This window comes from Papaver somniferum, chromosome 1 (assembly GCF_003573695.1).
Source record: "Papaver somniferum cultivar HN1 chromosome 1, ASM357369v1, whole genome shotgun sequence".
Classification (NCBI taxonomy): Eukaryota; Viridiplantae; Streptophyta; class Magnoliopsida; order Ranunculales; family Papaveraceae; genus Papaver; species Papaver somniferum.
Genome location: NC_039358.1, coordinates 115,344,599 through 115,416,237, shown reverse-complemented (window position 1 = coordinate 115,416,237; position 71,639 = coordinate 115,344,599). Strand labels below are relative to the sequence as shown.

Genomic DNA, 71,639 nt, shown 5'->3' with positions numbered 1-71,639 from the left:
ACAATTTGATTCTTTCCTCTAATTCCTTGTTGCTTGAAACTTCATTATTGATATTCCTTCTTTCCATTGGCTTTATTGAATGAATACATTGAACTAAAATAAACCAAATATAATACATTGAACTTCTTCTTTTTTTTTTTAAATGCAAAATAAATAAAGTAAATACAAAATGAAAACAAACAAAATATTAAAACTAATGATGAACCTAATGAACTTTTCTATTGTCTTTTTTTTTTCTTTCATTTTTTTTTTGACAAGAGACCTAACATAATGATGACCATGTCCCAAGTTTTTTTTTTCTTTTTCTTTCATTTTTTTTTTGAAACAAGAGAATATAAAATACAAATTAACAAATACGATAAAATAAAAATGCAAGTACAAAGGCCATGGTGTAAGTACTTTACCGCTTGATTCTTCACAACTTGTATGTCTCGATATCATAAACTCCTTAAACTCTCATCTTAATAATCTTCGCTCTTGTACAATAGTCTTCAACTTGTAAAAATTCTGCTCCTTGTCTTGTTGCTTTACTTGAATCTGAAACCTGCTCATTTATGTACCGTTTCTTGTAAACCTTGAACGTCTTCAACTTTCCTTCGAATTTGTGATGCTCCTCTTGTTGATGATGATTGTGTTTCTATGGATCTGTTGGTGTAGAGAGAGATAAAGTGGATGGTGCTAACTGCGAACAAGATTACAAGTTGTATGTAAGTTAACAATTCAATGTCACCATCATGATTGATAAAATAGCACTCAAGAGATCAAAATAGTGCTTCTATTGGTGGGAGGTTTGGTAGCTCACCATTCTACCCGGAGTTTACGTACGGTGACACACACTCTAAAAGCACAAATTTAGACAGGTTCAAAGAATTGAAGGTCGGTGCCTCACATGATGTAACATGGGTAGTCTCCACTATAGGGGACCACAACTCTAATACCGAATTCATTATGCACCTCATTTTCCACTGCAATGGTTAAATCCAACTTTAACTCTCATACAAGTAAGAAACCCGATCATGTTCTCTGTCATCTCTAAGTTCAGTCACTCTTATGAGAATCTCGATGTAATCTTAGCGACATGTATACTATGTGACTCTAAACTAACCACAAGTTGGAGTTTTTCATGTAATAATTTACAGAAAAGTTGAAAATTTTTATGAAAAAAATTTACGATGCAAATGTTTAACCACTCCCCCACACTTAAACTTTACATTGTCCTCAATGTAAATTGAATCGTCCAAAGAAAGTCAAGGTGGGAAATCTTATAATGATATGCGACAAGAAATCAGAAAAAGTAAATACAAGACAAGAAAAAGCTAAAAATAAAACAAGAATATAAAAATAAGACAAGAAATACTCATCGTATGGGTTGCCTCCCATTTAGCGCTTGGTTTAAAGTCGTCAGCCCGACTTGCAAGACGAATTCCCCATACACCAATAATCTGAAAAGTTGGGGATCCTTCCATGTAACCTGTTTTGCAAATAGTAACTTCACACAAATATTAGTATAATAAAGCAAAAGTGAAGCTATAGCCCAATAGAAGTTTCCCCCACACTTATTCTTGTCCACACTTGGAAGTGTATAAAGAACATAAAATTCAGGAACTTCTATGGTTTCTTCTATGCAAACATTCAAAATATGAGAATCAAATGTTTCTAATGGTGGAAATCGAGAAACAAAGTCATTCAACAATATTCTCGAAGCACATGCATTCAAACCAACAAGAGGTAAAGGAGAAGAAACAATTTGCAAAGGGTTAGACAAACTTTGAACAATCTCTTGTATCACATAATCCTCTTCATCCTTGAAAAACTCAAGTGAATTACTCACCTCTTTTATATCGTGGTCCTCTATCAAACCTTGCAACCATTAATTCATCCATTTCTACCTTAACTAAAGTCTCGGCATTAACATCATCATAATAATCCTTTGCAAGATCAATTGGGTCTTCCACAATATTGGTCATAACGGTCACATTCTCAACATACTCGTCATCATTAGGCTCAAACTCTTTTGCGGCCGCAAATTTCGCTATAAGGGACTTTTTTAGAAGACTCAAAAATGCATCATCCTCAAGATCCACCCTTTGAATAGGCTCTTGATCATTATTAAGATCAATGCTTGAGTAATCTACACAAGTGTCAACATATTCCTCGTCGTCTTCATTTTGATCCCAAAAAGATTCCGCTGTACACCTTTGGGAAATGTCACCATGAGTTGGTTCAAGCGACGTATCTTCATAATCATCATCATTTTCATAGTTAACATAAGATTGGTTCTCGCTGAATTTAGTGTTGCTAAACTCAATCTCATCCTTTTGAATAGGTAAATGATCATTATTAAGATCAAGAGTTGAGGTAGCTACACAATTATCAACGAAAGACCCCAAAGGTTGGCCCTTTTCAACATTAACATCAATCAAATATTCATCACAAACCATAGGAACATTAGAATAGTTATTGTTTTTAAAAGCAAAGTTCTTCCTCATACCTTTCTTTTTTGATTTGATCAATACCTCTTTGTAAGTTAGCAATACCTTCACAAAGTTCTTGGAGTTGCTCTTCTGTAGCCTCTTTATCTTTTTGGAAACTTTGTCTAGAAAGTCAGAGACTTTTTGTTCACGAGCATAAGAATCCTCCCATCCTTGTGGTTGTTCACACACATACCCTTCATAAGGTTGTTGAGGAAAACCATAAGGATCCATGGAATATTGGTCATAGCCAATGAATTGGTTTTGATTATACCCCTGGAATTGTTGGAAGTAGGGGTGCACATACCCTACCCATATCCGCCAACCCTACCCTACCCGCCAGTTTTTTAACCATATCCTATCCTATCCACTATTTGGCGGGTAGGGTGGCGGGTAAAGATTTTCTTAACCGCCAGTAAACGGGTAGGGTGGAGGGTATAGGCCATATCCTACCCACCCTACCTAGAAGTGCACATACCCTACTCCTACCCGCCAACCCTACCCTACCCGCCAGTTTTTTAACCGTATCCTACTCCATTATTTGGCGGGTAGGGTGGCGGGTAAAGATTTTCTTAACCGCCGGTAAACGGGTAGGGTGGCGGGTATAGGCCATATCCTACCCACCCTACCCGTTGTGCAGCCCTAGTTGGAAGTTGTCATGTTGTTGAGATTGTTGGAAACCGTATCCATTGTTCCAATATGCTCCATCCATGAGAAATAAGTACCTGAAACACGATTCTCAAAACAAGGTTAAAAACCAGAAAATAAAACAAAACTAAAAACAAGAAAATAAGAAACCAAAAACAAGTGACAACCGCTGCCTCCCCGGCAGCGGCGCCAAAATTTGATCGCTGTCGTATGCGTCAAAAATAAATTACACTTTCTCACAACTCAAAATAAATAATATAACAAGGGTAAGAAAGGATCGTTCCCACAGAGAGAATCTAGGTTGTCAAGTTGTTTCAGTTTCCTATATAAACAAGGGGGATTTCTGATTTTTATGTAAAGGAAAATAAACTAAAAGCAAATAATGAAATAAACCAGCAAATCAATAACATGAAGATATTGGTCAAGGATTAGTTTTCATTCACAAACATGAATTTGTAACAATAAATAGAATTGATATTTAATCTCAACTTTTATCAAAAGTTCTAGGATACCTTGATCGCAAGAATATCCCGCTAATTTCCTCTTGTCATCAACAAACACATTAAAAGATGCGAATGTGAATTCTCCCTAGAAAGCAACCTAAAGTGTAAAAGCACAATTAAATTTAACTCCCTAAGAGCATTAAGTTCTATGAAATAAGACTAATCAATGCAAACGAACGTGTAAAAGCACTAATCCGTTTTAACAAAGGTTATGATCCACTTGTGACTACTAGGATGTATCACTACAAGCAATACTCACAATTATGCTACTTGCAATCAGGAATTATCACTTTTGCGTATAATAATCCTAATATAGCAATAGAGATGAAAACTAATTCAATCGATTCGCGACTCGACTAAACATGCATTCAAAGCATATAACAATATTAAAAGTGAATCATAAGCAACAAAATATGGAGACAAAACTAATTCATTGCATAAATATCATGGTTGGAAATCCAACTTATTCCTTAACCAAAAGAGAATTATCTAAACATGTGAGTGGAGTTCATAACAAGAAGGAAAAGAAAACCTATCATGTTTCTAAATCCTAAAACCAAAAGTAGAAGCAAAGATTTTCCGTTGAGAGATATAAGTCTCCCTTTTGTACTTTCCCTTCTCTGATTTCTTAACTTATGTCGCACCCATCCTCTGCCAAACAGCCCACAAGTGAAGCCCAGTCAAAGCAGATCCAAGTCCATACGAGTTGAACTGGGTCATCTGAGTCGGATCGAATCACTGAGTTAACTCGCAAGGGTGAAATTCAGGCAGAGTCACCCCTGTATATGCATGTTCCCGGACAAATAGTTCCGGCCATTTTATTGATTCTTCCCTGCACAATCATTCATTCATCTAATTTACAGCACCAATCCATTTCCCTCACAAAACTGCCTCATATAACCACCTGCAACATGGCTAAGCTGATTACACCACCACATACTCACTTGTTCCGCACCTGCAATTTCACTGGCACCAGTTGCACACTTCACAGCTCCATTATCATTCTCAATTCTCAACTGCACCAACGAAACCACTTCATTCTTCAATTGCAATATCATTCTGCGATTCAGCTCCCAACATCGTTCTCTGCAGCTCAGAACCATTTCCTCATCAACCTGCCAACTCTACTTCACGCCACCAGTCACGACGAAACTCAATTCTTCCCCAGATTCATGTCACCAGCTCCTCCCTGATCTCCATCGGCTCACAATTCCTCGTCCTCAACATGTTATTGCTCATACACAACATCATCGTTTTCACTGCATTCCCACACCGTTTCTGCAGTTTCGAAACTATCTCAGGCCATACATTCAGTTGCTGAGTTCTTCCCTGTAATACAATCTTCTCAACTCATCCCATAACTCCACAGGTTCAATAGCACTAGCACTCGATCAGTCTTCTGCAATCAGCTACAAGACTACATGCACTTCCCAGCTCAGTCTCACCTCTCAGATCTTCTCGGTACCAGCTGCACACTCAACCAATTCCTGCAGCATCAGATTTTTCGACAACATCCCTGCATTCGATTGTCCTGTACCACCACGACACTGCCATCTCCTTGCTCCCTGAAGAGACACTTCACTGCACCTGAGTTTCCAACATTGAACAGCATCAACAGTCTTCATCCAAATCTGAATTACAGATCCATCGGTACTGCCTCCATCTTGTTTTATCACCACCAACATATCCATTGATATCTCCTCCTTTAGCTCGAAGCATCGACAACATCACCACTGCCTTCAGCCAGCATCATCTGCAGTTCAGTTCACTGCATCAAACCCATTTTTGCTACCTCCTTCCATCGATTGCAACAGCCACAAACGCAGAGCAAACACCCATTGAATCACCACCTAACTCAGCTGTATCATCTCTTTGCCTTCAATCCATGTATTAGCCATTGACACTAACACCACCAGACCACCTGCATTTCAGCTCTTGACTGCAACATTCATTCCATAACACACATCACTTGCAATTCATTTCTTATAGCTCCAGTTAACTTCTTGCAGCTGCAAAACCCAGTTCAGGCCATTCTTTACATTGCAGCAACACAAACTCTCCTATCAGCTGCACTCTTCAATTCTGCAGTTTTGTTCTCTCCCTGTTCTTCAGTACAATCACCACCAGCTGCTTTCTCAACCACCACAGGTTCAACAGACCAACTTCTCTGTCTTCTTTGTAATCTCAAGACTCAAATCAGCAGCACAAATAACCCATTAACAGTTCTTCCTTCTCGATCTACACCACTTCATCAAAATACCCATGACAATTAATTCCATCAAAACCCATAATGGATCTGTGCCCTAATTCTTCATTTGCAAAACAGTGTTAAAATTTTCTAAACTTCTCTACTGAACTTCTCTTGAACTCTGTCCAGCACTCAGCAACAAAATCACTCCTATTTCTTCTCAATCTGATTTACCTCCATCAGCAACTCTATCTTCTTCTCGGTCAATTTCAGGTTAATCCCTCTCGACCTCCACTTCTGTTGAGCAGCAGAAGGAAATTTGGGAAAGAAAAACGAATGAGAAAATGACTTCTCAATTTCAGGGTTTGGTGTAATAACTGGGACGGCTATCAACACCCATGGGTGTTTTTAGCAATTCTTTTTAGACTCCAACTAGTTGTCCTTATCTTCGACTGGGATCCGAATAGTACTTGCGATGAAATGACGCGTTTGCCTCTTTTTGCTCCAAATGCACGATTTCTTCTTCTTTTGATCTGAATGACTCCATAGTACCTAATAATTCAAAAGTAAAAATAAGATATATAATTTACAAGAAAACTCGCAAAGAAAGCATAAATAATAGATAAATATTAAGGTGTTTATCACACCTATCACTGCAGCTGAGGCGACTTCTTGATGGAACGCCGAAGTTGTTGCTGCCGAGGCGGCGTTTGGATGGAACGTTTTCTGTCAGAAAGCATGTTGGGGAGAGTGCTTGAAGAAGCTCTGATGAAGGCGTTATTGATCCAGGCGTCTGCCGTTAACGACCAATTTTTCCACTTTTGCTATTTCTTCTTAACGTGTAGCCTTTTTTTACTTTCCAGAAGTTTGCTTTTACTTTCTTACTTTCATGGTGGAGTTAGGGTTTCGTCAAGTAACATTCCGTCATTCAGCCTTTATGGTTTCACATCTTTGAATGAATTAATAAAACCTTCATACTATTTCTGAGATTTGGAGCCGAATATTCTTGAAGAAGATATCTGTTATGCCGCCTGATGATCGTCTTCCTTGCATATTTCCTTCTTGAGTATTTTTGAATAGGTATTTTTGTGGTGGTTTGATTTCTCTGGTTTTCAATTGACGGATAATGACTCTGTGAGAGTTTTAGGTTTACTTGGTATTTTTCCTTTAAGGGGAAAACTTTTCAAGGAAAGATGTTCTTTAATTGGAATTGAAAAATTCTACTCATGAATGCAAGCAGTGCAATCATTTTTGAGGAGTTACAAACATTGCATGAAAAGGAAAATGCTGAAAGAAATGTTGAAGGAGAGCGTTGTAGGTGAACGTAGCACAGCGTTTTAGGTATTTAAGGGTTTGAGCCATCGCGAGTGAATCGTGACACCTTCCAATTTTTCGGTATTGATGAGCTTGCAGTAACCACCCAAGATAACATCTGCCACCAGATATGGCTCGTCTTCCTTTTCTTTAGGCGGACCGGGTCTAGTGGCCATCTTTACTGTTATGTTCCCAACTTGAAACGAGGTCATCTTGACTACTACATCTCCAATTTGAAATGGGTTGGAGCGTTGCGCAACCACTTGATTGAACTCGTCATGTTTGGCTGTAACAACTTCCAAATTTTTGACAAAGTACTTGAAAGGCCCAACATCCCATTCACATATCTTAATGATTCCTGGGTTGGTAATCGGACCGAGTCCTCATGCTTGGACAAGAGGAGAGATGATCGGGAACATAAAGGGTTGTTTAACCATACTTACTTGTGTTCGGAATCTGCGGATGAACGTCGACGGGCTTTCTACAGGCAATTGAGTTACATTGGTAAGTTGTTGATATGGCAGCATGTAATCTTCAAAGTTGGACGGCTTGTTGGAAATTCTTTCGGGTATCGACATCGGCAGAGGGGATACCCCTAACTTCGCTTTGTTACCGTGTACCCACGTGCGTCCCAGAATCATGTCGTAGCTTGAGAGTTCTTTGACAATGTAGAATTTTCCATGTGTTAGAGTGTCTCCCACCTTGATTCCAAGATTGATGTATCCATACGCGTCTATCGCCTCTCCTTCCAAGTTTTTGACCATGGTTGGGGAATGGTTAGCCTCCTGCTTCAAAACTCCCGCTGCTCTCAGAGTTTTGATGGTAATGACGTTGAAGTCAGATGCCACGTCGATGAATGTGTTATCGAGCTTGGCGTTCCTCAGATAAACCGTGGTCAGCAGTCCCCAGTTGTATTTTCCAGCACCGCTTCCTGGGAGAGTTTGGGGTTTTGGTTTGGTTTCTTCAGTAGGAAATAGTCGCTTGCCCGATACAACACGATTAAGGGCTGTGATGATGTCTTGACGATGTTTCTTGGAGAGGTAGAGAATTTCGCACACATGTTGCATCATGGATTGCACAGTTTCGTGTACGGAGTCCCCAGAAACCATGAAACTCCTGACTGGAAGTGGATCTCTGTGAACTCTTTCATTGTCTAGTCGAAGCTCCCCTACTTCTATATTTTCTTTGAAGATATGCTTCAGCTTGTTGCAGTCACTGGTCGGGTGGTGGAAAAATCTGTGGTAACGACAATATTTGGGGTTCGCCATTTCCGCTTCGGTTGGTGGGCGCCTGATAGGAGGTAGCCTGATGGCATCGTCTTGGATCCATGCTTCTAAGAGTTCAATCACTTCTTCGATTGGGAACGGAAATCCAAGACACTTTCTCCAGCCTCTTGATGTCGCATGGGAGCTTTAGCGATGGTCTTCCGTGACGGAGATGCCTGTCGTGCTGGCGTTGTGCGCTTGGATGGTTGTTCTGCTGTTGGAGCCTTCATTTTCCTCCTTCGTCTACCACGCTCAGAGGAGGGACCAGTGTTGTATTACTTATTGATGAGGCGTCTATTTCCTCGAGTTTCACGTGCGTCCTCGCTTCTAGTTGGCCTGGTTCTTTCCAACAACGCTGGTGCTGTTGTGGCTGACCATTTTGCGGCTTCATGAAGCTCAGAGAATGTCTGGAATCGCAGATTCTCTAGTAAGGCGCGGTAGATGGGAATCATTCCATTGATACAGGAGTCCACCAATTGTTGTTCGGTCACATTTGGGTCATGACAATCGAGCGCTTGAATTTTGAAACTTTTGACAAAATCATTCGGATGTCCGTTGTTTCGTTGAAACATCCTTCCTAGATCTGATAAGGTAATTTGCTCAGACACAAAGAAGTATTTCTTGTAGAAAGCTGCAACCATGTCAGACCAGTTGGAGATGCTGCCTAGCGTAATGCTGTTGTACCATGTGTATGCTTTTACAGTAAGTGATTTCGAAAATTCTCTCAAATGGAGAACGTGATTATATTCGTGTTCCCTCAAGGACTCCAAGAATCGAGAGACATGTTCATGCGCATTGCCGGTACCGTCGTACATAGAGAATTGAGGGGAAGACTACCCCCTTGGAAGATGAATTCTTTGTACTTCAGAAGGATACGGGGGCTGATGCTGATGCATGTCCATGAAGTCGCTTTTGTCTCGGTTTCGGAGAAGTCGTTCCAAATCTTCTCTCGTGAAAAAATTGGGCGGTTAATTTCTTTCAGCTGAAGTTCCCGGGCGAGTCTATTCGTCTATAAAAGTGTGCCTTGTTGGGGTGCTAACGCCAGGGGTACTGGATGTGTTCCTCATTGGCTATGTCTGGCGTGATTCTTATGGTAGCCGCTTTGTCAGTTTCTTGAGAAAAGCAAGCACCTCCTTCTGGGTTGAGGCCATGTCTGTTGGGCCCTGGCGAGAACCTCTTGCCTTTCCATCAAATCAACAATACTAATGTAGGGTCGGCTCCCTATGGATCCTCCAGTTTCTCGTCCTAACGGGGGAGTAGCTGCAGTTCTGGTAACAGTTGGAGGTGTCATACTTGATGAAACATTGGGAGCGACGACAGCAGCTTTGGCTCTGGTGATTGGAGGTGTAACACCTGAAGGAGCATTTTCCGTGGCAGAGGCTCTGGCTCTTGTGATTGGAGGTGTAACACCTGAAGGAACATTCTCCACGTTGTTGGTGTTGACATATGGCGTATTAGCACCACCGGGAGAAATGTTAACACCGAGGATAATTTCGGCGCCAGTGTTCTCGTGGTTTGTTGCTGATCCTGACCTGTGTTCTACCATCTTGAGATCGGGGTTGAAAAAATGAAATCGAGAATTGGAAATTGATATTGTAACCGAGAGACTAATCTCCCACTGTGGTCGTCAATTGTTTGTGGGTGAAAACCGTTTCTGCAGATTTCGGTAATTTCGTGTGAGTGCGGGTGAAATGCAAATCTAAACCCAAAACAATGTACTGCACGGGAGTACTTTTGATTCGAGAGATCTATCTGTAGAATCCTGGCGTAAACCAAGAAATGGTCGTTCCAGGCTTGCTTCGGTCACAAAGTGAAGGAGAAGGGTTGGTCTTAAGGAGGGAAGCGAAGAAAGTGTTGAGGCCATAATAGTTGATTCTGGAAATGTGGGCGTTTTTATGACTTGTATCAAAAAACTTAACTGGTGAGCTGAATGGAAAGATACCAGGTGATTTCTGGATGTGGTGTTATTCTCCTGACCAAAACTTGTTGTTTGGTGGAAATAGGTGAAACCTATTTATACAAGTCGTAATGAAACGTACCATGGCCTCGTAAGAAGTGGAAGCGGTGAAGTGGTGGAAAAGTGGTAACGGGTAACGCCTGGAATTGATGTTTCCATAATGAAGATGTGTTTCACCACTTATTTCTTGCCATTACTAACCGCCTCACTCTTATGACACTTTCTTGTAACGGGCGTATTGCACGCCGCACGCTGTAAACCGCCAGACCAATACCCTGATGAGCATCCCTCAGTTTGTGACATGTTTTGATGTCTCGAGTGTTTTCATTGGAAAACGTGTAACATGTTTCTATGTGAGGCAAGTTAAGATAGAGAGGCTTGTCGGTTTAGTGACGACCTTCGACGGCCGAGATTTTGCATCTCATGAGGAAGGGTAGTTGTTGATCGCGGCTACCTTCTGTTTGGCGACCAGTGGCGTGGCCGTGGTGCTGGCAAGGCTTGCACATGCTTTTGGCGTGGAAAAATTAGGGTTTGACACAAACCGTGGAATTTGGTATTGCGGCCAAAATTTGCCACAGGCTTGGTGGCGAACTTGTACGGCTGAGATCCGCACCTCAGGAGGAAGGGTAGCCATTGATTATGGCTACCTTCCATTGGTGGCCAGAGGCGTGGTGTTGTAGTAATTCGATTTGCGGTAAATACGGATTCGATGCTCGGTCTTGAATAGATTTATAAACAAAAATATATACAAAATTGTCACAGGATCAAGAGATACCGGGACTCAGGATTTCACCAATTCTTATACTCATGCGATTCAATTATTAATTCTAGACAATTAAAGCTTATATTGATAACAAATATCGACTCTTACTTTGCCAAAAATAGATTTTGTAAGTATTATATGTAAATCATAAGCATGATGCATCAAGAATCTCATGGATTAAGCATACATCATCAGACAAAATCACAAATAATCAATAAAATTCATAATTCCATTCATAATAGTGCAAATAGTCATAAAAGAATTAAATAAAATTACTCATGCATAAAGAATGGTTTCCTCCATCATCCCAGTATTGGGGTTTAGCTACTCATAATAATCATGTTCTCAAAATACATACTTGATGCTCAAAATATGATTAAAAGAGTGAAAAATATAAAACAGTGGTTCTGTGACCCACAAAATTCGTCCAGAAAGAAACGATACCAGTGAGCTGCAGTAAAACAACGACACCCAGCTGCTGCTGTTGACGCTGCAGAAAATAAGACTGCTCTGAGCAGTCCGTTCTTCGTTCGGTTTGTTAATGGCAGCAGCAGCAGGTACAATTCCTGCAACTCCTCCTGCGCCTCTCTGCTGGCCTCCCAATCGACCCCTAACTCTTCATCCCCCTTCTCTGACATAAAACCAACTATTTATAGGCTTTAAATCCCCTTGAAACTCGATCAAACCCCTTGGAAATCTCCATTATTCTTTACGGGTTGTTTGAAGAATAATCTTCTTCTTGTTGCGTTACAGGCTGTTTCTAGCTATTCTCTCGTCTCAAATATCTTCTAGGACTTTTACCCAACTGTTTTGATGTATATCCCACGCAAGATATCCCATAAATCTCTCAAACTAATCTCAAACCCTAAACAGAAACCGTGTGCACTGTCTTGACTTTGTGTGGATTTTCTGACTTATCCAGCCCAATTAGATGGGTCTAATCGCTTCTAACAGGTCCCTTATGTCTTGTAGAGTCCGTGGGTACCAAATTTGCCCATTTAATCGCCTCCTAGGTCGCTCAAATCATTGATCCAAAACTGTTGACGCTGCTGCCTTTTTTCCCGCCAAAATCCAGTTTTGAAACTTTGAAGATGACCTCCCCCTATCCAGTTCCGGTGTCCCTTTAGTACATGCCCTGAAATGGGGTGCCCCTTAGTAATTAGGTTACCCCTTATCCAAAGTGAGAGTCCGTATAGTAATTTTCTCCCACGAGCGCAAAAACCACTTTTTAGCCAATTTCGCCGCAAAAGCTTATTTCTCCAAAAACACCTACAAAGACATAAAATAACCAAATAAGTACAAAATAGAGTACTAACAATATAAACAATTGGGACAAATTAGACACATAAATGCGTCTATCAAATACCCCCAAACTTATTATTTGCTAGTCCTCGAGCAAATCTAATCTAAAATAAAATGACTACACTTAGCACGTGCAGTAAGCCGTTAAACCACTAGGTGGCCCTAGTGGCGGAGTGTTGTCTCCGGGGGGTTTACCAGAGGTGTACCCACAAAACCTTAATACTCCAGAGCTTAGCTATCTAGCAGAACCTTGGAAGGCACTAAAGAATCTCCTTGGTTGGCATACTTATTGACTACAGGAAGAAGTACCCTGATGCGAAATTCCAATTGTGTACACGAGTTTGCACTCAAGCATACTAAAATTCATATAAAGTGACAGAGCTCTACTCAGATAGTTGCACTATGGACATCATATTCGGAGTCTAAACTAATCACATGGATAGATCAAGAAGATGGATATAGAAAACATAGATGGTTTTGATGTTTACTAAGTGAACGACGTTTCCCATATCTGTCTGAAGGCCTCCGCCAAAATGAACCTATCCTAATGGATTGAGATACTAGTCTGACTAATATCAACACACTGGCATATACAAGGGTACCAGTGGTCGATAACCTAACTCTAGGTCAACACAACTGGCATATACAAGGGTACCAGTGGTCGACTTTATTGAATTTATTCCTTTTGGTCAAATGGTCTGGTCTCAATTTTTTTTTTTTTTTTTTTTTTTTTTTACTTTTTGGTAACTACCATTTTTTTTTCATCTTTTTTTTTTCATCTTTTTTTTTTCATCTCTTTTTTTTTTTTCAACTTTTTTTTTTTTTCATGGTATCTCAATCACTCTAATTCACCCTAGCATTGGTAACAACTTGAATCGTGGGCCCCACCTATCACTTAGAGAAACATAGTTTAAAAACAAAATAAAATAAAAATAGAAGTGAAAAGGACTCAACGAGATATGGTGAAACTATCATGTTATTTCTAACACCTGAGCTCTGTGCTTTTATGAATAGACTCTTTAGATGTTTCCATCTAATCAGATTGGTTCCTCAAACTCCTACAATCAAAATGCTTCCATCCACTTAGATTAGTTAGTGCAATCCTCAATAGGCATAAATTTCTAAGCTCTGGAGTTTATTTATTCATACTAAAAAGTTTCTCCCATACCCCCAAACTTAAACCTAACATTGTCCTCAATGTTCTAAAGATGAAATTAAAAGCATGAACAAGGAGAAACTGTTACCATTTGAAATGAAAGAGTTACGGAAGGATATTACCTGGTTGCATGAGATTGGGTTACCTCCCAAGAAGTGCTAAGTTTAAAGTCTTCAGCCAGACTAAGAAAAGTATTAGTCAACTCGAACCGTATAACAGTAGCCGGAATAACTGTGGGTCTTTAACACCAAAAAGAGCTGACAAAAGGAAACTGCAGTGAACCAAGAAAATGTACAAGACTAGCATGCCCTTACCTAGTTTCCTGATTAAGATATCTATATCTAATTGTGGTTCAGGTTCAGGTTCTATAAAAGGGTCTAAATATATTTCTTTAGGCTGCAACTCCTCAAAATTGAGATCCGAATTATTAGGTCCTAGAGTCTGTAAGTACTTAAATAAGAACTTAGAAGCACAAAATAATAACCTAAATAATTGAGGATCCTCTAAGTCAATCAGGTTTGACTTACATAATTGACCACAGTGAGAGTAGTGGTCATTCTTAAGAAAATGTGTCGATTCTAATATCCTAAAGTAATTAGGTTTAGTCTCAGAACTTAATAATTGACACATTTGAAATTTATACGTTCCCACAATTGTTTGAAAAATATTTGGTGGGAAAACAAAGTCGATCTTAGTATCATAGCCTGGTCTAACCTCATCAACCAGAGGATGGGTTTCTAACAACTGAACTTCCTTATGGACATCACTAGGTTCAGGAAAACGAGTATGAAAGTAATCTTGTAAAATGGTTGAGGCATTGATGTCAAGTCCTAAGTGTGGGGACTTTCTGAGAGTTAAAGGTAAGGCACTAGGGAAGTGATAATCACCCCCAAACTTAGAGTTTTCAGTTTCTCTAGATAGACCTCTAATTTTTTCTTGAATTTCCGTATCTTCAGAGTCCTTAAAATATTCAAGAGATTCTTCTAAGTTATTATCAGGTAGTGCATCTTTACTCATCTCTACGGGTCTATCTTCTTCTTCCAAGACTATTGTTTCTAAGTCGCTAGACTCTAAAACAGTATTTTCGAAATGAACCCGTTCCTCTAAACCACTATCGGCTTCGTAATCAAAAGGAAAAACTACATCGTCTAAAACGGTGGTATCCCTAATCAAATCCTCGTCCTTTTGAATAGGTGAATAATCATAAAAATTATTTGGATTTGAAGTAGAAATAATATAATCACTATAAAGCTCAATTGGATTACTAGATTCCTGATTACTATGCCTACATGTTTCAGATTCTTCATCACTACTATCCTCATCATCATAATAGTACGAAGATGATTGAACCTTATCTAAATAAGTAGTGTTACCAATTATAACCTCGTTATCTTGATTATGTGAAAAAGTATCTTCATTCTCAAGGGTATTATTGGATACACTATATTGGCAATTCAAGTTATTTCGAGCAATACTTTCATTCGTCTCTACTCAATTCTACGTGTCGACTCAGCTATCCTCTCAAGGGTCTCTTCCAAAGAAAGTTCCCTTAGTGTAGGATCTAAGTTTTGAGTTAATCTATTGAGGATATCTTCTACAGATTCAGTTGTTGTTGCAGTTCTTTCGTCCATAACTACATTATTCACCTCATCTAATTTATACGTCGATTCAGCTAACTGACGTGATGACTTAGCTAAATTCCTGAGAGTCTCTTCTAGAGAAGGAATAGGAACTGAAGGATCATAATAAGGACTACTTTTCAAAAGTTTGATTGTATCCTCTAAAGACGAAGAACTAGTATTATAATCTTCTTGCTCGTATGACTGATGCGCGTGCGGATAGTAATTGGGCTCACCATGGTATGAACCATAACCTTGAAAAGGTTGGCGTCCCCAGTCACTATTCTCACTATGGTCATAATACTGATGATGTCCATATTCAAATTCAGGTCGATATTCATTGTATTGGCTTCTATCATACCAGTTCGACATTCTTAATTGCAGGGGAATTCTACGCAATCACAAACAAGTCCGACTCGACCAAATCAAACCTATAGAATCTAGCAAACAAAAAGCATGATGGCTCCACTTAGATTGTTTTCTAGACCAGCTTCTATTCCTTCGAAAAGGAATTCGTTACAATTTGAGCACACCCCTCTGGAATCAATCCGAGCTAATGTAAGTTGAATCGAGGCGAGGGAAGCTCAGTGGAGCTTTGATACCCAAGGCCTCACCGCTATCACAAGGCGGCGCAGTCACGCATTCAACTCACAGAAACCATCATGAACTTTGAAATGTGCTTAAAGAGCAACCAATATTTTTCGAACGAGTTTCCTATTAAGCTCGTTACCCTATTGGTCTCGTTCTATTCAAAATTTTAGGCTTAGGTTCGCGTTTGGTTTCGTTTTCCTAAGGCGGGCAAGAAGGAAACGGTGATGAAATCCGAGTCCTTATCTTGTTTAGGCCAGGCCTTGCCCTTTACTAGGAAAATAAAGACAGTCCGGTTCGTCCTCAAACAATTATCACCTTAAGGCAAACAGTAACCCGCTTGCAGGAGATTCGCGGGTGTTTCGATTGGACTTACCTCCCGTACCAGACGGGCGATGAACCGTTGTCGTCGACTCGGGGCACGACTCCTATGACGTGTGCGAACCCGAGGGGCCGAGACGATATAGTAATCGTCGTCCTTCCCTGCAAACAGTTTGTATTTAATTATTTTTTTTTAATTTATAACCCTTCCGTAGGGTTTTAAAAATAATGTCCAAAGTCCAGAATAAAGTCCAAATAAAAAGTCCAAAATTACAAAAATTATGAAAAATAAAGCCTATTTACAAATTCTAAAAATAAATAAATAAAAGCTATATACAAAAAAAAAAATAATAATAAAAATTAAATCCTAAAAAAAAAATTATGTCTTTTTCTTCTTCTCTTTTAGCTTTTAACTTTTAGCTTTAAGCTTTTTGTTCCCAAGCCCTTAGTATTCCACTTCGAACCTGTAAATCAAAGACACAAAAAGAAACGTAAAAAGGAACAAATAATAGTAAAAAAATAAAATAAAATAATAAACCTAAAAACAAATCTATATACAAGTCCGCGTCGGCGGCGCCATTTTATTGTAGTAATTCGATTTGCGGTAAATACGGATTCGATGCTCGGTCTTGAATAGATTTATAAACAAAAATATATACAAAATTGTCACAGGATCAAGAGATACCGGGACTCAGGATTTCACCAATTCTTATACTCATGCGATTCAATTATTAATTCTAGACAATTAAAGCTTATATTGATAACAAATATCGACTCTTACTTTGCCAAAAATAGATTTTGTAAGTATTATATGTAAATCATAAGCATGATGCATCAAGAATCTCATGGATTAAGCATACATCATCAGACAAAATCACAAATAATCAATAAAATTCATAATTCCATTCATAATAGTGCAAATAGTCATAAAAGAATTAAATAAAATTACTCATGCATAAAGAATGGTTTCCTCCATCATCCCAGTATTGGGGTTTAGCTACTCATAATAATCATGTTCTCAAAATACATACTTGATGCTCAAAATATGATTAAAAGAGTGAAAAATATAAAACAGTGGTTCTGTGACCCACAAAATTCGTCCAGAAAGAAACGATACCAGTGAGCTGCAGTAAAACAACGACACCCAGCTGCTGCTGTTGACTCTGCAGAAAATAAGACTGCTCTGAGCAGTCCGTTCTTCGTGTTCTTCAAGGTTTGTTAATGGCAGCAGCAGCAGCAGCAGGTACAATTCCTGCAACTCCTCCTGCGCCTCTCTACTGGCCTCCCAATCGACCCCTAACTCTTCATCCCCCTTCTCTGACATAAAACCAACTATTTATAGGCTTTAAATCCCCTTGAAACTCGATCAAACCCCTTGGAAATCTTCATTATTCTTTACGGGTTGTTTGAAGAATAATCTTCTTCTTGTTGCGTTACAGGCTGTTTCTAGCTATTCTATCGTCTCAAATATCTTCTAGGACTTTTACCCAACTGTTTTGATGTATATCCCACGCAAGATATCCCATAAATCTCTCAAACTAATCTCAAACCCTAAACAGAAACCGTGTGCACTGTCTTGACTTTGTGTGGATTTTCTGACTTATCCAGCCAAATTAGATGGGTCTAATCGCTTCTAACAGGTCCCTTATGTCTTGTAGAGTCCGTGGGTACCAAATTTGCCCATTTAATCGCCTCCTAGGTCGCTCAAATCATTGATCCAAAACTGTTGACGCTGCTGCCTTTTTTCCCGCCAAAATCCAGTTTTGAAACTTTGAAGATGACCTCCGCCTATCCAGTTCCGGTGTCCCTTTAGTACATGCCCTGAAATGGGGTGCCCCTTAGTAATTAGGTTACCCCTTATCCAAAGTGAGAGTCCGTATAGTAATTTTCTCCCACGAGCGCAAAAACCACTTTTTAGCCAATTTCGCCGCAAAAGCTTATTTCTCCAAAAACACCTACAAAGACATAAAATAACCAAATAAGTACAAAATAGAGTACTAACAATATAAACAATTGGGACAAATTAGACACATAAATGCGTCTATCACGTGGTAGCGTGGCTGGCATGCGTGGCTGGCATGCGCGTCTGGCATGCGCGTGCGGCATGCTGGCGTTTTTTGGGAAGCTAGAGCGTTTTTGGGAAACTTGCGTGTTTTGGGAAGCCAACTTAGTATGGCGACCTTTTTGAGGCCGTGGCAGGTTTGAAGCGACTTGATTGGTCGACGGGAAGAGGGTCGGCATGCTAGGGCGCGGCCGCACTTTTAGCGCGTTGTGGCGGATTTGGTTGCCTAGCTTGTTTAAGCATGGTTTAGACCAAGGGGGTCCAGTATACTGCGCGGGGGCGAAACCCTTATTTGGAAATTAGTTGGGTTTATGAGTTCTTTGCAAGTTATCACAATAATTAGCTGGATTTTGTATGCTGCCACACAAAATCTTTATCTACAGAATACAATGTGCTTTCTGTCTGAGCATTTCGTGCAATGGCCTTAACTTTGGTACTTGGAGGTTCATGCTACTCCGCTGCGAGTGAACATAAATCCGTCATGCCATACCGATTAAGGGTTCTGTTGGGGAACATAGCATAGGAAAGTACTCAGTTAGTCTCGTATTGGCGAGGTGCCGAAATTTACAGACTGTTATGGATAAAAGTGTATTGAGCGGCTAGGTTAGTACTCGCAACACCGCTTCCTTGCAGAGTGACGTCACATCTGATGCAAGGTTTTACGATTTTAACCCTATGCTAAAAACCACCATCAACAAGAATATATAACCATGTTTGGATATAAACTTTGTATGTGAACTCATACTTGTGTAAGTCCAAAATCCTTGAACCAAAGTATGCGTACTTTGCTTGTTCAGGATGACCGGAGCTAAGTCCGCGTACCCGTACGCGTACTATCGGAAGTTCACATCCCGTGAATTTCTGCTGGAGTTTGTGAACTGAAAACAAGCTCAGTCCGGGTACTTAAGTATGCGTATCCATATGCATACTTAAGTGGGTTATTTTCGGAAAACAGTTTAATTCGTGAACTAAGACATTTATAAATTAAGGAACGCAATTTTTGCAAACCGTGGCTATATTGTTCATGAATTTATTCGAGTGAATCAAAACTGTTTTTGATTCGATTGTGTCTTGTATATTTCTATGAGATCTAAGCAATTGAACAACTCTCTAACTAGTTCATTTGAGTCATTTGAACTAGTTGTGGTGAATATGAATAAGGTTGATATGAAAGTACTCATATGGCTAACCATTGGTTAACTATTGTTGACTAACTAGTTCTACACGTTTAGGTACGGTTACTCAAACCTAAATTAAGTTACATTTTATTTGTGTATAACAAGCTAAGTCCGATCTAACGGTTGAAAGATATTAGCTTGAATCTAGTCAGGTTTTCATCTAACGGTGAATATTGAATGCTTTGTTACCAAGGTAGCATTGATTGCAAACCCTGATTTGTAGACTATATAAAGGAAAACTCTAGCAACTGGGAAACCTAATCCCCACACCTCCTGTGTGATACTAGTTGTATAAGCTAGAGTTGATTCTCCTTTAAGCTTATGTTTCTATAGTTGTAGCGTAGTTTTGATCACTAACATTGACAAACATGCTTGAGATAGCAACTCATGCGAGTTCGACCGAGCAATGCTCTAACAAGTTTAATTGAGAGTTTTGGATACAAATTCATATTCTTATGTAATTTGTTAATGTCCAAAGAAATCCTTATTTTCTTGTGAAAGTAAGGTCGCTCTTGTTGTTCTTTCGGGAATGACATTTTATGGGGGAGAGTTCTTAATTGAACTTGTGTTTAATTGCCAAATCTTTGTGGGGAGTGCGGCTGTGGAATATTATAGGGGTTATCTTGTATCTTTATAAACTCCTTGATGAATGCATTTAGTTTCCACTATATGATTGCATATAAAAAGTGGATATGTACTTTCTTTTTGTCATGGAGTGTCTCTATGGAAATTTCATTAGGATCCCACTAGTTTTCGTACCTTTGCCAATTTTATTGACAAAAAGAGGGAGAATTAATGTGCAGTTCACACTACAAATACATATGGTTTTCGGATCATTATGTAAGGGGGAGTGGTTTTCATGTGAGATGAAGTATTGACTAAGGGGGAGTGATACATATCACCGTAGTATTGTTGTCAAAGTTGTGATACAATTGAACTTTGATGTTGTGTAATAATACTATGACACTGTATAACAATGATTGAGAGCTTTTGTTTTCTCATTGTTATGGATACGGATCTTCAACAATGATGATGATGCGTTGAATATCTTTGGAATCATTGGAGTACTTGGAAGTTACGAAGATTTCGAGTAATGTTGAAGAACCAAGGAGATCAAACATGTGGATGAGAAGCTGCAAAGTTTATTTATTTTGTATTCCATATGTATTGATAGTTTTGTCACTGAAATTGACAAAGAGGGAGATTGTTAGAGCACTGCTCGGTCGAACTCGCAAGCGTTGCTATCTCAAGCTTGTTTGTCAAGTTTAGTTGCCAAAACTATAAGTCTTGATTTCTAGTCTACTTATAGCTAAGACTCGGACTAGGATAGAAAGTATAGTTGGGCTCTAGACTCCACGGCGTTCATCATGCAAAGACTAAGAACTACTCAAGGAACTGGTGGATCATCATTGATAAAAAGGTATATGGAGACTTGAACTTGTCTATCACTCAAAAGTCTATCTACTCTATCTCTTATCTTGAGACAAAAGTCGTATTGCTATATAGACTTCGATTATACACATTTGCTATTTCGAGCCGAGTTTATCTCGCTTATCTATTTCTCAAAATATGTGTTGGTAAGCTTTCACTTTGGCCAAGTATCTTTACTCGTGACGAAAGTCATGTTAGTTATTTCAATCTCTTGAAAATCGCTTTGATGAAAAATAGTGTGTGAATAACCACTATATAACATCCTCTAAGAATGTTTCAATGATTGAAATGAGAGTTTAAAATATATAACCATGTTTGGATATAAACATTGTATGTGAACTCATACCTGTGTAAGTCCAAAATCCTTGAAACAAAGTATGCGTACTTTGCTTGTTCAGGATGACCGGAGCTAAGTCCGCGTACCTATACGCGTACTATCGGAAGTTCACATCCCGTGAATTTATGATAGAGTTTGTGAACTGAAAACAAGCTCAGTCCGGGTACTTAAATATGCGTATCCGTATGCGTACTTAAGTGGGTTATTTTCTAAAAACAGTTTAATTCGTGAACTAAGACATTTATAAATTAAGGAATGCAATCTTTGCAAACCGTGGCTATAATGTTCATGAATCAATTTGAGTGAATCAAAACTGTTTTTGCTTCAATTGTGTCTTGTATACTTCTATGAGATCTAAGCAATTGAACAACTCTCTAACTAGTTCATTTGAGTCATTTGAACTAGTTGTGGTGAAGATGAATAAGGTTGATATGAAAGTGCTCATATGGATAACCATTAGTTAACTATTGTTGAACCAACTAAGTGTACACGTTTAGGTACGGTTACTCAAACCTAAATGAAGTTACATTTCATTTGTGTATAACAAGCTAAGTTCGATCTAACAGTTGAAAGATATTAGCTTGAATCTAGTCAGGTTTTCATCTAACGGTGAATATTGAATACTTTGTTACCAAGGTAGCATTGATTGCAAACCCTGATTTGAAGACTATATAAATGAGAACTCTAGCAACTGGGAAACCTAATTCCCACATCTCCTGTGTGATACTAGTTGTATAAGCTAGAGTCGATTCTCCTTTAACCTTGGGTTTCTATCGAGACCCTGTAGGTTAACGACTTGAAGACTTCAGTGGGATTGTGAAGCCAGACCCAACTATTTTCTCTGTAGTTGCGTGATCTGATCTTGCTGTTTCTATCGTGATTGAGTACAATCGTAAGATTGACTTGAGATTAATTTTTCTGATAGGAAAGATATAAAAGTAGTCACAAACATCTTCATCTCATCGTTTGTGATTCCACAATATCTTGTTTCGCTAGTCGATTAAGATTATTGTGAGGTGATTGATATTTCTAGGCTGTTCTTCGGGAATATAAGTCCGGTATATCAATTGGTTCCTGTTCACCTTGATTTATCAAAAGAATGAACAAAACTCGTAGGTATTTTTGTGGGAGACAGATTTATCTATTACTGTAGACTTTTCTGTGTGATACTGATTTGTTTATTAAAGTCTTCGACTTTGGGTCGTAGAAACTCTTAGTTGTGAGTGAGATCAGCTAAGGGAATCAAGTGCGTATCATCCTGCTGGGATCAGAGACGTAAGGAGCGCAATTGTACCTTGGATCAGTGTGAGATTAATTGGGGTTCAACTACAGTCCAGACCGAAGTTAGTTTGTAGTAGGCTAGTGTCTGTAGCGGCTTAATACATTGTGTGTTCAATCTGGACTAGGTTCCAGGGTTTTTCTGCATTTGCGGTTTCCTCGTTAACAAAACTTCCGGTGTCTGTGTTATTTCTTTTCCGCATTATATTTTGTTATATAATTGAAATATCACAGGTTGTGCGTTGAACCGATCAATTGGTAAATCCAAACTTTGGTTGTTGAGTGAAATTGATTGATCCTTGAACATTGGTTTTTGATACCGTTCAAGTTATTTCTCTTGTATTCAATCAGACTCGCAGATTTCTATTTGCTTGAGTTGGGATTGAATCGAGAAATTGAGATATAACTCTTTGATATAATTTTTACTAAGATTGATTCTGACTGTCTATTTGATTCTCTTAAAAGTATATTGGAGTTAGTCCATACAAATTGCTAAGCGAAATATTGGGTGAGGTTGTTAGACCCCCACCTTTTCAATATGTTTATCTTGGATATTGGCAACTTGTTAAATATTTCCTTAAACTTAGCATTGAGATCCCTAATATCCAGTAATAACTTTGATTTGACCGTGAGAAAGTAACAGAATATTTTTTTAGGATACATAACCAAAATTGTGCATGTACCCATCTTGAAAGCAAGAATCTCGGGAACATTGGAGATATGGAGAGTATTTTGTAGAATAAGGAAACAAAACACAAAACTGCATGCAACCTTTTATTTATGGACATGTCACGGACGGTGATCAACTGAAGTTTATGAGCCAAAAGTTTTTGAAATTTCTGGTCAAGTTGACTAGTTTATTGAAGATGAACATTGCAAGTTTTGTTGATGTAAGATTTTTTATGGTGACGATAATGAAGATGATATAATGGGTTAACTATTTGTTCCGAAAGGATACTGTATTTTGAAGGATTTAACAACATTGTTGAACTACTAACATGGACCATCATCACTAAGAAGATGGTTTGCACCATTGCTACAAACACCACTGCTTTTTGTTCAGCTATAAAATACATACCGAATTCCATTTCTGGATACCCATAGAATAATTATCTTGAGACCTATAGAGATTTACACATCCATTAGAAAGATTTTAAGAATTCAAAATTATGTAGAAATTTAAATTTTTAAAAATTTCCGAGCTAAACTTCAAAACAAAAATTTGTTTCGAATTCCGCATTTACTTATGTTTCATTTAACAAAAAATGGTCCTAAAAATAACTCTCTCCTTTTGGGCCTTTTGGGTCCTCCGACCGATCGACCCAATAAGACCTGTGGGTGGACGCTTTGTACAGCTGCATCAGCACGGGATAAGAAACTACGATCTCTTTAACATTGAAAAACGTGTTAGTCGGACAATATTATATCGGCGATGCTACACGGAGCCCCAATCTACGCCCTACTTATCGTCCAAGGTGAGATGGCAAACTGACGTGTAGGGAAAAGTTAGAAACCTTCAAACGTGTCAAATCACGTGAATTTCTCCTTCACATTTTCTTTCCCAGTCTCTATTTTCTCTTTTTCTTTCCTTCTCCCCTTTGCTATCACTTCACTTTCTTATTTCTAATCTCACTTTCTAGATCTTGATCAAAAATTTAGGCTTTGAATTGACTATGACCTAATATTTGAAAATGATTAGTTAGAAAATTATTGAGTGGAAAACATGCAAATAATTTGATTCTCCTGAAAATGATTACTCTCTATTTTGAAGAAAAAGGAAGTATGAAATATGAAAGTAAGTATGAAGTGAAAGTTTAATTTATGTCCAACATCGATTGGTTTGATTGAGCTAATATATCGAGATCCATCGATTAGGTTAAGGATCTGCAAAATTGGATTGTAATAGTTGGTACATGCAGTCATTAGAAGGCAAAAAAAAAAACAAAAAAGGAATCCAACATTAATCTCATTTGAAGCATCAAGAGCAGTATGTTCAAGTATATGGATCGTCATCGCAATTCACAGTGAGGCAACATAGTTTTGATTGAGATTTGTGAATAATATGAGTCGGTGAGTTAGTATATTGATCTGATATGTTCGAATTAGGTCTGAATCAGTGGATTATATTGAGTTTAAAAAGAAGGGGTTTTCATTAATCGTGTTTGATTGAAGAAATTGAAAGAAAGTTTTGGAAATTTGATAAAACATGATCTATGCTTTTCCCTTTGACATTCAATATATATTTGTTATTCAATCTTTCAATTACCCTTTAGAACACACAAACACACACATTGCGAGTTTCTTTTAATTATCATCTTAAAATTCCTAAATTCCTAAGTTTCTTTTAATTATCATGATTTTTTCTGTATGTGGAAGAATGAATTGATAAGAGAAAAGATGGGAAGAAGAGAAGGGGAGGTAGTTTGATAGAGATAAAACTAGATGATAAGGCTAACCCCTATGGACTAGATTTGAGTGCTAGATTGACCAAAAAGTGTTGCAAATCAAAAAATAAGTGTTGGAAAAAAATTAACAGTCATAGTGGATAGTTCTCTCTCCTACCAGCTGCTCGTCATCCAACTATCAGCGAGATTGAAACGCTGAATCGTTTGGCGCTCAAAAAGTAGTCCCAATGTCGAATGGTTTGGCGCTATATTTTTTTTTCGTAGAAAGAGAGAAAGTGATATAGAGAGAGAGAAAAATAAGGAAATAAAGTGATGGAGAACGTGAGGAAAGAGGAAGAAATGGAGAGAGAGAAAAAAAAATAGAGGAAAGAGGAAAAGATGGAGAGAGAAGAAAAAAAAGGGAGAAAGAGGAAATAATGAAAGAGAAATATTAAATAATCAGTTTTTTTTAGAAAATAAAAAATATAACGTTGTTTGGTTCGACGTTGGACACCGAATTGTTAGGCGTTTCACGGCTAGATTGGCCATCCCCATAGAAATTAGGAGGTTGCTCAATCTGACGTGGATGGCCAATTTAACAGTTAAATATCTAGCCCATAAGAATTAGCCTAATGCCACATGGGAGATATGGAAAGAAGGATCACGTGAATTTGCGACAGCTAAGCGAGCCACATGCTCTTGGGCGGAGAATAGGGCGGTATATGGACTTACAATAGCATTTCCAATATTATATAGATTAATTAATCGGATATGTACAGGCTTTTAATTGCTGACGTAGTTGCAGTCCTCTCTTACGGACCAAACAAAGGCCGTCCGTCCTAAGAAGAATCATTTTTAGTTTTACTTCCCTCGCAGCAGTACAGAATCTGAAAGATCTATTTATCAGAAGAAGAAAAAATCTCAAATCTTTCATCAGCAAGAACAGAGCACAGATTTAGTTTGTGATAGACAATTAAAAAAAATGGAGCTAAAACCAGGTTTATCAGCTCTCGTCACTGGTGGAGGTTCTGGAATTGGTAAGTTAATTTATTCCTTTTCACTAATCCACTCTATATATTCCTATTTATTCATCAGATCATGCGTATTAGCTCATACCCATGAGTCAACTTTAATAAGTGATAAGTAATTCAAACACCTATTTCATTTGGAATTTTGTAATTGGATTGCAAGTACACACTGTAACACTGACTCTTTGAACTTATAATTTAATATTATGGTTAGTAGAATGTAAATTGATGGTGTTTTTGATGTCTATGGGCTTGAAATCTATGAATTTTATGTTTTTGTGGGTATACAGGTAAGGCACTTAGCATTGCTTTGGGAAAGAAAGGAATTTTTGTTACTGTTATTGATTACTCTGCCGAGAATGCCAAGGAAGTGGCCTCACTTGTCGAAAGAGAATGTGCTAAGTTCCATTCAGGCCTAAAATTTCCTCCGGCAATGTTTGTTAGATGCGATGTTGCAAATTCTGGTAAGTCGGTTGCTATATTCATTTGCCCATGTGTAAAATCCTTTAAGTTATGAAGGTTAATTGCTGATTTTTTTGTTATGAACAGGAGAAATTTCTGCTGCTTTTGATAAGCATTTGGCAACATATGGAGGGTTGGATATATGTATCAATTGTGCTGGTATAAGTAATCCGATACCGTTTAATCAAGACACAACGGATGGTACTGCTTCATGGAGACGCACTATAGATGTAAACCTAGTTGCTGTAATCGACTGCACACACCTTGCAGTAAGCTCTTATGTGGAAACTTAAATTTGGATTTCTTTGATATTGTATCTGTAATCTATTACTTAATGATGTATAATTTATTGGTAGATACAAGCCATTCAAGCTGGACAGAAGCCTGGTGTAATTATAAATCTGGGATCTGCCTCAGGTCTTTATCCAATGTATGCTGACCCAATATACTCTGGCACTAAAGGTCAGTTGTTTTCACTTGCACTCAACAGTACTTCCACTTACATGATATTACTCTCTTGTTTCCTCAACTATTCACATTTGTGGTGCTACTTCATTTACTTGTTGCTCTTCATGGGACAATACTTTTGCAGGTGGAGTCGTTTTGTTTACCAGATCACTTGCTCTGTACAAACGTCAAGGAATTCGTGTCAACGTTCTTTGCCCCGAGGTAATAATTTTTGCTTTTTTAGAGTTTCAGGTTCTGGTAAGAAGGAAATGCTTTACTTATTTGTTTTCACATTTGTGGATGGATATTCTCGACTAAAACTTACGCCAGTCTTCATCCTGGTGTAATTACTTAAGACTCTGGTTATTTGACATGCAGTTTGTAGAAACTGAGATGGGTCGAAAGATCGACCCCAAGTTCATTGACTCTATTGGCGGTTTCTTACCTATGGAAATGGTTGTGAATGGTAATGTCATTTTCCTTGTTTCATGAAGTCTACTTTAACAAAAACTGTTTTTCTTTTGCTTTGTTAACTGTGAATATTTGCCCATATGATAGAAATAATTCAAAAAAATTAAGACTGAAGACGGGGTCTTTTGCTGGTACCACACTCTTACGAAATCTCTGCATATCACCAGAAAGCACCAGAAACGAAAGGAACCATAATTAGTAAAGGAGAAGAAAGACATTGATAAACAAAGATATAATATCCATCTGACAATCTCAGCCTTACTCTCTCTAAATTGTAGAATTATATGCCTGTTGATGATTACGTGACTTTTAACTTGATATTGTATCGGTTCTAGGTGCTTTTGAGCTCATTAAAGATGAGAGCAGAGCTGGTTCATGTTTATGGATTTCAAAGCGCAGGGGCTTGGAGTATTGGCCTACACCTGCAGAAGAAGCCAAGTACTTAGTACGGTCTTCAAGATTCAAAAGGGGATCTTCGTACACTGCACCTAACCTACAAGTTCCTCAGAGTTATGAGAAATTGTTAGTAGAAATCTAGTCTCGCACTAAAGTTCTTAAGTTATATCATTCAAAACTGATGCCCTTTTTGGTTAGTTGGGTCATGAGAATTTTCCGACCCGCAACTTACAGATAAAAATCTCATTGACACTGTTCATTGTTGTCCAGAATTGTCCACACCTTAACTCACAATTTCCGAAATGCAACTAAAATCGTTCGTACACAGTTGAAGTTGCCCATCAAACCACATCATGTCCTTATCAAAATCATCTATGCTGGTGTAAACGCCAGTGATGTAAGTTTCTGAGTCATCTCCTAAAGGAATTGATTATAACGTCATTTTGCATTATATCAGGGCACTATATTATTTGTAATTAACAAGTTTATGGGATTGGCAGGTAAATTACAGCTCGGGCCGATATTTCAGTAATGACAAAGATCTGGCATCACGTCTTCCACTTGATTGTGGATTTGAGGTGCTGTAAATCTTAGAACCAGTGTAAATCTTTTTTTTTCCCTAATAGAAGACCAAAAGTTACTGATGCTTTTACTAATCCATAATTTGTTTTTCTTTCTAATCGTCTTTATAACAGGGTGTGGGATTAATTGCTGCTGTGGGTGACTCGGTCAGTAATTTAAAAATAGGGAGTCCAGTTGCAATTATGACTTTTGGAAGCTATTCAGAATTCACGGAAGTACGTTCTCTTACAGAAGTTTCCCCTCATTTTAGGCGTTGTTTTCTTTTTCCTGTTTGATATGTTGTTTTTTTTCCGATTTTCAATTGTAATAACTTCATACAATTTTGCAAGTCTTATATCTTTTGTGCTCTCAAGTGCAGATTCCTGCAAAACACGTACTTCCTGTGCCTAGACCAGATCCTGAGGTTGTGGCAATGCTTACTTCTGGACTCACTGCATCAATTGCCTTGGAGACAATTGCCTTGGAGAAGGTATGCCACTTATTTTAGTAACAAGTTTGTTACCACAATCAATATTAGATTGTAGGTCAAATTATGTATCATCCACTGCTTCTTTACAATGATTGAGGAAAATATAACTTCTTTTGCAATTTGTAGTCGGCACACATGGAATCTGGAAAGGTGGTTCTTGTTACTGCTGCTGCAGGAGGGACAGGCCAGTTTGCAGTACAGGTATGTCCCTGATTGAGTTTATGTAATCTGATTTCATCTGCACCAAACTTGTGAAGTTCCTGAAACTCAATTTATGTTTATTGCGCTAGTCGAAGAATGTAACCACCTCAAATTCTACTTGTACAGCTTGCAAAGTTAGCTGGAAATACGGTGGTTGCTACATGTGGCGGTGAGAAAAAGGCTTCACTTTTGAAAGATTTAGGGGTTGATCGCGTCATTGATTACAGAAGTGAAAACATGAAAGCTGTATGTGTTATTACTAATCTTGAACTTCTTTCGTGCTGAATATTTCAGTTGGGACAGTATGTTCAAGTTTAAGAACTGCCGATTAGTAAATACACGTTCTCAAAATTTCAACTTGTTTTTTGTTTTACTTTACTTGTTCTAGGTCCTCAAGAAAGAATTTCCCAAAGGTGTTGATATCGTCTATGAATCTGTTGGTGGTGAAATGTTTGACCTGTGCTTCAATGCATTGGCGGTCTATGGGCGGCTCGTCGTAATTGGAATGATTTCTCAGGTTAGTTTTCTCTAACCATCATCTCATTGATACAAATATCAAAGTAGATAATAACTATTAGGTATTCTTCTCTACGTGATTGCTTACAGCTACTTGCAAGTGTTTACAGTATAAGTTATTTCTTTGCTAATGAACCGATGAAATATTGGTTTTTAGTATCAAGGAGAACATGGATGGCAGCCTTCAAATTATACTGGACTCTGTGACAAGATACTTTCGAAGAGCCAAACTGTGGTATGTACATTAGTGAGAAATTAGTATCTACTTTTTCCCATTGTTGACAATTTATGCATTTCATGATCAACTATCTTAATAATCTGTTATTGTGCAGTCGGGGTTTTTCCTAGTTCAATATAGTCACTTATGGCAAGAACATTTGGACAAGCTATTTCATCTCTTCTCCTCAGGGAAGCTTAAGGTACTCATTTTTGTTCTTTACATATTTTATTAAATTAAACTGTATCCTCTTAGTAGCCATCCTTTCAGATTAGTGTTTCTAGAACAGACTTCCCCTTTCAGAAATTTGGTTTAACGTTGATTTCAATTAACAGTAAATTGTTAAAAGTGCTTGGCACAATTATATCGGTTTTCAATTTAAAACTAGCCTAACTTGCTGATCTTTGTTTCTTAACAGGTTTCTTTAGACCCCAAAAAGTTTACAGGGGTCAAGTCTGTCGCAGATGCTGTTGAGTATCTCCACTCCGGTAAAAGTGTTGGCAAGGTATACAGGTTTTAAGTGTTATAATTAATCTTCTTAGCGATTAATCGTTTGTTTTTTCATATGCAAGTTATGTTTGTCCTGCATCTGCATGATGTTAGGTTACTCAATATACCTCACTTTATTGTTACTCAGGTGGTTGTTTGCATTGACCCAAGCTTCTCCCAGCAAGTGGCGAAGCTATGAAATCACAATGCTAAACAAATCTTTTGAAAGCCCTGTTTCCTCTGGATTTTGAATTGAAAAACCCCAAAATATTGTGCATACTGGATGCTACCAAACTCTATTAGTGAAACAGAGAGTGAGATTGAGAGCAAGATGTAGCGTAGCTTCTTGTACTAAAAATAAAGGCGGGAAAGAATGATAGATCATATCTAAACTGTGTCAGTAAAGTTTATAAATCTGTAAGGTTCATTCATCTAATAAACTGGATTTGTTCATATCAATTTTGCTGTATCCTGTTTCATGTTGTATGTATTTTTTAATACCAAGAATGCCAGATTGTTAGACTGAGAGCAAGAATGCCAGATGTAGCTTGTTGTACTGAAAATAAAGGTAGGAAAAAAACAATAAATCATGTCTAAATTGTGTGGCAGTAAGTTTCACAATCTGTAAGGTTAGTTCATCTGTTGCAGCTAATAAAATGGATCTGTTTATCAATTTTACTTATGAATATGAAAATGCCATGTTTGACTTATCTTCCTTTATCACCGGATAAAACTTCAGCACTTCTGTATTCATAAATTTCCATTACACTGTCTGGCTAAAAAGAAAAATTTACATGCAAAAAGATCAAAATTCTGAAATGCCGATTTCTATCTAGATTGTTTTGATAAAACAAAAGAAGCTTTCACTGTTGGTCATAAGCTTACAGCGCAAGGCCAAAACATCCGTGTAAGCTGCCAAATTTTGGGATTTGCCTCATAAGTTACCAAAAAGATGAGATTAAATCACTCCAACGACCTTACCAGGGAGCATTGGCCTCGGCTTCAAAATCCGACTCATACTTCTCTGCCTTCACTTTCAATGTTTTGATATCCTTCTCAAACATTTTTGATGCATCTTTCAGTTCAACAAGCTTCATTTCAAGAGTTTTCATCTCCTCTTCTGCAAGTGTTCGTTCAATTGTAGCTTCTCTGTACCTTTTCAGATCTACTGTTTGTTCTGATTCAGAGGCCAGTTTCACAAGCTCATCCAACCGAGGAAGCAAAAAACCCACATTCATGCCAAGGTGCTCAAATGCTTCCAAAGTCTTTCTCCATATTGCAAAATCATCCCTTGAAGTTCTGCCAACTTTGCTACATCTAATGGCATCAGCAATGTTGATAGTCTCAGAAATGATACCTGCAACTAATTTACAGTTGAGGCCTGGCATAAGATTTTCATGCAGGAACGAGTTCTGACTGCAGCAGAGCTCGTAGTATTTAGACTTTACATGTTTGGACATTTCCGAATCTATAATCAAATCGTTCACGATTATGGTGAAACTCTCTGAATTCTTTATATCTTGAAACGCAGTCACGGAGCTTGCAAATTTAATACCTCCCAAGAAATCTGAATCTGCCTCTTCACTGCCATTTTCAGGTTGATCAGTAACTGATAGTGGGGGACTAATGTTTTCATCTTTGCCTTGAGTAACAGCTAAAGGAGAATGCTTTAGGCGTTTCCCTAAAACGGCTTTTCTCGTCGGCTTCATATCATTGCCAGCCTTGCCTAATTTAAACATCAAACAACATGAGCTGAGTAACTACATGCCACCAGTTTGAAGTTCCATATAGACTGAACAATCAGAAGAAGATGCCCAACGAAGATACCTAGAGAACCTTTATGCGCACAAGCTTCCAGTTGTAGAAGGCCAAGAGCACCATCAACTTCATTTTTGCCTCGAATAACGGCTAAAGGAAGACGCTTTGGGTGTTCCCCTACAATGGCTTTTCTCGTCAGCTTCAAATCATTGCCTGCCTCGCCTAATTTAAACATCAAACAACATAGTCATAAGTAGCTAAATACCAACGGTTTGAAATTCGATATAACTGAACAATCAGAAGGAGATACCCCAAAAAGATACCTAGGGAACTTTTCCGCGCACAAGCTTCCAGTTGTAGAAGGCCAAGAGCACCATCAACTTCTGCTAATCCAGTCGTCCTAACAATGTAAACCTATAAAACCGAAAAGTTGATTGGGAAAATATGAGAAACCTATTGCACTGTCAAGGAATGATTCATATTCAACAGTGTGATGATAACAGAACTGATTTTGAAGCAATCACTGCCTTCTCCATATAGCATCTGTGAAGCTGTTTTTCAAAGAAAAGCAAAATTGAATCCATCGAATCAGAATTTTTCTTCACAATCGGTCTTCTTGCACAAATGTGAAAATAAATCATAATAGAATCCGTGGTGAAAACATATATAGCAACCTCCTTATTATTGCTACTAACGGTGATGCTTCTTTCATTCTTGAAACTAAAAGAGTGGAATTGGTCTAATAGATACAAGATTAACAGGTGACACCAAGGAGCCAAACGCATCTACAGCAATAAATCTGAGATCACAACAAAATGCTCAGCCTTTAAGGATGCAGTTAGGTGAGCAGGACAGGAGAAATGGGAGTTCAGAAGGTCACAACTCCGACAGGTGCACAGAGTGGAGCACATACTCTTAAAGGAAAAGCAATTGTAGATGCCAAATCTTTTTTGGTTAGTACTGCCTGGCAGCATCACCTCAAATTGAAGATGCCAAATCTTTTTTGGTTAGTATTGTTTCTTGGGATGTTTATATTATCAAACAAAGTTAAGAAAAAACAACCACAATAAAGAAACATCTAATTACCTTAAATTTATTAATCTTGATTAACTGGAAAACCACTGCATCCCCCTCTACTAGCTTATGAGCAATGGAAAACCCTCTCCATCCACCACTCAGTCCACACTTTCCAGCAAGGTATTTTGCAATGTGCTCTTCCCCTTCCTCATCCAACAAAGTCATTGAAATGTCTTCTTGTGACATATTTTTAGCACAGAATTTCGAGGGAAGCCCCTGTCAACAAAAGGCAGATAAATATTCAAACCCGTAACTTATTACACTCAAATCAAGACATGAATCATCACAAGTAGAATACTAATGGGAGCAAATAGCAATTACCAGCCAAAATCCCCCTGTAACATGTGACTTAAGCATAAGTTTGACGAAACTTGGGAATGCAGGGTCTAAACTCGATCGAATATCTTCAGCTTGATCTTTAGTCAACAATTTAGAATTACCAATCTCAACCATATGACTCTTATTTTCAGATCTACAAGACAATAAAATTTGCAGAACTCCACAGTCAAATCAGAAAACCTCTAAAAAACACAGCTTTCTTTAACAAAATTGGATTCCAAAATTATTTCTTTTCATGAACCTTACCCTGTTAACTCCTTCACTGGATCAGCAACAATTACCTGTCCAACATAATTATTACATTTTTTTGAGAAATGGTAGGGTAAAAAAAGAAAAATAAATCAAGAAAAATAATTTTTTTAGCAAAATCAAAGTTGAAAATTTATGAACCTTAGTTATTTGAGATTTAGGGTTTGAAGAAGTGATAGAGCTTCGTTGAGAGAACTGAGTTTGAGTTATTCCATCTTCATCTTCTTCCTCTGTTTCCATAGTGTTTTTTATTCTTAATATATTTTCCTCTGCTGCTGACTCTTGGGTGTCCATCTTGATTGTATTTTGCCTTTTCTGCAGAGATTTCTCAATCAGAAATTAGGGTTTTTCTTCGAGAGTATGTGAGTGTTACTGGAAACCCAACTGTTTGAAATTTGAAATGAACTGGACTCTAGAGTCTAGACCGCCAAAAGTTTACTTTTTCAGTGACATGAGTCACATGACAACTGAATTCATGTAATGCCGCAACATTTTAAGGGGACAATATTGCCCTCTGTTGTTTTGTTCGAGGTCCTCGTTTATGGTGAGTGGTAAAAATGTAAAAAAAAAGGTTAAAAGGGTCAAATTTGAAACCGATTAAGAAATATCTAAAAACACGAGTTTTACACCTTTTTAAATTTAGTTCCATTCAGCACTGAAATGGTACACCCTCATGTAAATTGGTACATGCTGAAGTGGGTGGAACTCCGTGGAAGGGACTTTTGGAGGATTGCCACCAACAATAGTTGGACGGGTATCATTTCCTACATGACAAAAATAATAATAATTCCCCCAAATGATATCTGTCTCGCTGATATTGGTACTTATCTTTAGCAGTCATATACTTTTAAGGACCGTTTTTATTTTTTTGGAGCACTAGAGGGATAAGGAGTGTCCTCATAATAGCAAAGGACAATATCAACAACTAAGTCTCTAATTCGGGAACATGTTCAGGTAGTCTGGAAACGAAACCGAAATCATAAACTATCTTCCTTATATTATGGTTCTCGTATGTGGATCGTGGATCTCCACGTGCTCCTATCTAAAGCCGTCTATTTTAATATTTTCCATTCCGTCTAGTCTCTTTTCACTTTCATGTTAATTTTGGTCGATCTTTACTCTTCGTTGTATATGGATGTGACATATAACTCATGTGTGCACAAGTGCCTCGTAGGCTCTCTGTCGAAGATGTCAAACTATCTGAAGCGATGTTAAATAAACTTTTCTTCTATTGGCGTTACTCCAAGTCTATCACGTATATCATCGTTCTCAATTCGGTTGGGTCTCGTGTTGTCACAACTCCAACGCAACACACGCATTTCTGTTACACTTATTATCTGTTGGACGTTTTTTTTTTGCTAGCCAGCATTGGCCAACATATAACATAGCAGGTCTGATCCCCGTCATATAAAACTTACCTTTGAACTTTAGCAGAACTTTTCTATCACATAGGATGCCAGATGCATGTCGCCATTTAATCCACCCAACTCGAATTTTATGGTTAACATCTCATCAATTTCACCATCATCTTTCAGCATCAACCCTAAATATTGAAAGGTGTCCTTTTTAAGCAGTACTTGTCCTCCCAAAGTGACCTCCCCATCCTTCGGCTAGCAACGCTAAACCCACATCTCATATAGTCGGTTTTAGTTATACTATTAGATTCTAGAATCCGCCTCCAAAAATCCAGTTTCATATCAACTCCTATTTTACTCTCACCAATTAGAACCACATCATCGACAAATAATATGCACCAAGGAATCTTTTCTTGAATCCTTTCTTGTAACTTTATCAATCACCAAGGTGAAAACGTAAGAGCTTAGCACTGGCCCTTGATGTAATCCTATCTTAATAGGGAAGTCACTAGTTTCGTCGTCGCATCCGCGAAAACTAGTCACATCGCCATCGAACATATCCTCGGTGAGGATGACATACTTACTAGGGACTTTATTCTTTTGAAGAACTCACCACATGAATCTGGACTTTGTCATACGAGTTCTCGAAGTCGATAAATAGTGAAATTCCATGTGTAGATCTTTCTCCTGCTCCCGATATCTTTCTGTAAGTTGTCTTGGTATAAATATTGTCTCCATAGTTGACCTCCTAGTCGTAAAACTAATTTGGTTATTTGCTACGCTTATCCCATTTCTCAAGCGATGCTTAATTTACTCTCTCCCAAAGCTTCCTTGCATGACTCATAAGCCTGATTCCCCTATAACTTATGCAATTTTAAATAATGCATTGTTCTTGAATACTGGTACTAAAGCGCTTCTCCTCCACTCATCCGACATCTTGTTTGTTTGGAAAATCTTATTGAATAATTTGGTTAGCCAAGTTATCCCCAAATCTTCAAAGAATTTTCGCACCTCAATAGGGATGTTATCAGGCCCTTACGCCTTCCCTATTTTTATCATTTTTAATGCCTCTTTTACCTTCGATTTTTGGGTCCTCCCAACAAATCCTACGTTTGTGTCATCAAAAGAGTCATCTAGCTCTCTTGGTGTTCTCCTATTCTTCATTGAAAAGCTTGTTGAAGTATTCTTTTCCATCTGTTCTTTATCTCGGCGTCCTATACCATAAGTCGATTATTCTCATATTTGATGCATTTGACTTGGTTGAAGTCTTTCGTCTTGCCCTCACATAGTTTATTTATCCTATAAACGTTAATCCCCCCCCTCCCCCCCGCCCACCACCCACCACCACCACCTTGTATTTAGCTTCTGGTAAAAAACTTCATATACACGACCATTGCTTCACTTACCGCTCACTTTGCATTCTCTTTTGCAGCTTTGTACTTTCGTATGTTCTCCTCACTCATGTGATGATGAAATCCTTTGTACCACTCCTTATTATCCTTGATCGCATTTGTACATTCTCATTCCACCACCAAGTATCTCTCGGTTCACGTCTGAAAAGTAAGGGTACCAAGTATACGATAAACTTTTCTGTTCGGAAACCTGTATGGACAAAACATGATACAATCGCAAGTAGATCTAATTAAAGATCCTTGAACAACGCATATAAAGTTTATATCTCTTTCTCTTCGCAATCAGAAAGTCAAGACAATTAAGTATGTGAACCTAATTGTATAGAAGAGTACTTGTACAATATCAAAAATCAATATCCAAGATCAATCTGGTCGTATCCAAATAAAGAGGATCCAAATTCTGCCAAGTATGAAACTTGTTATTTAACTTTTAAGATACAAATTTTACAAAAGAGGGTTTCTTAATTGACCATGGACTTATCTACTAAGATTGATTACGTACTACCTGTATTATTCCTATTATAAATATAAAACAATATAACGTGAAAAAATAAAAACACAAGACACCAGAAGTTTTGTTAATGAGGAAAATAACACATGCATAAAACTCTTGGAACCTCGTTGAAAATTGACAACCAAACTGTATTAAGTCGCTACAGATACTAGCCTATTATCACATTCATACTTGAATGTAGTTGAGACTGAATTCATCCTCCAAGCAATTCAGCTGCAGTCGTGCTCCTTACGTCTCTTTAACCTCGTAAGGTTCTACTCAATGGATTCCCTTAACTGATGTCCTTTACATCCTAAGAGTTGCTTCAGCCTCAGTGAAGACTTTTGATACCAATCTACCTCTAACAGATAACCCTATTTGATTTGCCATTAGATCGAATATATCAAGGCTTGGAAATCTGTTTGCAGTATATAAAGATAGCAAACCTCATAAATACGAAACACTTACACTCAGTTAGCTGAGAAGCCTGGATTATTAACCACCTCTCAAGAAAAATCCTAAACTTATCAATAAATTATAGTTTTAGATACCTTGAGGAATCATAATTTTCTGAGACGAAAAGAACTTTATGATTTATATCTATCTCGTTCATGAAGAAGATTGAAGAAAACCTCGACAAACTGAAAAAACAAGATCTGGATACATGAACTATGAAGGTAATGATAGTCGAACCTGGATTTACGAATCCCTAAGTGAAGTTTTTAAGTTGTAAACATAATTATATTTCTCAGAGGAAACCTATGTCTAGTAAGACGACTCTAGCAAATAACTAGGACGCATAAGTGTCAAAGATTGAATTTCCTGGTTGTTTGAGTCTTTCTATTTATATACTTTCAAGACTAGAGGTTGCTTGGAATTCAAGTTAAGATAACGTGAGAATCAAGCAAAAACTTTTTTTAATCAGATGAAACTCTTGTTAGGAGTTCATGTAAGCATGTGACAAGTTTGTATTGAAATAACATAGAAGAATATAAACTATGGTCCAGAGTACTGTGTATAATGATAGTTCATGGCAAGTATGCCTTATGGACATGTAAGCATAATCGTGTTCATTTAACACTTAAGACTTGAATCATGATACATATACACCAAAGTAATTTAGTAATCAAAGATGTTTAAGAGGTGTTCATGGGAGTTGTAGCAATGCCAAACATATGCTTTTCTGGCATCGCGTTTACAATCCTAGGGCCTACAAGATCATATATTAAGGAGCAGTGGAGTAGAAGGCATGGATGAAAATTTTCATAAGGCTTTGCAGACACTACAAGCAACTCTTCCTGATTATGACTTTACCAGCTTTACCAGTAAGGACACCCCCCCACCCCAAAGAACAAAGTAACCCGGCGAGTGCTCTTTTTGGTAAGGTAGTTAAAGACATAGATAGAGTTTACGAGTTATCGAACAGACAGAAAGCGATCTTTGGTTGCCTGCAAGCAGCGCATGCCCAGGATTTTCTCCTGGCTATACCGATTGAGGGCCTTGGACAGAAGATGACACCTGTTGAGTACCGGCTATTCTTAAATACAGGTTAATGATCCCTCTGTACCCTTTGGATACACACTGTCCTGCTTGCATCACAGGATGCTTAGATACGTACGGGGACATGCAGTCCATTGCAAGGTAGATCCTGGGTTTAAATATAGACATGATCATGTGAGAGATACCTTGTATGATGTATTGTGGAGAGATGGTATTTCAGCAAAGAAAGAAGCGGCTGCCAACTTTTTGACAAACCCACTTGAAGGGAGATCAACGGTTAGGCCAGCAGACGTTCTTATTTTTGGATGGGCTAATGGAAAACATGCATGTGTTGACCTCACTGGTGTTTCCCCGTTAGTAGGCATTGGACATTGCACCTTTACAGTTGGCCAAGCAGCGTTGCGAGATGCTTCAGGTAAGATAGCGAAGCATGAGAAAACGTGCATTGATAATGGACATGCTTTTATTCCCTTTGCTTTTGATACTTTTGGTTTTTTGGCTCCAGAGGCGGTTGGACTTCTCAAGAGAGACCAGAAAGTCATGCACAATAATGTCATGACTCCCGGTTCAAGAGAGTTTGTTTTTAAAAGGATAGGTTTCGCAATTCAAAAAGGGATTGCGGCGCAGCTTGTTGCTCGCTTGCCTACTATGTAAATCAAAATTTTATTTAATATTAAAATAATAATATTTTAAAATTTATGAACCTTTTCTTAATTCGTACTGGGTAGGTATGTGTAGGGGTAGACGTACTTATGAACCAACTCGTGAATTTAGGGAGCTAACTTAGCTAAAAAAAAAGAATTAGGGAGCTAAGGTACGTGTAACAAGTATGTGTATCCTTAAGCTAATCATGAAATCGGGCCCTTGAGTATGCGTACCTTCCCCTTTACGAATTTCAGAACCTTAGGGTACTCGTACCTCTCTTGTTCCGAAACTCATTTGACTTGAGTACGCATACTGGGTATACGTACCTACCTTGGGCCCATATTTCATCTTTTTTCATACTTTGAAATATTCTCAATTGCCATAGCAATAAAATATCGGTGTTTGGGTAAGTTTGAGACAAAGATAGTTATTCAATAATAAATTGTTTCAAACTAAGATTGCTAAGGATCCACAAAAATTCATCGCTTGAATCATATTTCGAGATGTTTAATAAGAAAACTTGACTCGAAGCTTCTTCTTTGAAAGATTAAATATACTAGAAATCATACAACATAGTCTCATATAGATAGAATGGTAATGTTGTTAGTAAATAAAATGGTTCAGTCTTCACATACTTATCTGTCGATGAAGTTCTCCAAATGTCTTTGTTTGATCTTCAGTCCTCAATATCCAAGAGTTATTCAGTGATGTCTGACACTCAACTATCATACTCTAATCCGACTTAGATTTAGTAGACTAGAAATCGCCCGAGCAGTGCTCTAACAATGTTTATTTCCCATCGTTACCCCAGACACCTCTACATCCACCTTTTGAATACAAGTTTCCATCTCTTTACACATACTAGTCACTTCTCCTTTTACGTTCCATACCCTTACGCCAATACCTTATATTTACACACCTATAAGGTGTATCCCTTAAGCTTTCACCACTTTGTCTCATTTTCTTTTCCAAAGGAAATTTTCATTGAAGGAGAAAGAAAATAATAGGACAAAAACTCTAAAAGAGTCACCAACAAGCACAAACCACCTCAAACACTAATTAGACCTTCCTGTATCATTACATGGTTAATGATACTAATAGTTCATTCCACCATACTATACTTCTAATCTTTTTCTAGCATTTTTTACAAGCTTAACTATCCGTTGCATGGTTGCAAGATAATTTCTTTAGAAAAAAAGACAATACACTGACTTAAAATACTAAAAATATGCTGACACTCCAACACTAAACTTTGATCTTCCTAAATGAAACTCCCATCGTTACCTAGTAGATTTTCACGACATCTTAGTTATCACCTTCTACAACAACTCTTTGAAAGTGCAAATTTTTAATCCATCTCGAAGCCCTAAGAAGAACCATATATATCTTAAGCTTGCATCATATCTCTGGCTCTTGCTGAGAAATCCATTGCCCCCATGAACCTCCTCGCACAATTATGAATTATCAAACCAAATCGAACATTAGAGTATTCATACACAATGAAAGACTCAATGTTAATATTTAACTAGTCAACTTAGGTCTTTATTATTTTTCTATTCCTTTAAACTTTTGTGTCGCTGTATTGGTTAAATGGATTTAAGAGATTTATGTAGTTTTTAATTCTATAAATGATGTTGTTGGAGGTGATGCATCCTAATTTCAAACACCTCCCCACACGACAACATCAATTTAAATAACTTCATCGAGGTAAGTAACAATTTTTTTTTCTTTTGAATTTCGTTTTCATATATCTATCTATCTATCATAGTAAAAGTCGGGAACTTTACAAAATGATCGTAATTAAAGAGAATCTTGTCACAGATTTGTTTGGGGGTGTTTTAACTTTCAAGCTCATGCTTTTCAAGAACTCCAAACTAATCTCAAGATAAACACAAGTGTTAATGAAAATATCAAAGGATAGCAAATTCACTCTTGAGTGATTTCGTTTTGGTAGTTTAATGCTAATAATTTTAAATTACCCGAGTTCACGAATCTAAGAACTGAGTTTGTGAACCTAGCTTGTACAATTCAAAAAAAATAAAAAAAATAAAGTCTTTGAGTTCACGAACTTGCAATGATGAGTTTGTGAACCTATTGTAGATAATTTGTACGAGAAATTTTGTCTTTTGAGTTCGTCAACCTATTAAATTTTGTCTTTTGAGTTCGTCAACCTATTACGTTTACTATGCCAACTTATAAAAGAAAAAAATTCTCCCGAGTTTTAATGTCATGTGATTTCACGGACCCAAGAAGGTGAGTTAGCCAACTTAGTACAAGAGAATCCACCTGAGATTTTTGAGCATTTTACTTCGCGAACCTAAATGGGAGAGTTCACGAACCAAAAGGAAATATTTTCGTATTTTAGTCTTCAGAACTATCATGGTGAGTTCGCTAACCCAATACCAGGTTATATGCGCATGTAACTTATTTTGCATTTGATTTCACAAACCTATATCTTGAGTTCGTGAATATACAAAACCAATGAGTTCTAATTTCTCCCTGATTGTTCTAAAACTCAACCATGAGTTCTGACCTAAAGATTAATGAGCCATCTCATAACTCTATATCTCTAGGATTATTCATTCTTCTTTGATTATCAAGGCGAACTTTCTACACGCTTATAAATTTCTATTTAATGGCAAATTTATTGATTGTAAAATCTAGTTCTTTTCTTGAAAGTTTGAAGTTATATTTGGTAGTAATTCTTTTTATAAAATTCACTTGAGCTAACAACTGTCTAAAAATTCAAACCATGGAAAGACCTCAATGCAAGTCAAGTTTCTACTAAAGCAACAATTCTCTCTATCTTAGAAAACGACTTTGATTTAGCAATTAAGAATTAACATGGGATGTAAGAAATTCATTGCTCACATCTTAAGCAACCCATCCTTGCTTTTCCAAAGTACATTGGACATCAAAAACACTGAAAACTTAATCCCTACACTCTTGTGTGTCTTGTTGCAAAGTTTGTCCTTCGAAGACCTAAGAATCTCCGAGATCTAAATTTCAAGGATGTAACCTTTAAAAAACAGAGAAAATCACATTATTAAATTAGTATTGTGTTGTGCATCTATATACACACACTAGAAAACTGACTTATTATGATGTCTGGATGGAGCCGTTGCCATAAACTATGCAGGTAAGAACATTTTTCATCGATTGGTATAACCTCCCAAATCTTACGACCAACATTGCTAATAAGGAGTATTATTTTTCTTGGGGTGTACCAATCCAATGGTAAAAAATGTTTTGTCGTACATTGATTGTGGTACACCCCCGAACAAAGTAGTGCTCCTTAATAACAATGTTTCTAACGACGACACTCAGATTATTAAATGGATTATGTCTGGCATTTTATTTGTGCTAATTGCGACGGCGAGGCGAGAGATATTCTTATATTGTTGATGGAAATATGTTTTGAATCTCTCGAAGAGAAGATACTCCGTAAGTGAAGACTTTGGAATTTATCATATTACTTGCATAAATATAAAGTTAATAGTTTTACTTTAAAAGATAGATATGACATTATTGAGGCAGCTTAATTATTATTATTATTTTGAATCAGAATATTGTATGTCAGCGTTTTTTCTGGAATTAGGATGTTGTATGTCAGCATTTTTTTTTTGTAATCATTAAAGAGATTTTATGATAAAAAAGAAAGGATGCAGAGAGTTTGGACGACCCTGAGAGGAAACAAAAAAAAAAAAGAGGGAGAAAAAGCATAAATAATAACAGACTATCTGGATTAATTATGAAAACTTAAGAACATTCTTTAACAACCTGAATTTTGAATGTTGGACCAATATTGTAAACAATTCCAATTCTTCTTACAACAAAAATCCGGAAGTTTCGTCAATATACGAAACCTATTTTTTGAAAAGGAAAAAAAAGAATAAAGGTCTACGTGAAATCTAGAAGCAGGTAGTGAGTCCGAAGACAAGAAATTAATTTCAGTATAAAATTTTAGAATGACTTTTAATGGAAAAAAATCAACTTTCTGTGAAGCAAAAATATTTTAATTCTCTCTTCATATTTCCACTTCTGGAAAAACATAGTCACTTCTTTTGAATATCTTTTAATATCCAAACACACTATTAGTCATCCAGTACACTATAATGCCAATTCTAGTACACAAAAGCACTACTGACACATCAAACAACTCAGAAAAGAAGGAAAAAAGCCGAACCAGCCAAAGATGGTGATGCGAAACTTGATGATGTTGTGGAGCTAGTTAAGGAACAGTTTTTGTTCTACAAAAAACAGAAAGAAGAAAAGAAAGCTGACCGAGAGGCTAGGGACACAATTAGCAATGGTTGAACTGGATACTTATTCTCTACGAGCGTGCCTGGTATACACCAATAACATGAATTATGTGATCAGGTTGCGAATGAATTAGATCTATTTGTTAGGGTATAAAATGCTACGGTAGTTGTATTTTCATCTGTTGAATGGTATTTTATTGGTTTGTATTTTTTGAATTTTTAAAAATGTTGATTTGGAATGAATCTTGGAATTTTTGAATTGTATAAGGGTAAAATGTGAAATTTACGAATTTAAATATAAATATAGAGTTACTAGATATTGGTTAAATAAACATAAATTTAAAAGGCTCTAAGTAGTGGTATTTATATAGAAATAGAGGTAAACCTCTATGTAGAACCCTATACCTATATAGAGGAGAAAACAAACATGCTGTAAGTCATCCAATAGGATAACGATATACATTTATGTCACTAACATATTTACAACATGTTTGGTTAAAGGAATTAGATTCTTGGTAATACAGTTCCGGGGATGTGACCAATTCCTTGAACCAAACAACCCAAATCAACTATACGTAATTGAGAATTTTGATCCCTAGGAATCCAATTCCCTCCAAAATAATAAATTTCCATTACATTAGTCTAGTAGTGCAATGGAATTGGATTCCAGGATAAAAACAAAAATAATTGGATTACCTCAACTGAACGCTATTTTTTTTAGATTTCAATTCAATTCCACGAATTGGATTACCCATAATCATAGTCTTCCAACAAGGTGTTAGTATAAGTGAATGTTACCTTCACTTACCAGCCCTTTTCCACTATGATTGAGAGAAACAAATGTATACGTGAGTAGGGGTGCACATACCCTATCCTTACCCGCCAATCCTATCCTATCCGCCAGTTTTTTAACCGTATTCTATCCTATCCACTATTTGGCGGGTAGGGTGGCGGGTAAAGATTTTCTTAACCGCCAGTAAACGGGTAGGGTCGCGGGTATAGGCCATATCCTACCCACCCTACCTAGAAGTGCACATACTCTACTCCTACCCGCCAACCCTACCCTACCCGCCAGTTTTTTAACCGTATCCTACCCTATCCATTATTTGGCGGGTAGGGTGGCGGGTAAAAAATTTCTTAACCGTCGGTAAACGGGTAGGGTGGCGGGTATAGACCATATCCTACCCACCCTACCCGTTATGCAGCCCTATACGTGAGCATAGCGGTCACAAAATAACATGACAACACCTATAGGGAAAAGGAACTCATGTTCAGTCACCCAAAATATACAACACTAAGAGCATCTCCAACAGAAGGTGCAAAAAATTATTTGTGGCTTTTTAATTTAGTCCTTTTATTTATGGGGTCTACACATATAGTAAATATAGGACCTCATATCTAAAATACAATCTCCAACAGTAGAGAATTTTAATAGAAAATTAGTGAAAAATATGACGTGGAGGTGGAGTCGGAGGTGTAAATAACACTTTCTTGAACACCTTCATAATTAGTAATTGGTCCCTCCTAATTTGTAGGACTCTACTGTTGGAGATGGATTTATGCCAAACGGGAGTCTCAAATCCTATGTCACTAAAAAAAAGAAGATTCACCCTATGTTGAAGACGATGCTCTATACTAAATATTTTTTTTTTGCTTAATTTAGGAGTGGTTGGTAAATTCTGGGAAATTCAAGTTGGTTGACCAAGAATTATTGATTACGTAGGCAAATTAGTATTGCAATTGATTTCATCGTTGACTACTAAATTTCATAACCTGTTGCTTATTTAAGGATTATTATTAGGTTGTTATTTGTTAATGACCCAATAGAATAATAGTTTGGATCACAAAGGAGAAGAGTGCACTGCATAGAATCACTCACCATCCCCGATAATCTACTTGGAAATTCCTCTATAAACATGACAATGGTCAGTATCACTTTGTATTTTAGATTAGATATTATTCTGACTGTTCTTTTTCTAATGAGGTTTAATAATTCTAATTAACTTAACTGAGATTTGATTAACTGGACAAAATGTGAACAAAATAAGAATGAGTCTCAGCATTGCATTGCAAAGAATCACCCAAAAATCTTACCCAACGGGTAAATCCAAGAAATTGTATACTCCTGTATTTGCTCAATAAGAAGCATGCTATATTTAGAAGAAAGAATTTACATAAATCTGAGCATTAATTCCCATATTAACAACTCCACGAGTAAACAATGTTCATGGAAATTCCCGGGGCACGCAAAAAGCAATTCCAGTAGGGCCAACATAAGCGAACAGGAGCTCTTTTGCTGTCTGGTCTTGTCTTCTCGTGATGGCATGGATGACACATGAAAATTCATTGATTGCGTTTCTAGTTTTGTTAGAACAGATCATAGACGAAGAGACAAAATAAGACCCGCATATAAGTTGATACCCAAAACATAGGAACAGTCAATTGTTCTGGAGAGAGAGAAATACACAGCTAACAACTGGGGCAAAGCAAACACCATTAAATTAAACAAATCAAATCAAATCATCAGCGGCAGCAGCAATAGTAGCTTATATGTTATTACAACTCGATCAATAGTGCAATTATTTATTTTTGATTGTCCTTTACAGCGTTTCATTCCTTCGTTTGGTTGCTTTTCTTCTTGTTACTCACGTTTCTCTCCCCTCTATTTTATCGTGACGTTTTGACCGGTACAATCTCCATCACCTTCTTCTTCTTCTATCAGTTTCTGTTTCTCAGATGATGGTGGGTTCAGTTGAATAGTACTTCTCTGGTCCAAAAAATATGTTCAATTCTATGGAAGTTTGGTTGAAGATTGTTTATGTTATCTTTTCTTTTTGTTCTGCTTTAGTTCTGGGTGCTATCAAAGGTAAAACCCTTATTTCTTTCTTTTTTTTTTTTTTTTTTCCAATTTTTGTCTTCTAATAGACCCTTTTTTCTACATTTTAATTCAGTTTTAGAGAAATTTGATTGTGGGTTTCTTTGCTTGAATTTTGATTTTTATGTAAGGGTTTCTTATGTTTTGCTATAATTTTGATCCGCAGGTGTATTAGTAGGTCCATTTGCAAGTTTAATCTTAATACTTGGAAATGGTGGAGTGATTCTTGGTCTCTTTCCTGCTCAAGTTTATTGGACTGTCTATACGCTTACCCAGTTAGTTTCTTACTCCAATTCCTGTACTTCTCATTAACTTTTTCTGTTTTGTTGATGTTTGTTTCAAAATTGAGGTTTATCTCTTTGTCATGCAGGACTAATCGGTTAGATGTACCTCTCAAAGTGGCTTTCTTGCTTACGTTACCGGCATTATTTGGGTTATGGTTAGCTCTTGGAATTGCCGGTACTGTAATTGTGGGATTGGGATATGGTTTTTTCACACCTTGGGTATCAACTTTTGAGGCCTTCAGACAAGACAGTGAATCAAGGAAATATTTTCACTGCTTAGTGGTAAAACTTTCAACTTCAATTGGCAATTGCCCCTTTTGCAGTAGTTTTTGTAGTAGTAATTCTGTTTGAGATTTTACATTAGAAATTGGTCAATTGGTTAGGATGGAACTTGGGGTACTGTCAAAGGGAGTTGCACAGTTGTCAGAGATTTTGCTGATATGTGTTATCATACATACCCACTTTACTTGAAGGAGTTGAGGGAAGCATCTATTTCAGACGAACATCAAACTCTGAGGTATGTATGTCTACTCAATCTACTCATTGTTATAGAAAATTCAACTTTAAGAGAATGTACAGATGTTAGCATTTTGAGAAGATGCAATTAGAAAAATTCCTTTTCTGGCTGTCTCAAGTGGGTCAATAAATTATTTTTAAATTGCTATGACCTCTCTGTTGGACAGTCTGGACCTTATGGCGAAGAATCTGACTTTGGAATGTTTCGTAAAACTAATGGGTGACAAGTCAAGGAGTACTATAATATGCTCTATAAGATATGCAAGTTCAAGGGGAATTTATATTTATTTTTCAATTCGCACAGAATCAAACTTTGTACAGATGACTAATCCATTATCTATGACGTGGATACAGAATCTACAGATCCCAAATCCATAGAATGGTGTCATCTTTATTCGATATAATGTTGGTAAAGGAACCAGAAGTATGCTGCGTAGGGTGTTAGCCTGTCTGGGAATCGTAGTCAATAGATTGCATTGTGTTGGTTATTTCAAATAACTTCTGCTAGGAGGATACCCTTTGATTTTCGGCTGTGTCTGGTTTTGAGTTTCTTCTTTCATCATTTTATTATGGTTTGAGAAAAAGAGAAATGGTTGTTGATAAGAGCTATATTTGCATTATGATCAGTACAAACAATGTGCTGAAAGGATTTAGTCTCACTCGCACCCTCACCTTGAAACCTTGTGCAGGTCAGTACATGTTCCCGCATGTATCATCGTGGGGTTGATGGGACTCATCATAGAGATTCCTCTTTATACCATCATTGCAGTGATAAAGAGTCCGTACCTGCTTATCATGGGCTGGTATAGGTTGCTACATGACCTAGTAAGCCGAGAAGGCCCCTTCCTTGAAACAGCTTGTATACCTATTGCCGGTTTAGCAATCCTTCTGTGGCCACTTATTGTTGTTGGGAGCATCTTATTGTCTGTTTTCTCAAGCATCTTCATTGGGTTGTATGGAGCAATTATTGTATATCAGGTTTATTCTAGCTTCAGCTCTCATTTCTTACTTAACAGTCAGTATTCCTTGTAATAAGCTCAACTTTCCAGTCTGTTCAATGGTGTAGGAAAGATCTTTCAGGAGAGGTTTAGCTTATATAGTTGCCATGGTTGCGGAATTCGACGAGTACACAAATGATTTGCTTTACCTAAGAGAAGGGTCCATATTTCCAAAGTAAAATTCTGCGAACTATTTGTTTTCCTTTTGGAACTGTCTTGTAAGTTCCCTCTTTAATTGCCCATGTCACTGCTCAACACAGGCCCCGGTACAGGTCGAAAAAGTCCTCTCACGCAGGAGATTTTTCCGTCGGAAGTAGCCGTCCTGGCAAGTTCATTGCTGTTACAGAAGCACCTGCAATGCTTATTGCAAATTTAGCACCATCGAGATCCGTTAGGGAGACAATACAAGAAGTAAAAATGGTGCAGGTATGCTTTACTTCTCTCAGTTTCATGTATATTCTTATGTAATGCCATCAGAGATAACTTTTGTACTGATGCCATTTGCTTATCATTAAATAATAACTACCACAACATTGTGTTTTTTTACCCGACGAATAATATTGGTTGTGGTTTATATTTCAAATACAATAGATATGGGAACACATTATGAGGTCTTGTGTACTGAGGGGAAAGGAACTGGTGGATGCTAACATTATATTGCCAGCTGACCTTGATGAATGGTCCAGGGTGAAGGGCAGTATTGATATCACCCTTGTCGGTGTTGGCCTTCCTAGCTATTCATTAATGCGGACTCTCCTGGACTCTATCGCAGCTGGAGCAGGAGGTTTGTTAATGCTTGACGGCATCGAAGTCAACCATCTAAATGTTCCCCAAGACAGACTACTGGAATGGTTTTTTTCTCCTATTTTAGTTTTGAAGGAGCAGATTAAGGTTATAAATCTCTCAGAAGGGGAGTTAAGGTTTTTGGAGAAGGTTGTTCTTTTTGGTACTGATACTCGGCGTATGGAAACTTGGGACAACGGCAGTATTGTTCCCGAGGATGCTCTAAGGACTGCTCAAATTCAAGGTATCAGCAGAAGGTAAGGACTACTCTTACATCCTCAAAACTGTGTATTTAAAATTTTAACGCCTCTTCTTCTCATGTTACTGGTGGATAATGATGTACTTGCAGGCTGATGGGAATGACGAGAAGTTTATCAAAGTTTCCAACCTATAGAAGAAGATTCAGCCGTGTAGTGAAAACTTTGGTCGCTTATTCTTTAGAGAAGAGCAGTTCAATAGGATCCATGTCTCCGAGATCAGCTGCTTCCATAGAGCTTGTATAGGGTGAAAGCATACTCAGATAATTTTGTGCATATTCTTACAAATGGTCCGTCTTTTTGGGGTCTCCTCTATATGATTGTAAGGAGGGGGGAAGATATCCTTCCATTACCCTTGTAATTTCAGTTCGATCAGAAAAATTAGCCTTGTAATTTCATAGTCAGAGTAAAGCTTTTGTTTTCGGAAATTTGGTTTGGTTAGCTTTTTGTCAAGTGGTTGAATTCAACTTTTGCCTGTAACTCACAAAAGAAAAGGTGAACAAACGGAGAGACACTGGGAATCTGCGGTTCTTGTTTTCATTTTATTAGTTGATTAGCAAAATCAAATTTACATGTTCTTTTTAGAACTTAATCATCTTGGTTGATGAAAGAAGCCAACCTTTTGAGCATGTTCACAGCATTATCAGAACTGGGGTTAAACAGATGGAACACATGACCTTCCCCTTCTGTCTCCATAGTCTCTATAACACCTTTCCACCCACTCTTCCGCAGTAGTTCACCATAAAACAGTCCCCTGTATCTCAACAAATCTCTCTGCAACACAAATCAACACCCTGTTGCATCCCAAAATCGAAAGATTGGGGTCTGTAGCTGGGTTAATAAGCGGGTCATCATTCCCTGTCGTCGATGGACAAACAGTGAGCCATAGCTTATCTATTCTTTCCCTCAAACTTCTGTCTTTTTGCTCCAGCCCAATCGGTTCCATCCCCCAAAAGTAAGGATGCACTAGAACAACTCCCAAAATTTTCAAGCCATAAATGTGTTCAGAACTAATCCCAGCACGAATAGCCATGTTGTGCGCGATATTAGCACCTGCACTGTCACCAGCCAAGAAAACTCGATCGAAATCCGCATACTCATTCAACCATGTCTCAGGTTTTTGCCCGTTACTAGTGGTAGAAGTAGAATGAGAAAGTACCCATTGTAAGGCAGTCCATGAATCCTCATAGGCGATGGGCAGTGGGTGCTCCGGGGCTCGTCTATAGTCCATGGAAACGGCAACAACATTTGTTTCTGAAACTAATGAATTGACATAGTTGTGGTATTTAGGATTGAAGGCAGTGTTTGTACAGAAAGCTCCACCATGGAAATAAATGAGAAGTGGAAGCTTATTCTTCTTCTCTTGCAATTGGTGAGTGCTTAATTTTGCAAGACACAGTCTTGCAGAAACACCAGTTTCAGAGACGATTACAACATATTTGGATAAAACGCTTGATTCTGAATTTTCAACAATAGATGGAGGAACAAATTCATCTTGGTAACCTGGTAACCTCTCTACTCTACCATCTTTGTATACCTTCAAATAGTGTAGAAGTTGATAAGCCAATTCATTGCTTCCCTCCATTATTTCCACAGAAAATGAAGAAAAATGAAACGAAATGAAAGAAACTACTAGATGGGATCTGATTGGATTAAGTTTATGTTAAAGAAAGTGGGGTCAGGTGATAATGCTGTTGAAGAAGCGATATAAAAGCTGTCATGTCATTGCCGCTGTAATGTAGCACATATTATAGTGGTCATTTATTGATCTGAGCAAATCTTCTAGAAAAAAGTGAACTACATGAACAAATTTTCTCAAGCCCAACAAATGGGCTTTGATTAAAGCACATAGGAGAAAAATGATGCAAGAAAAGTAGAAGAAACAATTGAGAATCTATATATGTATCAGATGATCAACTGTAAGTATTTTGAAATCAGTTTCTAGTTATCTTGATGCATAAAAGAAACCAAGAATTTCATCATGTTCAGAGCATTTTCAGAACCGGGGTCATGCAAATGGAAAACATGACCCTCTCCTTTAGACTCCATAATCTCAACAACACCTTCCCAACCACTTTTCTTCAGTGTCTCATGATAAAACCATCCCCTGTCCCTCAATAAGTCTTTCTCTGCAACACATACCAACACTTTGTTGCATCCCAAGCTCGAAAGATTTGGGTCAGTTGCAGGGTTGATCAATGGGTCGTCATTACCGATTGTTGTTGTTGGACAAACTGTAAGCCATAGCTTGTCTACTCTTTGCTTCAAATCCATGTCTAATTTCTCTACACCAATTGGTTCCATCCCCCAAAAGTGAGGATGCACTAAAACAACCCCCCAAAGCTTCAAACCGAAAATTTGCTCAGGTGTAATTCCAACACGAATTGCCATGTTATGTGCGATATTAGCACCGGAGCTGTCACCACCCAAAATAACTTGATTGAAATCAGCACAATCACTTAACCAGATCTCATGTCCTTGTTGATCAGACAGAGAGTGAGAAAGTACCCATTTTAAGGCCGCCCATGAATCTTCATAAGCCACAGGGAGAGGATTCTCTGGTGCTCGTCTGTATTCCACCGAGACGGCAACAACATTTGTCTCTGCAACTAAAGAATTTAGGTAATCGTGGTATCTAGGATTAAAGGCGGAATAGGTGCAAAATGCTCCGCCATGGAAATAAACGAGAAGGGGAAGCTTCTTCTTCTGCCGCGGCTCCTCTGTGTGGGTGATTTTGACTTGGGAAGATATAGTCTTGCAGACAGACCAGTTTGAGGTACAATTACAACATCTTTTGACGAAACACTCATTTTCAAATCTCTGAAAATTGATGGAGGAACAAATTCATCTCGGTAATGCGATAGCCTCTCAACTTGACCATTTTTATACACCCTCAAATAAGGTAGAAGTTCATAAGCTAATCCAGAGTTAATTGCCTCCATTGTTATGTACAAAAGAAGAAGAACAATATCAAAGATGATTAAATGGGATTGGTATACTTATTGAACAAAGTCAACGTGCAAATCTCGTTGCAAACATAAGATGTGAAATTGATTGATATTTTGCTTTCTTTTATGGGGTTTCATTGGCTGTAAAATGGTTCTTTTTCTAGTGGCTAGTAGAATAATTTACTGTTGAATTCTACTTTTGCCTGCTGTGAGGAAACATTTAGAATATATAGAGTATATCATGTTTATCTATTCAAGATTTGAAGTCTAATGTATAGTGCTGGTATTCAAGATTCAATCCTTGTTTGACCTGATTCCTACAAGACAAACCGCGTTTCATTATGTGCACATCAATTTCATGGAACACATTGGACATAAGGAACTCATGGGACACATGACCCATTTCAGCAGTCCATGAACTCCACAAACCCCTCTGCAGGCACTCCTGTCCAAAGGTTCATAGTAAAACCATCTCCAACTAAAACTGTTATTTACAAAAACCACAACTTGGCAACCCTATCTCAAAAGATTTGTTAGCCACACAGGATTGAAAGCGGGTCGTCACAGACCCTGTTGTAAAGGGGACGCAGTAGCGAAGAACATGCCAACTATTCCCTCCATATCTATTATGTTCACCTCAGAATAATCAGTTCCACCTAGCCAAAGGCAGGATTCAACAAAACAATCCTCGAAATGTTTCATGAGCTGTCCCTGTACAAATGGTGGTTGGCAGCTCTTACTGTTGTTTTTTATGGCAAAAATGGTTCATTTTTTTTTAACACAAGCCAGAGTTGGGGAGTGTCAGGCTTGGAGCAATGCCAATTGATACTAAATAACTGAAATCGACTGACTGCCATCTCAACAAGTGCAATGATATATACCCATCTTTCTCTTTAAGACTAAGGGGACCATATTTCAGTGAAAGATGGCCGTAACAAAAAATTGCAGTAGTATAGTAAAGATGCATAGTTGACAAACACTAGTCTATCAAATTGTACTTTTTTCAAGTGTACATTATGAGGCAGGTCATCAGTTTCCATGTTTTGAAAACAAAGAACAAAACAAATTTACTAGTTCCTAGAAGAGCCTGATTATATTGTTGTGTAAAATGTACTCACAGATAAACAAATTCAGCCAATCTCCTCTAACAGCTTTGTAATTGCTTCAGATGTAAGAGGAATGTAAACACAATCCTGCCCATCGGAGTGTCTTCTAGTCTTAATCAATTCATGATCTTTAAACTCCGTCAAGTGGGAATTCAGCGTCATTTGGCTGCTAACTAGAAAACGTTCACGGCAGGTTGCATACAAGTTGTTTATTGGCATTCCTGAGAAAGAAAACAGGTATATTAGGACAATAAACAGTAAATCTCAATCTCACCTTTCTATGGAAAATTAGTAGCATAGAAGTATTATGCACCAAAATGCTTACCTTCTTCATCGGAGTGGGCCAGTTGATGTTGAGCAAGAACCTTGAACACACTCTGCGCATTTGGTGTCAAACTCTGAAGTACAATTGCAGCGGTTTTAGCATTTTGGGCTGTCCCACTACAGGCAAGAATCAAGGGGAAAAACACCCCTTCAACTTTGTATGGTGCAAAGGTCGGGACATGATACCAGCACCAATTGAACTGTGTGTGGACCATTTTCTTGTCCCATACTGGAAGCAAAACAGACATTCACTCAATCAACAAAGGAAATAGAGGCAATTAATACTTTAAGAACCACTAATTCTAGGCGGTAGTTAGACTGTACCCTAACCTCGTGTACTACGTCTCCAAACGTCATTAAATAAATGTTCTGGTTTGTCGGGAAACCAAAACAACCCAATTACAACATTCTGAAACAGGAAACACTGACCACCAATAATGATAAGATCCACTATACTGTACCAGTGATAAACGGCCATGCAAACCAACAAATGATGCTACATGTACAAACTTCTAGACGCCAATTAATCTATGTGATGGAGTTAGAAAGTCAGATTGGAGGTAGTACCTAAGGCATAACTTTTAACAGGAATATAAATAGAATTGTCAAAGACTCTAGATTGTAGGTGCATATGTTAAGTGAATATATTTGGGATCCCAACTCCAAGTGCTTGTTAGATTTGGTATAAAATGAATTGTAGAAAATGGGAAAAGCACACAAACATAGTGCAAAATGAATTCTTACACAGTGCTGTATTGACATGATCTATCGATGCAACCACACGAACATTGGAACAGCTTGCAAGTCGTGCAAGATACTGTTGTGTTTCACTGTCTCGCAACCCAGGTCCATCAATATTGTGTATAACAACACAGACAAAGCAGTCATTTTCCTTTGCGTTGGAACCGTCTAAAAATGCAAGAAGATCTTCCATGGATTGCGAACTGAAAGGTTGTTGAACTTTAGATGTGCTACCCGCAGAAGACCTACGTCTGGTCTTTAGCTGTTCCCACAGAATTTCAGCTAGGGTGGACACAACCTACACTTAAAAGAATTGCAGACATCAAATGAAAAATCCCTTTGACGAAACAAACATATATTGGTTCCTAAATGCTCAAATGTAATACATTTTTAACATTGACTGACTGAAGATAGCCATTGATAACGATTACACCACAATCTGTCAACTCTGTAGAAGCAAAATCTTCAAGCAAAGCCTTCTTAGAGCCGAACCCATACATCAAAAGACCAAAGCCACACCTACAACATTTTACCAATTTCATAAAAAATGTTAACAATCCCCTCGACCCCCACTCCAAACCCAAGAAAGAAATACAGGTGCACCAGCGCAAAACAGACAAGAGAGGAGGTCGAATCCAGGTGCAATTTACCCCCACTTACCAGGGAATCTAGGATGGCACTAGTTCTTGTTTGTACATTCATGGTGCAAATGGGGATATATAACACAGTTGAGTTGACCACATAAAACTCAAATTTACATCAAATGTACAATATTAAAACTAAGAAAATCGAACTTTATACCTCAATTCAAAAACCCATTTTGGGTATAAGCTTTTGTAACTAATTAGCAAAGTATTAATCTCTTTCTCATGTTTAGTCTCAATATTAGAAACTGCAACTCTCAGTTCCTGCACATTCGTTCCCAGAAAAAAATCACTAATCATAACCACAGATAAATATTAGCAATAAAAACATTAGCATAAAAAAATAGTTCAGAAATTAAAAAGAGGGTAAAGACCTGCTCATCAACAACATCAATGTCAGATAATTTCTGGGCAGATTTTTTCTTCCCAGATCCGCGCATTTCTTTAGCTAGGAAGTAATTCCTGGAGAATCCAAACTCCTCATCGTCGTCTAGATCGTTGATATCCATGATTGTGAAGCAGAGAGAGGTATTCAGCGATGAGTGGTGATAAAAAAAAAGGGGATGTGCCCTAGTTAGCTATTTATTTTCCCGCGCGTTTTTGAAGACCCAATGGGTGAGGGTAAAACCCGTTTGAAAAGTCGGTACAGTCAGGGAGAGGGGATAAAATATGGGCTTGTTGCTATTATGAATTAAACTAGTCCAGATGCATGCGCGATGCACCTATCATTCTGTTTTCCTTTGTGCATGCATCAAATCTTGATTTTGGTATTGCTTTGTGAATCAGCGCATCAGATTAGCAGTTTAATTGCTCTCTGTAAATTTGTTATTTCAGAAGTTGGATTAAGGTACGACATTTGGATTAATGATTCTTATGTTGAACACGTACATTTTTAAATCAGATGCACTGAAATAGCATTGCACTGTACAGATCATAAAGAGAAATATATATATATTCAAGTCTGTAATTTGGCAATCAATCCACATATATGAAGATGCTGGTCCGAAAGACTTGAACCTTCGACCAAGAAAAGCGGACTGCATCCACACTAAAATTCTAATATAAACTTGCTAGGTAGATATTTCATCCAAGTTTTTCTGTAAAGGAAATCTTCAAACTGGAAGTTTGATAGCACTATCTACTTCCCCGTATACAAATCTACAATTTCTGATGAACTTTAATTTGTCACATATATACATGCGTTGTAGCACTGGACATCACGTACCTAGCATGACATGTACATATATGGTAAAATTGACTGATAAGACCCACTTAAACCTTCTCTTTTAACTCCTAGCTTTGGCATTATGAATTGCCTGCTTAGTATTCACTTAAGAGTGTTGTCTGCTTAGTTTTCATTTAACAATTAGATTGCAAGCTACTGGTAATTATCTACGGAGATCAACACTTTAAATGATGTCCCTAAGATTATACCATGACATATATAAATACTTATGTGGGGGTGATTATGCATTGTAAGCCAATGTTTTGTTTCTGCCTTCCATAGTGAATAACTTAACTTACCCCTTGTTTTAGTCGGAAAAAGTTCTCCGGACCCCGGGATATTGGCTTCCGCCAATAGTGAACTATTAAGCATCGCATCCCGCGCATATTCGACACTATAGCCTGCAACTAATTCAACTTTCACTTCTGTTAACCTTGAATCATGAACTACATTCAATTCATCAGTTAAGACTCATAGTTTAACTAGGTCAATAATCGACCACACAAAATACGTCTGCAAAGCTGACTTTCACATGGGACATCAATTCATGTCACATGGGGGGATATTCACTAGGGCCTTGGTCTGGTGGCCTACAGCACGTGCGATGTGCAATACATCCACGATGAGAAATGTGAGTAAGTCGTGCTGGCAGTTGAAGGAGTAAATGGATAGTGGATGGTCAATCAACCAAGTGTCTCATGCAAAGCGGAACTAGTTTACACATGATTTCCCACTTCCCCATTCTTGCACTATCTTCCCTCTGCAATAAATAGATTCCTTAACCTATGATATGAACAACTTAGCAAGAAATGAATTTAGCTTATCAGATATCAGTCTCTAACAACCATATCAAAACATCCAAAAGATTTCTCTCGTCTTACACAGAGAAATCATCTTCAAAGCAGTTCAACAAATCACACATCAATCAATCAATCTCCACGCATTCTCAACTTCCCTCCTTACATACTAACTCTTTTTTTCCTTGTGACCGAAATCTGGAACGACCAACATCTTGGTTTAGGACAGAAACCTACAGATTAGTCTCCCGAACTTAAAGTACTCTCGTTCAGTATATTTCTTTAAAGTTTTAGATGATTTGCTTCACCGGGTACTTGCATATTCCACCACTTTTACAAAAAAATCAGTAAATCGTTTTGACCTGCAAACATGGTGTTACTAGAATCAATCTTCTAACATTTGTGCAAGCCGAGCCTTACAAGAAGTCCAATATGTAATCTAACTCATATAAACAAAAAATATACTTTTCACGATTACTAAAAACGGGTACCAGCTTTGCGAGGATGGTATCAAGCCTAACTCAAAAACATATATGCAAGGTACAATACAAAATTATCAAAAATTAAAAGGCTATATTTTTCAAATGGACACGCAAAGGTTTAAATGTCGAATCCCATTGAACCCATTTTACTTCTGTCTTTTTTGTCTTTTTTTCTGTCACGGGAAAAAAGTTCCTCCTGAGAATAAACATTAGCAAACCTGTGCTTCAATTTCTTTTTTGGCAAACTTAGAGAGAAATGGATATGGTTTGAAGCAGAAATTCCAGAGATGAAAAAGAGAAAATCATGTCACCATAGTGGTAATCATCGCTATTATTCCCACTTTTTCTTTTATTTGCTCTAATTCTAAAACAAAATATCGATTTTGTGGCGTAACTTGAAATCGATTCCAAAACCGAAGGTTTCAATCTGAAATCTGATTATTATTGGCGCTAAAGTAAGACATATGATAAGTAAACTTGGTTTTTGGAGTGGTATTTTTGAGATTAGTCTTAGTCCCATGTTGTATGGGTTGTCCATGATCTTGCGGTTTATAAGCCTTGGGCAATCCTAACCTTGCAAGTCGGTTTTCGAGGTGAGTTAGGCCCATGGATTTTAACATGGTATCAGAGAAGACTATTTGTGTTGAGTCATTCGACCGCACCTTTACTCTGTGTCACCCGATTTATTGTCCACGTGTTAGACCCAACGAGGCTAATCCTTATGACCACTCCACTAATTGCCAATTTATTTTGAGTTGGATGCCCATACTCTAACAGGTATGAAGCTTGATTGTTCTTTATTATCATTTAGCTAGCTCTAATTATTTCATTCCTATCGTTTATTGGAAGAAAAAAAAAGGAATTTACAACAAAATTGATTGGTCATGATAATATCTATGTATGATTCTTTCGCTTTTGTGAACTATGTGTCTATGAAAATGTCCAAGTTACATCCCGACTATTTAATTTCAATTTCTACATTTTTTATTATTATTTTTGTATATTTTATGTTTTTTTGGATACAGTAAATTTTTTTTAAAATAATACTCGATAATATAATAGTCTCGCTAAATTAATAAATTTTTCCAGTCCCGACTCGGACCCTTAGTTCTAAAATAATAAATTCGATAAAATTATAATATAATACATTTCAAAAGTTCCCCTTAAACATTAATAGGTTCCAAATATTATATAAAATAATAATTCCATTATAAAATAAAAAATAATTTTCATACACATAAAATTTTCTCAAAATATAATTCAATGTTGGTTTGTTTTTCTCTGAAGTTCAAATTAAATAAATAATAAGACATCCTAGTGATTTAGAAGCTTGTATTGTTTGCGACTAAATTGAATTGTAAATTACATGTTAAATACAAAAAATTTCTGTATAAAACTCTTTTTCATGGAAATTATTAAGATTTATTATTTTAAAAACAAATGCATGTCATTCTAAAAATATTTTTGTTAATGTTTTTTTTATCTTTTTCTATATTTTCCACTTTTAAAAATCTATTTCGGTACTTATCCTAAGATACTTTATTTTTATTTTTTTAGTATGGAAATTCTCATTTTTTTCCAATTTTTTTTTTAAATTAAAAAAATAAAATAATTATTCTTTAAATTAATATATTATTATTATATGTATCAAATAATAAATTATTATTTTATCGATTAAGTAATATCTCTTTAAAATAATAGGATTTGAGTGGTCCGAAACCTATTATTTTATAGATGTTTTAATGTATAGCTTTTTGGTACAAATTTGGATTTTGGACTGAAAAGAAATAAAGCCAAAGATTTTGGTGGTTAACGACTTGAAATGAAAGCTAAAAAAACGGAAAGAAGAATTTTTTCTTTTTTACTTTCATTAGATTATTTTTATTTTATTTTTATGATTATATTTGTTTTTCTTTTTAGAAATTTGTATTAGGAAATCTTTTATTTTTGTAATCTTTCCTTTTTTATTTTTGAACTTTCTTTTTGAACTTTGGACATTATTTTATTTTTAAACCTTACGGAAGGGTAGTTAAATATTAAACTTTATAGGGAAGGACGACAATTACGATTCTGTATCGGCCCCTTGGGTTCGTACACTGGCATTGGAGTCAGTGGCCTGAGTCGACTTCAACGGTTCATCCCATGTCTGGAACGAGAGGTAAGTCTTTCTAAACACCCGCAAATCTCCTGTCAGCGGTTTTACTGGACGCTTTCGTAATGCATATATGTTGAGGTCTGAATACGATTTTAATTTTTAGTAAAGGGAAAGGCTTGGAAAATATAACATAAGGACTCGGATTTCATCACCGTTTCATTCTTGTCAGCCTTTTTTAATCTTATATTGGACATACCTTGTTCTTTACTAGGAATTAAAACCATATCCAGACCTCAACATATATGCATTAAGAAGGCGTCTAGTAAACCCGCTGACAGAAGATTCGCGGATGTTAAGAAAGACTTACCTCCCGTTCCAGACAGGGGATGAACCGTTAAAGTTGACTTGGGCAACCGATTTCTATGTCAGTGTACAAACCCGAGGGGCCGAAACAGTATCGTAATTATCGTCCTTCCCTGTGCAGTTTAATATTTAACTACCCTTTCGTAGGGTTTAAAAATAAAAAAATGTCCAAAGTCCAAAAAGAAAGTTCAAAAATAAAAAGGAAAGATTACAAACATAAAAGATTTCCTCGTACAATTTTCTAAAAAGAGAAAAAAATAAAATCCTAAAAATAAAATCTAATAAAATCAAAATAATCTAATGAAAATCAAAATCTTTGTCTTCTTTCCGTTCTTTTAGCTTTCACTTTGGCCCCAAGTCTTTAATCACCAAAATCTTTGGCTTTATTTCTTTTCAATCCAAAATCCAAACTTGTAGCAAAAATCTATACCCAAAGAAACGTAAAATAAAACAAAACAAAAATAATAAAAATAAAAACCTAAAAACAAAATCTAAGAACTCTAAATCTAAAGACAAGTCCGCGTCGGCGGCGCCAAAAATTGATGAGATTTTTACAGTAGTAAGAAAAGGGTTCATTAAAACTTGTGAAGATTTTTTTTATTTTAGACTTAAAAATAGTTTTGGAAATAATTAATTAAACTAATGCGGACTGAATAATTAAATATAATAATAATTTTGAAAGACTAAGACTAATGCTAAGGATTCCACCACAATGAATGAAACGAAGGTACATTATCTTCTTTTCTCAAATGTCAAACCCATAAATAATAGTTGTAAATAATAAGCATGATTCATCAAAACAATTTACTCAAGCATCAAACATCAAATTCAATGACAACTATTTAAGAAAATTTGTTTTAAACAGTATGATAACGAAGAAAAGAGAATAAAAAATTAATTATGAAACTCAAAGCATAAAGTTACCAATCAAGAATCCACCACTGGTTTCCTCTGTCGCCTTAGTTACGTGGAAATTAGCCCATCATGGTGTAAACTCTCACAAAATATTGATTCATTGCTCAAAGTGTTTACAAATGATGAAAAAGAGAGAAAAATAATAAAATAGTCAACGTCTTTTTCTTCGAACCCCACGCTCTCTCTATGCTCCAGTGGCTCTCCCCCAACTCCTGTTTATATTAGCACTTGATATCTTTTCAAATATCTTCCATAACTCCAAAATCTTCATCTTTTTAATGGAAAATATCTTCCAAAATAATTTTTATTTTATTCTTCACAATGTTTCTTTCTCCAACTTAAACTCTCTATTAATAGATAAATCAAATTTTGGAAAGATATTCTCTCTAATTACACAAAATATTTTCTTTTATTACACAAGATTCACATAAAAATTCCTTTTCAAAGGATTTAAGAAGGGGTGCCACTTATCAAAGACATGGGTGCCTTTAATAATTTTTTTCCGGAGGTGCATACATCACTTTTCGAACAAATTTTTTCACAAGAGTTTATTTCTCCAAACACACCTATAAATACATAAAACATCATAATAAGTACAAAAATGAGCACTAAAAAACTAGATAATTGAGATCAAATCAGACACAAAAATGTGTCTATCAGGCGGTTGTCTTTGAGGCGATGACCGATGAGGATAAAGATCTATGGTCCTATTTGATAGATTGCAAAGACGTGTCTCGAAAAGAACTAGTAAAGAAGGATCAGATGCCTAAAAAGGGATATAGTCCCAAGGGGAAAGGCGCTACTCCATCCAAAGTCGGTGGTCAGAAAGGGACACCGATCCCTTCTGCTTCGGAGGGAAAAGCTATTGCGACAAAGAGTAAGAAAGCTCCTTCTGCACCACTTCCAGCGGGTGAGCGATTACTAGCCAGCTGTACGTGAGCCTTCGATTCCCTTCAAAGTCAAGTCGCTCTGCCTGTTCAAGATGATGACTCGTCCGAGTAATCTATCAAGGTTAGAAGATGCGCTTATTTTTCTCTCTGGATCAAGTACTGGGCCCCTCGACTAGTTGATGGGAAGGTCATACCTCCTCCTCGAAAAGAGAATACCCCTCTCGTTGAGCGGGAAGTTTTCATATTATTTTGGCTTTGTCACGAAGTCTTTAAGTACAGTCCCCGAGATACCATCAAGAGCGAGCTCATGCCGATCGCTGTACTGATGTCACGTGGTGTGTACTTTCCTCTTGCTCCAATGTTCTTGGGGGTTTGTATCGTCAATTAGATTTGTTTTTTTATGGTATTTGCCGAGTGAATGGCATCCATGAAGTTGAGATTTTTGTTTCATCCTCCTTCATCCAGGCATGGGCTTGGGAACTTCGAAGTATGCTTAAAAGAGTAACCAATATTTTTCGAATGACTTTCCTATTAAGCTCGTTACTCTATCGGTCTTGTTCTAGTCAGTATTTTAAGCTTAGGTTCGCGTAGGTATTGTGTTCCTAAGGCGGGCAAGAAGAGAACAGTGATGAAATCTGAACCCTTATCTTGTATGGCCAGTCATTTCCCTTTACTAGGAAATTAAAGCAGTTGTATTCAGTTCCTCGAAATATATGCAAACGAAGGAATACAGTAACTCGCTAGCAGGGGATTCGCGAGTGTTTCGACAAACTTACCTCCCGTTCTAGACGGGGATGAACCGTTGTAGTCGACTCGGTCCACGACTCCTATGTCATGTACGAACCCGAGGGGCCGAGGTGATATCGTAATCACCATCCTTCTCTGCAAATAGTTTAATATTTAAACTACCCTTTCGTAGGGTTTAAAAATAATGTCCCAAAGTTTAAAGTCCAAAGTCCAAAAAAATAAAGTACAGGGGAAAAGAAAAGTCTAAAAAAAAAGTAAAATAAATAAAAATAATTAAAAATGTCTCTCTCTTTTTTCTTTCTCTCTTTTTTTTATAAAAAAGAAACTCCTCTTCTTTCGCTCCTTTCGCTTTGCCTTTTACTCCAAGTCTTTAAGTATTCACCAAAAGCTTTGGCAAAATTTTCTTTCGCTCCAAATTCCAAATTCTGTAAGGAAAAGACAAAAACCCAAAAATGTAAAGAAGAACAAAAAAAAATAAAAAAAATAAAAACCTAAAAAAATAAAAAAAAAATCTAAAAACTCTAGCCTAAAGACAAGTCCGCGTCGGCGGCGCCAAAAATTGATGTGACTCAATAATGTTGTAGTAAAAAGGTTCGTTGAGACTTGTGAAAGCAAAAGAATTTAGACTTAAAAATTAAAGAAAACTTAACTCAAAATTTGGTTTCAAGATAACCAAGACACTAGAATCCACTATTACACATGAATGAATGATGTCAAATATTTCATACTCTAATTAGCCTTTTAATCCTTTATATCTTAATTCACAAATAATCAAACATATTCTCAAATATTAATTGTATTCCCTAAGCATAAATTATCTAAACAAAGCATAACCTATCTAATTGAATCACAACTGTAGATGGTGGATTTTCAAGAAAGGCTAAAATTGTAAACTCGTAATTATATGAAGCTCTGATTCAGCAATCAGACGTGAGTATTGAGACACGACTCTCTCATCGAATTCTCAACGGATAGTACTTTCTCTCAGAGTACATGTGGATATGTAGTCTCACGACCGGACAACGGCATATCTCAGGAATACTGAGTACTTTCAGTGATTATTTCTATATAGCATCACGTGATGGACGGCTCCTAAACAGCTTGCTCTGCTAGTACAGAGCGATAACGTCTTCAGGAACAAACAACGAGTTTACCCTGACTATATAAAGGATATGACTTACCGACAAGCTCATATCGGGATGATTAATGCTCCTAAACAGCTTGCTCTGCTAGTATAGAGCCACAAAGTTAATTATTCATAATTACAATCGCTCCTATTCCATGGTCGAATCCACGAATGGTCCCATGGAATGACAATAACAATTGTTCTGATTCTATGATCGAATCCACAACTTGATCTCATAAAATAGTAATAACTATATTATCTCATTACTCCGATTTCATGATCGAATCCACAACTGGTCTCATAAATGGTAATAGATAAACCTTAATTACTCCGATTCTATGGTCGAATCTACGATCCCATGGAATGGTAATGCTCACTTTATTATTCTGAATTCGTAGTCGAATCCTCAGCTGATCCTATGAATTAATAATAAACATCTTATTACTCAGTTTTGTGAATTATTCTCCACTGAATTCCACAATTAGTAATAAATAATCAACAATCGGGCGTATGAGTTACCTCTAAGTAAGCCCCGATTCGAAAGGTGAAGGTGTATTCAGCGATGATACACTAACAGTCACCGCACGAACGAGTATTTCAAAAATACAACGAAACCACGAACCTATGCGAAATAGAGAAGAAAATAATAAATAATTAAAAATATTGACCAGGATGCTGGGAGCACGGACACACGACCGACCGACCGTGTCGTGGTCAATCCCACGCCAGTTTTATATTTTTAATGCATTTTATTATTTTCCATGATTTGATGAAAATTCTCTCATTTTATCAAATCTCCTTCGTCTTGAGGAAACTTCTCGGTTTCATGGTACTTCCATAAATCCATAAAAAATAATATAAAATTAAAGAAAGGAGTGTGGGGCGTGACCATTGGTCAACCGGCCATGCCTTGGTCCCAACTGGCCCCACACCCACGGTTCCTTATTATTTTATTATTATTATTATTATTATTATTATTTCTCTAATTTCATGAAAAAACTCCTTGATTTCATGGTATTTTGCACAAATCATCAAATAATAATAAAATAAAATAAATTATGAAAACTTGTGGGACCGGGCCTTGGTCGGACAACCATGCCCTAGTCGGTCCCACACGCCCCTTTGTTTTATTAATTTATTATTAGTTTTCCTTGAATTCATCAAATTCCTTGATTTCATGGTATTTCTCTCAAATTAGGAAAAATTCCCTCAAATCATCAAAATACCTAAAAATATTAAAAAATTAGGAAAACTCGTGGGACCGGGCCCTAGACGGCCGGCCATGCCTTCCACGGTCCCACACGCCCTTGTTTTTTATTATTTTAATATTTTTTGCTTCCTTGAACTCATGAAAACTCCTTCAATTCATGGAAACTCCCTAAATTCACCAAATTTCTCAAAATTCATGAATTTTTCATAAAATCATTATAAAATTATGGCTCGTTCGTTTCAAGTTTTTCAAATCCCAGGAATTGGATTATAGGGTAATCCAATTCCTAGAATTGGATTCCAGGAAATAGATTCCTTAGTATAAGAAAATATGTTCGGTTGGGGTTATTGGATTACCGAAATCAATTTAAATGAAATTGGTGAACAAATTATACCTTGAAAGTTCTTAACAATTGAATCAAAGGGAAAAGATGATAATCATGTAGTTGATTGAGTCGGGAGAAGAAGAAATTGGTACTGTTGAAAATGAAAATTACAGTTCTTGTGGAAGAGATTATTGTTCCTGAGTTGATGACCGATTATCACAAAGCCGCAAATCCAATTGAGATGATAATTGGTCGTTTAATTAATAACTCCTGCAACAAAATAAAAAGAAATCAAAACCCTAAAAACAAACTAAATGAGCAGTTAAAAATGAAAAGGAAATTACATACAGATAGAAGATGAAAGACATACATACTAGAAGTTAAAACCCTAACCTAATCATCGTAGATCTCAATCTCTCGTTCTTCAGTGGTTTTATTCTTCTTCTCTCTCGATTACGAAGAAATGGTTAGAAATGAAAATTGAAAAACAGATCGAGATTTTGTTTTCAGATGGACAGTTTGGTAATTTAAGCTCAATTCCCCTTGTTTTCTCCGGAATCGAATTCTTTTCCACCCACCCAGTGCTGCAATGGAATAGAGCTGATAGGAGGGAATCGGATTCCCTAGGAATCCAATTCTGGAAATTTTATGGCTGTTCGGTTCAAGGAAATTGGGCCTATTCCCTTGGAATCCAATTCCTGGGCTCCCAATTACCCGAAACGAACACGCTATTAGAGAAACTCATGGGACCGGGCCCTAGCCGGCCGGCCATGCCTTCCACGGTCCCACATGCCCTTGTTTTATTATTTTAATATCTTTTGCTTCCTTGAACTCATGAAAACTCCTTCAATTCATGGAAACTCCTAAAATTCATCAAATTTCTCAAAATTCATGAATTTTTCATAAAATCATCAAAATATTATAAAATTAAGGAAAAGGCACCACGGGACCGTGGTCACAACCGGCCGACCATGCCTTGACTACGGGGGTCCCACGCCTCCTCATTCCTTATTTTATAATTATTTTTCATCATCTCATGGTGTTTTCCTCAGTTTCGTCGAAACCCTAATTTTGGCATATTTTCTCGAATGGATGCTCAATTGCACGCCAGAAAATATAAAAATTCTCAGGACTGAGACGCGGACGCCTTGGGGACACGAGCACACTATCTTGACCGACCAAGATTGGCTCTTTGGCTCACGGAAGCCGGTCCCATCAATTTTCACAGTTTTGACCTAATTTGCACAATTGCTCGTATTAGGTCCAAAACTCTTCATAACACTTTGGATTTTCATGAAGTGATTGTCAGGCGGTCATGTGACAACCCAGGGCCGGTTTCATGACTCCATGGTCGGTCCCTCGCCTCGTCAATTAATTAGGTTTTCTCACCTAAGGCTCAGACGAGCATTTTTGAATACATGATTAAGCCAACATTTAATCATTCTTCCACCAACAAATCGTCAACTCTTCAGGAGTTCTTTGTATTTGCTCACGTGAGCATATGAACACTACATGGTTGATACACGGTCCCATGTAGTCGCTCCCTCCTTCGTCCCATGGTTAAAATTCTGACGAACCATGAATTGATCATGAATTGATCAAATTAGGGTTTCTGAATCCAAGGATCATCATTCCAGATTCCAACCTTAATAATTTTACGACGACCTCATGGTCATTAATTTTATTAATTATGCTCGGTTCAACGACCAGTATTCTAATTAATATTTTTGGTACGTTGCCAGTAATCCATCAGACGGGAAACACATGCTCAGACGACCAAATATTCAACAATCCATCACATGAGCAGCACTTGCTCAGATGATAAATATTTATTCCAACCAAGGATTATTGGTTCAACAATCAATATTCAACGATCCATCGAATGAGCAATACTTGCTCACTTCATCGTAAGAACTATACCTCTGTCTCATGACATGTTCAATTCACGAGTTTCAGAACATCCTGTTCAACTCAACAACTACATGGACTCATCGTCCCATCAAACCACGAAGTCATCAATTGACTAACAAACCACGAGACGTCAATCATGTCACTTGGGGGGATATCACTTAGGGTTTTGGTTTGGCGGTCTACGGCACGTGTGTTCAAACACACGATGGAATGTGAGCAAGTCGTGCAATCAGTTGAAGGAATTCACAAGGTAGTGGGTGGACAATCGACCAAGTCTCCACACGTTGAACAACTGGTTTCAAACACGATCTCCACTTCCCCACTCCTTGATTCCATCAACTGTCACACTTCATGGAATCATGGTGTCTACAATCCCAGCAATATAAATAAGTCTCTGAATCATGATTGAATCGGCATCATCAGTATCATCAATCTCACGTCTCATCGACAACACGAGATCATCAACTCATCAATTGAGCAACTACTCTCAATTGAGCAATTTCAATCACTCAGAGCTTATCGTATTCGGAATTCACACACCTACCATCTTTGATTACCATCGATTCCACACATTTCTCAGCTTCCCTCCTACAGATCAACCCATCCTCTCTTGTGACCGAATTTACTCTGGAACGGTCATTGTCTTGATTTAGGCCGGAGTACTACAGATTGATCTCTCGAATCTAAAGAACCCCCTTTGCAGCGGTGCATCTGTGTGAGGTTTAACATTTCGCTCGGTTTGAGGAGTCTCCTCCGTACGGTCGTCTCCTCAATTCCTTAAAAACCAGCAAATCGTTTTTCCCCATCTACAAATTGGCGACAATATTGGGAGATTAATCTCTCGGTTGCAATCTAACAATCTCACAAGATGGTTGGTCTTAGAACTAATTCAACTAATTTAGATCCGAATATTTCAAACGACAACATTCCTCATGTTACACCTGGCGGCATGGAAGGCAGAGGGATCCCGACTTTGGAAGAGTTGGCTCAAATCTTAGAGGTCCATACCAGGATCATGAAACTGATGAAGGAGACGATAAACCACATCCTCGACTTTCTCATCAAATTAACATCCGAGTTAGGCGGTACCTCCGCTCCAGAAGTCTCAACACCGGGGACTGAAGCGTCATCTGACCCTCGAATCAACAGCTTCACCACATACGAGAAGCCGGTGGAACAAGAGGTCACACATTTGATCGAAAATCTATGTGAACTCCTGCACTTCTCCAGGGATCAACGCACAGACACATTTTCAACACTCAACCAGATATCATACAGCGTGCAAATAACGCCACCAGCACCATCAGTTGAAGAAGTCTCCCTAGTGCCTGAGCATTCGATCGACAACATCTCTTTTGGATAAGAAGATCGCATGACGGATGAAGGACACAACCGAGCATTGTATGTCACTGGTTTCATCAAAGGCACCGAATTTAGAAGAGCTCTTGTTGACACCGGTGCTTCTACCAACATTATCACCATGAAGACTCTCAGGATGGCCAGGTTCCCACAAGGTAAAATCGTTCGCTATCCCATCCTAATGACAGGATTTGAAGGAAGTCAAAGCCATACATATGGATATGCATACATAGATTTGAGGGTGGGGCCGATTCGATCGAAAGCGAAGTTTCATGTGATCGAGCAAGAACCTGACTACCATATAATACTGGGACGCCCATGGCTCCATGATAACAAGGTGGTTCCTTCAACATACCATCAATGCATGAAGGCCCTGCTCGACAACAAGATCGTTTGCATTACGGCTTCATCATCTCCTTATGCTCCCGTCTATGATACTGAGTTCCTTGGATCTCAAAAAGGTATCACGGAACCTCCAAACAGGATTCACAGTACTCCACTTCCAAGATGGAAGACTATCGAGAAGGCTGATAACGATCCATCATCCTCAGCTGCTAAAGTGATCAAGTCACCTACTACACCGACTAAACGCCATAATGATCAAGTCTCAACTCCAGGGACAAACTTCACGACCGATCGAGACGTAGAAGGGAGGGTCATTTATCGCTGGCGGAAAGATTAGCAATTAATCGGGAAGAACGATGAAAAGTCTCCCCACCATGAAAAATCGTGTCAGAGTGAGCAATCACTTGAAGAAGTCCAAGATGACCCACGACAACTACATGACGGCACTGAATCTACCACTGACGATCTTGAAATAATCAACATTGGGGCTGAAGACGATCCAAGGCCAATCCTGATCAGTTCAGCGCTATCACCAGAGGAGCGGACCGAGCTGGTGAAATTATTAAAAGAATATCAAGATGTCTTCGCCTGGACGTACGAAGAAATGCCGGGTCTGGATGACAAACTCGTCACCCATCACCTGCACAACGTCCCTGGTTCCAAAGCTGTCAAACAACCGCCCAGACAATTTAGACACGAAGTCGAGGAACAAATCAAGGTCGAAATCCAGAAACTGTTGGCAGCAGGGTTCATCAAACCTATTCTTCACCCAACGTGGCTAGCAAATGTGGTACCTGTTAAGAAGAAAAATGGTCAAATCAGATGTTGTGTCGACTTCAGGAACTTGAATAAATGTTGTCCGAAGGATGATTTTCCTCTACCCAACATTGACATGCTCGTCGATGCAACCAGCGGTCACGGTATGTTCTCATTCATGGACGGCTATAGTGGGTACAACCAGATCAAGATGTATGAACATGACGCCAACAAGACTGCGTTCCGTACTCCCATTGGGAATTTTCACTACACCGTGATGCCCTTTGGATTAAAGAATGCTGGTGCCACCTATCAACGAGCCGTGACTGCCATATTCCACGACATGATGCACAAGAAAGTAGAAGACTATGTTGATGATGTGGTGGTAAAATCGAAGACTCTAGCATCTCATCTCGAAGTTCTAAGGCAGGTGTTTGAAAGGTGTAGAGAATACAAATTAAAAATGAATCCTTTAAAGTGCGCATTCGGAGTTTCTTCTAGAAAATTCTTAGGATTCCTGGTCACGACTGAAGGGATCAAAGTCGACCCCGACAACGCAAAAGCTATTACCACCATGCCTCCTCCACGTAACGTGAAGGAACCACAAAGCTTTATGGGAAAGGTAAATTATATTCGACGCTTCATTCCGGGATTAGCTCAACTCATTGCTTCATTCACGCCTCTGCTGAAGAAAGGAGCAAGCTTCACCTGGACAGTTGTTCAACAAGAAGCTTTCCATAAAATACAACAAATATTATTGTCACCGGTAGTCATGAGGTCTCCAGTGCAGGTACGAGCTCTGATTATTTACACAGCCTCCAGTGACGTCGCCATCGGCGCACTTCTCGCTCAGGAAGATGACGAAGGCGTCGAACGACCGATTTACTACTTCAGCCGCACAATGAGAGATGCTCAACTCCGATATCCAAAGGCCGAAATGGCATTCCTGGCATTGGTACATGCAGTCCAAAAGTTCAGACATTACTTACTATCTAACAGGGTCGTACTCATCTCCAAAGCTGATCCCATAAAGTTCTTGCTATCAAAGCCAGCCTTGATAGGAAGAGCAGCGAAGTGGCCACTCCAGATGTCAGAATTTGACATAGATTGCACGCCACCTAAAGCCATCAAAGGTCAAGCGGTCGCAGACTTGCTCGCCGCTTTTCCAGGGGAAGACACAACAACACTATATGAAGAAGTACCCGGCAAATTCCCAGACATCTTGGTCATCAAGGAAGAAACATGGCTTCTATACTTTGATGGATCTGCCACCCCTAGTAGTGACACCGGAGGATCGGGCATAGTGCTGGTGTCTCCATCTGGTGAAGTTTTCTCACATTCGTTTAAGTTGGATTTCCACTGCACCAACAACTCAGCGGAATATGAAGCCTTCCTATTAGGATTATCCTTGGCCAAGCAAGCAGGAGCAACACACCTCGAGATAAGGGGAGATTCAAAATTATTGGTCAACCAGATGAATAGAGCGTATTCTCTCAAAGAAATCACACTTGCTCCATTCAGAATCGAAGCTCGCGACTGCGGACCTATTTTACTGAAGCAACGATCGTCCATACTGGACGGACTAACAAAAGACATGTTGATTGCCTAGAAACTCTCGCCTCCAAGCTGCAATTTGAAGGAGCACAGAAAACGATCACTGTACAGAGACGCACGGTATCATCAACTTGGCTCACTCAGATCGAAGACATTCCAGCGAACGATTGGCGAGCACCCATCATTCATGAATTGATCAGCTCTATTTCAGAAGGCCAAGTCAGCCTCAAGAAATTGAAAAACTACTTCTTGCTTCATGGAGGTCTAGACTATCGAAACCCTGATGGATCTCTATCACGATATCTTGGGAGCGACGAAGCGGAAGAACAGCTCAAGCGCATACACGAGGAAGTCTGTGGGCAAACGTTAGTGATAACACTTTATAGAAAGCTTCAAAGAATGGGGTACTACTGGCCATCCATGGAGACTAAATCGAGAGCTTTACAAGGATCTTTTCCTGATTGCCAAACACCTCCTCATCACTTAGAGGTTTTGACGATCCACCACACTGGGGACTGGAGGGAGCCTTACATCAAATACCTCTGGGACAACGAACTACCATTGGAAAAAAAGCAAGCAGTCAAATTCATTCAGAAAGCTAAGAGATTTGTCCATCTCGATGGGATCTTATACCGCAAAAGCTTTGGTGGACATTTACTAAGGTGCTTAGCCGAACATGAAATCCCTACAATCCTGAAGGAAGTATATGATGGAGAACATCAAGGAAAGAAGAAACTATTTCTTCAAATTCATAAGAAATATTATTGGCCAACCATGGAAGATGATGCAGCCGCACACGTTCAGAGGTGTCACCAATGCCACACTCATGGTAATCTCATCCACACTCCTTGTCTCCCATTGAATTCTGTGAATAGTCCGTGGCCTTTCTACAGCTGGGGACTATATATCATTGGGAAGATAAATTCAGCA

At 37.7% G+C, this 71,639-nt stretch overlaps 4 protein-coding genes and 2 pseudogenes across 5 annotated transcripts; 2 read left to right on the top strand and 4 right to left on the bottom strand.

Annotated features, from left to right (window-relative positions):
* The first annotated feature begins 25,537 nt into the window (after positions 1–25,537).
* LOC113297504 (probable quinone oxidoreductase) lies at positions 25,538–30,712 on the top strand. Its single transcript, XM_026545994.1, has 18 exons — positions 25,538–25,802; positions 26,084–26,257; positions 26,343–26,524; positions 26,612–26,717; positions 26,848–26,924; positions 27,081–27,168; positions 27,509–27,695; positions 27,840–27,966; positions 28,070–28,147; positions 28,265–28,366; positions 28,510–28,620; positions 28,747–28,821; positions 28,948–29,067; positions 29,210–29,338; positions 29,495–29,572; positions 29,670–29,756; positions 29,973–30,059; positions 30,192–30,712. Exons 1-18 carry the CDS (start codon positions 25,748–25,750, stop codon positions 30,240–30,242), a joined length of 1,914 nt encoding a protein of 637 aa, XP_026401779.1. The 5' UTR covers positions 25,538–25,747; the 3' UTR covers positions 30,243–30,712.
* A 76-nt stretch (positions 30,713–30,788) lies between these two features.
* Positions 30,789–33,845, bottom strand: LOC113332115 (B3 domain-containing protein Os01g0234100-like). 2 transcript variants are annotated; one of them, XM_026578792.1, is made up of 8 exons: positions 33,608–33,845; positions 33,464–33,498; positions 33,200–33,350; positions 32,888–33,094; positions 32,308–32,352; positions 32,125–32,215; positions 31,871–32,023; positions 30,789–31,769 (listed from the first exon to the last, which is right to left on the bottom strand). In XM_026578792.1, exons 1-8 carry the CDS (start codon positions 33,758–33,760, stop codon positions 31,021–31,023), a joined length of 1,584 nt encoding a protein of 527 aa, XP_026434577.1. In that variant the 5' UTR covers positions 33,761–33,845; the 3' UTR covers positions 30,789–31,020. The 2 variants fall into 2 exon arrangements, with proteins under 2 accessions (XP_026434577.1, XP_026434579.1); XM_026578794.1 differs by lacking the exon at positions 32,308–32,352.
* An 11,625-nt stretch (positions 33,846–45,470) lies between these two features.
* Positions 45,471–49,274, top strand: LOC113297478 (uncharacterized membrane protein At3g27390-like). Its single transcript, XM_026545963.1, has 9 exons — positions 45,471–45,999; positions 46,175–46,283; positions 46,379–46,574; positions 46,676–46,809; positions 47,498–47,786; positions 47,875–47,981; positions 48,067–48,232; positions 48,398–48,846; positions 48,939–49,274. Exons 1-9 carry the CDS (start codon positions 45,915–45,917, stop codon positions 49,090–49,092), a joined length of 1,689 nt encoding a protein of 562 aa, XP_026401748.1. The 5' UTR covers positions 45,471–45,914; the 3' UTR covers positions 49,093–49,274.
* An 85-nt stretch (positions 49,275–49,359) lies between these two features.
* On the bottom strand, positions 49,360–50,498 carry LOC113297497 (annotated as a pseudogene).
* Positions 50,499–50,585: 87 nt separating this feature from the next.
* On the bottom strand, positions 50,586–51,991 carry LOC113297487 (annotated as a pseudogene).
* Positions 51,992–52,766: 775 nt separating this feature from the next.
* Positions 52,767–55,132, bottom strand: LOC113332107 (origin of replication complex subunit 2-like). Its single transcript, XM_026578785.1, has 6 exons — positions 54,984–55,132; positions 54,767–54,873; positions 54,352–54,484; positions 53,969–54,263; positions 53,226–53,453; positions 52,767–53,121 (listed from the first exon to the last, which is right to left on the bottom strand). The coding sequence occupies exons 1-6, from the start codon at positions 55,116–55,118 to the stop codon at positions 52,925–52,927; spliced, it is 1,095 nt and encodes a 364-aa protein (XP_026434570.1). The 5' UTR covers positions 55,119–55,132; the 3' UTR covers positions 52,767–52,924.
* Between the last annotated feature and the right edge of the window lie 16,507 nt (positions 55,133–71,639).

What these genes read in the sequence shown, in the direction of transcription:
- LOC113332107 (XM_026578785.1), bottom strand. Translation starts at nt 55,118, where the DNA reads ATGGATATCAACGATCTAGACGACGATGAGGAGTTTGGATTCTCCAGG. An exon ending in AAATGGGTTTTTGAATTGAG is followed by an intron (nt 54,485 to 54,766) that starts GTATAAAGTTCG and finishes AAAATGTTGTAG; the next exon opens with GTGTGGCTTTGGTCTTTTGA. An exon ending in GGCCCACTCCGATGAAGAAG is followed by an intron (nt 53,122 to 53,225) that starts GTAAGCATTTTG and finishes TTTCTTTCTCAG; the next exon opens with GAATGCCAATAAACAACTTG.
- LOC113332115 (XM_026578792.1), bottom strand. Translation starts at nt 33,760, where the DNA reads ATGGACACCCAAGAGTCAGCAGCAGAGGAAAATATATTAAGAATAAAA. An exon ending in CTAAATCTCAAATAACTAAG is followed by an intron (nt 33,499 to 33,607) that starts GTTCATAAATTT and finishes TATGTTGGACAG; the next exon opens with GTAATTGTTGCTGATCCAGT. An exon ending in CAGTGATTGCTTCAAAATCA is followed by an intron (nt 32,216 to 32,307) that starts GTTCTGTTATCA and finishes TCGGTTTTATAG; the next exon opens with GTTTACATTGTTAGGACGAC.
- LOC113297478 (XM_026545963.1), top strand. Translation starts at nt 45,915, where the DNA reads ATGTTCAATTCTATGGAAGTTTGGTTGAAGATTGTTTATGTTATCTTT. An exon ending in AATATTTTCACTGCTTAGTG is followed by an intron (nt 46,575 to 46,675) that starts GTAAAACTTTCA and finishes TCAATTGGTTAG; the next exon opens with GATGGAACTTGGGGTACTGT. An exon ending in GAGCAATTATTGTATATCAG is followed by an intron (nt 47,787 to 47,874) that starts GTTTATTCTAGC and finishes TCAATGGTGTAG; the next exon opens with GAAAGATCTTTCAGGAGAGG.
- LOC113297504 (XM_026545994.1), top strand. Translation starts at nt 25,748, where the DNA reads ATGGAGCTAAAACCAGGTTTATCAGCTCTCGTCACTGGTGGAGGTTCT. An exon ending in TCGACTGCACACACCTTGCA is followed by an intron (nt 26,525 to 26,611) that starts GTAAGCTCTTAT and finishes ATTTATTGGTAG; the next exon opens with ATACAAGCCATTCAAGCTGG. An exon ending in TATGGAAATGGTTGTGAATG is followed by an intron (nt 27,169 to 27,508) that starts GTAATGTCATTT and finishes TATCGGTTCTAG; the next exon opens with GTGCTTTTGAGCTCATTAAA.